Consider the following 62,885-nt stretch of genomic DNA (forward strand, 5'->3'; position numbering starts at 1 on the left):
AAAGAACCCGAAACCAGAAACCTAAACAAGGCAGAAATTCAAACTATGACATCGGAAAGTGATATCATAAGTGCCTCTGGGTGAGTAAAGACGTCAATAAACCAATGAGCAGTCCCAGACTGAACCAGGATAAAAGACACATTAAAGCTTTAATGTTTTCTGGCTGTTGTGTGAAGAGTGATGCCCTAGAGTCCGAACAAGGTAACAATGATTGACTGCTGCAGTAAAAATAGCTGTAAAGGAGGATGTTGTGGCACAAATCATTGTCTGGATCTGTTCTTCCCCACATATTCCTCACTGCTTGATATGTGCAGCCCTGTTAGTTTAGGCTTATTCTCTATGCACAATGTTTTCATTTATTAATTCCTCTGATAACAAAGCAAAAAGCTCAAACCTAAAAAGCTTCAGCCAATGTTAACAGCAGCTGACCAAACCGGTCTGCGTTCTTCAAGTTTAAACAGTGGTGCTGGAGCAGGTGATCCAGAGAGGAAGTTGGGACACCTATTACTTTTTAGTGTTCAGAATCCTCCAACATTACTCTGACCTACAATGTTTTAAAGGCATCTGTAACGGTGTTTCTATCTTTTGGGAAAGTTCCCTTCTCTGCAGACACATGGACTTGATTAATTTCACATAGAAGAGAATTATAGAAACTTGGTCAGCCTAATAAAATCTGTCATAGGCTGTGGTTAGGTGAATGGACCTGTATATTTGGAGTTGCCGGTTGCTTTGTGTTTAATGAAAAACATGTATTTGGAAAACCAATCGGCCTGCTTGACTCCAGCTGATGGTGAACACAACCTGCAGACCTAACCTTCAGCTACTCCTCCTTCTCAGCCAATCAAAGTCAGAGCTGCTCCACTCCGACAGCCAATCAGAGTTTGAGCTGCTCCCAGAGAAGCAGGTATGGGATTAAGCTGGCTCCTACTCACCATTCATACAGGTCTCACTGGCTTTCCACTTTAAAGTTTGCTGTTAGGAGCTTAAAATCCTCAGGAACAGATCATTCCTGGAGAAAAGCAACACAAGGTGTTCCTCAGTCTGAGCCAAGCTGAGATGTTTGAGCTCAATTACGAGGAACAGTAAACGTTTTTGATGTTGTTCACAGCCAATGAACAACATCAAAAGGGATCTGTGCTGTGGAAAGCTTTGGGAACATGTTTTTTTATTCCCCGTTCCTCTGCAAAAACACAGTTTCTGATTGCAGTTCTGCAGAATGTTAATTTTATGGGAGTTTAGTGTTTTTCTTTTGCCACTGAAATCTGCTCTGTTGTTTTCATTTGCATCACGTTGGACTGACATGACAACACTTTGTTTGACAGTAATATCCTCTGGGTCCAGCAGTGAGACTAGACTGATCTCTGATATTAGTTGGGAGAATATTCCAAACACTTCTTCACAAGAAGCAGGAACCAGACTCACCGTTTGGGTTTAATAAGCAAGAAATTTAATGACAGATTTTACAGATTTGTGCCTTCAAGATTTGCTCTATTCGGGAAACAGGAATCTTTTTCCTCACCCTTCATCCTCTGTCTTTTGTTGCTCATGATCAGGTTTTTTTGCTCAAGAACCTCCATTAGCAAAGAGGATTCAACATGAGGTTGATGGAGAGGAGTGAGGCCAAGCCCAGAAGTCTGAGGAGCAGCAGGAAAACATTGTGGATGAGTGGGAGAGACTAGTGAGGATGAAATGTGAAAAATGTCAGAGATGGAGGAATCTTGGTGTGCTGACTATATGTGGGTAAGTGATAACTGATCTGAAAACGTGGTCTTAAATATGGTCTGGCTGCCGTACATAGAGTGATCCATCTGTTAGTGCAGAGGAGCTTTGGAGCTGAGTGATGCCAAGCTCCCACCACATCTGCTCAGTGGGCCTCAGCTGTCCCACATTATGATGAGATGATTGGATGCTTTATGAAGATCAGTGCGAATATTTCTGATGTCTCTGTGATCTGAGTTAATAAAGACTTCACAGTCTGGAACCCCTCTCTGCCCAATTCCAGCCACCAAACCAGGGGTAGTTGTTTAAAACAGAGTGATCACATCTGGTCTCTGATGGATAAATAGATCTAGAAAGAGCTGAGCTGTTGCTGCTGGAGCTTTTAAGAAATGGAAAACTGGATGAGAAACTGACTCAAGTTAAAAGGTTCCCAGTGGTTAGAAAATATTGACTAATCCATTGTCTTGGATTGTTGAATAATGATGATGTTAAAAATTATAATTCAGAAAACAGAAGCAACAATGATGACTCTTATTTTAAATCATTATAGCCCAGCAGAGGAAGAGAAGGCCAGGAAGAGCTCTGTAGAGAAGAAGAGTTCTTGGACCCAGAGCCAGGAGCAGGATGAAATCTGAATTATCTGCATCTTTTTCAGCTGGACATATGTCCACCCAGAGAAGATGTTGAGGATTATCAGCCTTCTGCCTGAATCTAGGAGAAAAAAGTTTTGTTCTGCAGGTGAATAATTTCCCTGTTGACAGTAGAACAGAAAAAAGAAAGAGTGTGTGTATTTAGTATAATGAAAGTAGTGAATTACAACACAGCAATAGTGAGTTAACCTGTAAGACTGATGTTTACATGTGGCAGCTGCAGCAACTGTAATTATAGATACAATCTCACTATAAATCCATGAAACACAGAAAAATTGAGAACACCAAAATTCTCTCCCTTTTGTCCTGTCATGTCTAAAAAAATCAAACATGAATTTTAAGAAAAGTATTCTATTTGAGGTTACAGCTGTGTGTTCATGTCATAAAGCAGAAAGGCCAGAACTGCTACAGAAGCTGCTGGAGAGCATCAGAAGAGCAATGTTACCATCAAAGTGCTGCTGTAAACCAGCTGAAGAAGTTAATATAAGAACAGATTTATGAAAAAAGTGGAAGACAGAAATAGTCCCTCTACAATTTTTATTAATTTCCTGTTTGGATAAAACTCCAGAAAAGTGGGTGTTTGCTTTTAGATTTCAGATTTTCCTCCATTAACAAAGAACCAGGCAGAAGAGCAGACTTTATAGGCCTCAGTGACTTTATTTAAGCCACGCTAAAACTGGACCAGGTGGGATCACAATGAAATCAACCTTGAGAAATATTTTAATGTCAGAGAGCTGACAGGGCTCTAATAATTAATCATGTAAGGCAGGGATTTATTGAAATGTAATTTAGCCTGGTTGGAATGGTTTCTGACTTGCTGACTACTTGTTGCCGATGAATTTTAAGTCAGTAATTTTCTCCAATGCATACCAACCAGTGAGCCCTTGAAAGACTGATTTATCCGTAATTATTTTCATCTTCAGTGAGAGGCTGGATGTGGGTAATGTGTAACCCACATGCAGGGATTTAATCCCTCAGTAACACATTCATCACTCTGAAACTTCTGCTGTTGATTGTAGCCAAGCTGCTGATGAGACGTTGTCCTTAAAACATTTTAGGAAAACAAATCTGAAGCTGTCCCAACTGGAACTGAACATCAGCCGTCACATGGAGTTCAGTGAAGAGTCCTTCATTAAAGCCGAGGAACGACTGGAACCTTGTTTTAAATCAACACAGTCAGATCAGCGTCTCTTTCATAGACTTGACGATAAAATAATCTTAAGGGGTTAAGATGGAGGATTGGCTCCTATTTTATGGATGAAAGGGGTTCACAGATTCAACTTTAAATCTGACAGTTTAAAATGTATTTAGTGAAACAGAAAAACTAAAACGTGATCTTAGAAAACAGCAAAGTTGTCTCAGATTGGGAAGTTCTCTGACTGCAGCTTGGTGTGATGATAAAGCAGCTTAACTGGTCCTGAGTAAAGTGGCATCTTAACAAACTCACTCACTCCTCTAGACACAATGACCCGTCACACTGTTGCTAGGTAAAATAGTCGCCCTACTGCCTATAATAACTCTAGCAGAAATAATCAGAATGATGCATTGATCAAGCAGCTCAGGTAAAAACAGTAAAAACTTTGGTTACCTGCCCTCATACTAAATTAAACTCATCACTGAAGTTTAGTGCAATGTATTACAAACCTTCAGCTTTGCAGCGCTCTCATCTTGTAGATTTTTACTAGCTGTCAGATGTTGCTGTGTGGGTTGTTTGCTCACAGTGAGGAATGATTTTAGGCTGCTGTAAGGAGGCTGGAGGCTGTGTGGGTTTTCCTGTCTTTAATTTAGTTAAACTCATTTTTCTGCCAGCATCATGGTCTGGACAGTACGGAGGTTTGGTGGATTTAAACAAGTAGCAGCAACTGTTAACATTTCCTGATTAATGATGCATCCAAATGAGAAATGATTGATGTCCTGAAATATAAACAGTCATCACATAAACGTGTTAAAAGCACATTGTCATTTTAAAGGGCTCCAACTGCACCAAGGGCAAGGTTCTGAATAAAATCTGAGGACTGAGAAACAGTGAAACTTTCTTTATTTAGTGCAGATTTATAGTTGTGTCCAGATGTAGCCACTGGTGTCTGTGGACAGAGGCGTTATAGACACACAGAGATGCTGTAAAAGGCCTTAACAAAAGGCTGAGGCAATAACTTTGCAATGGAAAGTGGAGACTGCCAAGTCTTGGAGTGTGTTTGCCAGACCAGTAACGTTTGGGTCCAGATGTTTAGGTTTGCTTCCAGATCCTTACTACCCTTCCATCCTACCTCTGCTACATGTCGACCACGACCGGAATGTAATCTACCTTTAAATGAGATTCCTCCTTCCCTCTCTGCAGATTAGTGCTCAGGCATGTTGGTCAATGCTCTGATATTCTGCTGTCAGGTATAATAGATCGATCTGTTCTGATCCACATTGAATTAACCACTGCAGGTTTCTGTGATCATTGCTGGAGAGCTCAGAGTCCCTGAAATGTCTTAAAATCACTTGGACCTGCTCTAAAAACCAGTCAGCACAGTAAAACAGCATTTATTAATGCTTTATAACTGGTTGAATTAGTGATAAATTGGTGAAGACTGAAGATGACAAATGCTGCTCAAAAAGAAGCTCCAGTGTGGTTCCTGTCTTGTATAAGGTGCTTTATAAGCCTTCAGTTGTGTAGAGGCCTGTATTTTTACTTGGAGCTGCTCCAGCCAGCTTTGTGTAATGTTACTCTACCATAACACAATCACCTCAGCAGGACTTGACTTAACAGAAATAGACATGACACTGTTCATTTATCCTTCTACAGTAGTGAGCTGCAGATGATACCTCAGAGATGGTGGAGGAAAATCATTGGCAAATCCACTGTTCATTAGCAGTGTTTTCCCTGTGAAGAACAGGATGTGGTTCAGTCAACCCTGACCAGAACCAGATGACCTTAGCGATCTACAATAGCTTGCAGAACATGCCAGCAACCGTAACTGGGAATAAAAACAGCTGGAGAACTTAACTGTACATCAGAGGGATGCTGAGGTTTCTGTCTGACCACAGTGTATCCCTTCTGAATGTTGACTATAGTTTACTGCTCTATAGCAAAGACAAACAAGGCAAAAACACACAGTTAAAGAGGGAGGAAGCGTTTCTAAGGTCTGGTTCTGCAAAGTGAAGATGAGGGACAACTGTGAGGAGAAGTGTTTTTACTGCTGTGGTACAGCAAGATGCCGATGTTGCTAAAAAACAAAATAACTCTGTTAGTGCTGTTGCCTTGCAGCAAGAAGGTTCTGGGTTCAAATCCAACCCTGGGTCTTTCTGCATGGAGTTTGCATGTTCTCCCTGTGCCTGCGTGGGTTCTCTGCAGGTTCTCCGGCTTCCTCCCACAGTCCAAATAGGTTAGGTTAATTGCAGTGTGCGATTTGCAAAAAAAACAGAGGGGGGGATCATTTCCTCGATTAATCACATAATGTCAACAGGTAACTTGAGATGATTTGCAAATTAATTGTATGTTTTATCCTTTTATTTCTGAAAGTGTACTAGTCTGTTTGGGCATTTTAATATGTAATTTTGCAATAAATGACACTAATAAAATACATGCTTGTACAAAAAATATTTTAATTTTGTTATTTTTCAAGCAATTTTGAGAATTGGAATGAAAACATCCTAGTGCCAAATGTTAAACTCTGGACTATGATGGCTAAATGACTAATCATGCTACCCTGATGTTTACACAATGTGTAAAAAAAAATTGTAAATAAATACCATGCCGATATATTTTTTTGCCTCTTAAACAAAGATAGACGTGGTATTAGGCATTAATAAAAATTGTACATTTCAATAAAGTCATATTGTTCGTTTTTACTCTCTCTGAGCTCTCACACCAAAAACAATCATTTTGCTTGCTGTTTATATCCATATTCATACAGTTTAAGCCTGGAAAAAGGTTTTAAATCTCCAGGTCATTCCAGTCTTACACTTTGCTTGCAACTGGCCAGGAGCTTAATACCCTTGAAAAAGACTGTTTAGCAACTGTTTAGTTACTCCAGGTCTTTCGTTTGGCAACGTAATTCAGCCTTAGTTTGTCAAATACAGAGATAACAAATGAATAAGTTTTAAAGTGCGGTTTATGGGTTGGGTTTCTGCAATGTTCTCAGCGTGTTAAAAGCTCATCTTCAGAACCAATGTCTGCTCAAAATGGTAATCTGCACCAAGTAATCTACTTTCAGCAGTTATCACCGGTTATTGCACCGTAAACTACAGAAAATATGTGCAGAGTTGCTCTGTCTGCCTTTACTACCGTCGGCTCCTATGGCGGAGGGATATTTCAGCAGGATACACTCAGTGTCCAGTGAAGGCAGGTCTCTTAATAACCGCTGTTTTTAGAGCCCAAATAAGCGATTTAACTTTCAGAAACGTGCCCCAAAAAAAAAAACGCAACCCGTGACTTATGAAATTTACAAGCGCCTTTAGAATAAAAGAAGCCCAAAGTCGCATGAAATGAACAGTCTGTGCAACAGTGAGCGCCGGTCTGTTTTGCTACAGTCTCTAGCTCTTGAAACTAAGGAAAGCGCCGAGGGTAAAAGAAACACAGTCCGGAGAGCACGGCGGGGAAAAACATTAGGGAACGGTGTGTTTGTTTGGACGCACGATTAACGGCGACAAAAAAAATGTCGGCGTTGTGGTCTTACGCGTTAAAACTGACAGCCCTAATTTATATACATTTTTAAATTCAGACCAGAGGGGGGAGGAATGTATCCCCCCCAGGAATAAAACATGAATGACCAGAGGGGGGACGTCACAAGCAGAGGGGGGGTAAATCCCCCCCATCCCCCCCGGCAAATCGCACCCAGGTTAATTGGCTTCTCTAAATTGTCCTTACGTGTAAGTGTGTGCGTGAATGGTTGTTTGTCCTGTTTGTCTCTGTGTTGCCCTGTCCAGGGTGTACCCCGCCTCTTGCCCAGTACACACTGGATATAGGCACCAGCACCCCTCGCGACCCCTTGAGGGATTAAGCGGGTCAGAAAATGGATGGATGGATGGAACTCTGTTAGCATGCTTAGCTCTTTAGCTAAATTTAAGCTGCTTCCATTCTGAGCTGCTAGCTTCACTGTACTGTTCACTGTGTCCTGACCTGATGTCAGGACACAGAAACAGCTGTTGCAGTAGAGTGAATCCCATTGTTTCAGATATGCTGGTTCTGTCCGTGCTTTCATGAGAGCAAAGCTCTGCAGACTCTGATTGGTCTGCTGACTGATCAGCCTGAAGACGTCTTGGTCAATGTAGTGGGAGCTCTGGGACAGTTTGCCCAGAAACCAGCTAACAAGACCGCCATCTGCAACGGTGGGGGCATCAAAGCTCTCATTAATCTGCTCAATGGAACAAACCAGGTATATTACATTGGTTCTCACTGCAGTTCTTGTTAAAACTCCCTCCTGTATTGATCCATGCATGTGCTCTGTGCCATTTAACCAGGCTCTGCTTGTAAATGTAACAAAGGCTGTGGGAGCTTGTGCCACAGAGAAGGACAACGTGGCACAAGTTTGTCTTATAGGGGCGACAGTGATGCAGGAGTTAGGAAGTTTGTTCTGCAATTGTTGGGTTGCCGGTTTGATCCCCTGCTGCAACCGTCTAAGTTGTTGTGTCCTTGGGCAAGACATTTCACCCGAAATGCCTGCTGGCCGTGGTCCGAGGTTACCGGTGGCGCCAATGTATAGCAGCCTTGCTTCTGTCAGTCTGCCCTAGGGCAGCTGTGGCTACTAACATAGTGTGTGTGAATGGGTGGAAGACTGATTGTAGTTTAAAAGCATTGGGATTGTTGGACTAGTTAAAGTGCTGTACTAATACAAGCCATTTACCATTTTTCCATTTATGTTTGTCTCTTCCTTCTCAATGTTAGATGCTCTGTTTATATTTACAGGAGGTCCATATGAGGCATTTTTAACATGTGATTAGTGGCCTATTTATCATCATCAGTGTTAGCACAAACTCAGTCTTGGTCGTTTATAGATGTGATGTGTTTTTCCAAGGAAATGACACTAATTGTAGGATCTAAACAGTCTCATGAACCTGTCATGGGCTGGTGGCCAGAAAAATTCCTGTAGTTTTATTTGGAGCTGTGCAGGTAGGCGTCTCTTTCACCCTCAGCCTAATGACAGCTTTTAAAAGCTGTGTTTATTGTAGCTGCTGTGTTAAATGTGGTTGTGGTTTCATTCTCAGTGCTTGACTATAGCCGTGCGGTCAATGAGCTGCTCAGACTAATGTGTCTAAAGCCCTGCCCTGTCCAACACTCCATGGCTGGAAAACCCAGAGAACCAGAGTCAAGAGCAGTGGATATCTCTCTTCATTTAACCTCAGCCTGTTTGGCTACACAACAATATGGAGCTTCCATCTGGTTCTCGTTGCTTTTACAAACTTGTTCCAGACAATAAGAGCTTCTTAATTAGCACTGGGCTGCAATGTAAGAGTTTCTAGTTTCTAGTTAGCTGCTTCTGCTGTGGTATGACTCTGTCACATTTGTGTGGAAGGAAACAAACCCTGGAGCGGCAGAAAAATGAACCATGTTTAAGTAAAGATGGTGACTGCGCTAATCTTCATCCAACCAGAGACGTCTATTGAATCAATTCATCATGTTCTTTATGTTCTCCCAGTCTAAAGTTTTACAGCAGACCTTCCAGTCTTTCGGCCTTCATCTGGAAACATAGTTCTTATTCAAACAGCCTTCCTCTGTATGTTTGGGCCGATGGCTTGTTTCCAGACATGCTGAGTAGTTTGCAGAGCAATCAGCATAACTCACATTAGACTGTTGTTCCAACCCAGCTCTAACTGAACTGTTTGTGAGATTACCAGCGTTAGATTATATATTGCTACTGAACACATATGATGATGATGTAAGTGTGATAAAACACAACCAGCAGCAATACGTTTGTCCCTCCAGGGCATTATTTACCAAAAAGGCTTCTGTTCTCAGGTCACACCTTGAGGTGTTCTCCATAATTATTATTTTCTCTTCATCCTGGATCAGGCCATCTAGAACCTCTGAGGGTCCAATGTTCACCTCCCAGTGTACCATCAGATCCTCACATGTTTGTTTTCCTTCTCCAGCAGGAGGCTGTGTGCTGTTAATGACATCACACTTTCTCTATTGAACCCTGTGGAGGTACAAGAGTGAACACGGGTTTTTAATGTCTCCAAGGTTTGTGGTCTCTCCTCTAATCCATCACTGTTAGCTGCAGCTTCACTGCTGATGTGTTTCATAGCTGCATCCTGGGAGGATGGAGCTGTCCTGGAGGATGATGAGAAGCTTCACTTTTGTTTGTTCCTGGATTGAAGAGGCCCTGCAGACTGGAATCTGATGTTATGATCCCTCAAGACTGATTTATGTGCAGAGGTCACTGATGTACTGTGATTAGGGAGTGTTTAGGTCATTATGACAGCATTCAGTGTGGGCCTTGTTGGTGGAAGCACACATGGGGAACACGTTATGTGTTTTTTATAGCAGACAACAGGAGCACTGTGGTGTGATTCTTTGACTGCTCAGAGGCTGACTTCAGTCTGAAAACAGTCATGTATGACATGAAATAAAGCTGCTGCTTCAGTAAACTTCCTGAAGATAAAGCGACCCATCTGTGTTCGCGGTTGATTTGGGAAGGAGTCGTCTTTCTGGCACAAACATGAAGTCCAAGTTTGTCTCAACATCTATTTATAAATCCATAAATGAAGTCTGTGAGTTGAACCTCTGACCCCAGCTTTGCTGAGTTGTCTGTGGAGAAGGATATGAGTGGGTAGAGAGTGGGTGGGCTTTAGATCCTGCAAAGGACCTGAATGAGAGTGGAGATCTTTTGGTATAAAAAGTGCTGAAATCAGTTGCTGCCTCCATCTTATATAGTTGTAGTTGTTAAATCTGCTGTTGGTGGCCTGATGAAGCCAAATATTACATTCTGATCTAATTCTCAAATCAAGTGATTTTCTGTGTTCCCTTCGGAATCATTGACCAGCTTGATGGAGTCCACCTGGTGTGGTCACTGCTAAAGAACCCCAGCACAGAAGTTTAGTCTGGTGCTGCATTGGCCCTTTGTCCATGCATTGAGAATGCTAAGGTACAGTTAAGTGTAATTTTTCAGTCCCTGGAGTAATAAACAACATCATTCTTCATCACCTATGCAGAGTATTTGCCTCTTAAACACATCTGCTGCTCACGGGTTATCTATAAATCACAAAGTTCTGTTGGGTTTGGGTTGTTTCACAGTAAAGGCTTATCGTGGTCACACGGCGGAAGCCTGCTTGTATCAGCCAGCTTGTCTCCAAAGCTCTGCCTTTAATATGCTGCTGCTGGGAGGTTAGCAGGGCCAGAGCTGTGTCAGTGGAGGCTTGCAGGAGCTGTGGGCTAATATGAAGCAGAGAAGCCTCCTTGGCTCTCTGGGACTGGTGAAGTGAGGAACAGGCTGGGAGAAAGATTTAGTAATATCCTGTGGCATGGCATCTGATTTCCTCACTGAAAACCGCCCTCAACATGCTGAGAGATCCAGAGAAACACAGTCCGTTCTGAGAGCATGGCGGACCATGAAGCTCCTGTGAAGCCATTTCTCTAATGAAAACCCCATGAAACTGGAACCACCACAGGAACATCAATACTGCTTACATCATTCTAGCTGTTGGACACTAAAACAAGAAGGTAGAAGAGAAAAAAAGGAGAAAAGGTGAAATAAAGTGGACAAAAAAGGAGAGAACGGTACAACATCCTCAGTCTGCTTCTTCACCTGCAAAGAGAGATGTAAAAAGAACAACACAACCAGCCGATAAAGTATTACAGATACAATCAACCAAAGGGGACAGAGGACCCAGTATTCAAACCAGACAGCAGGTAAGATTAAGATGTTTATTTTAAGACTGGCAAAAACAGGGACAGGCAGGCTCGTTCATATGACTAAACAGTCCAAGGTCAAAACCACGTAATCAGAAAGGCTAGATTGTCCAAAACAGAATCCGGACTCAGAGTCGGGAAACAGAATAAGGTTGGGTACACTGACAGGATGACAGGCTGGACGAGGACATACAGGCTCAGTGGTCATCTAACAGTCCAAGATCGGTACACAGTAGAGTGGAAAAAACAGGCAGGGATCAGGCAGACTCAGAAATTCAAAAACAGAAACAGGTCAGGCAAAACAGGCAGGCAGTCAGATCAGGCAGGTAAAACAGAATACAGGGAACAGACTGGCTCAGAAAATCCGTGGGCAAAATTGGGTCAGATCAACAGGTCAACAATAAACGGACCGCTGGACTAGACTCACCAAAAGGCAGAGTGCAGGAGACAGAGGCAGGTGTAAGTAGAGGAGTGAGCAGGTGAATAGAGTGAAACTAACTACCAGAATGGGTGGAGCTGATCGGGGGGGGGGTGGCTGGAAGTAAAACCGAAGTTGATTGGATTGAGACTGGCAAAGGGGAGTGACAGAAAGTGGGTGGTGACAAAGGGGTGAAAGAATGTTTGCAGGTGAACTGAATAAAGGCTGGTGACAGAAGTGATCGGAGCAGGCCAGAAGAACTGATAACATAAAACAAAGTACAAAATCAAACCACAACAAAACCCAAATCGTGACAGATACCATCACTGAAGAATATACAGTATTAATCAATACAATATGTATAAAGTGACAGGAGAAGATAATAATATGGGTGTTCTGTATCGAAGTGAGTCTTTAAGTACCTGAATCCAAGCACCTGTAGGTGTGTGTATGAGTGTGCTTGTGTATGAAAGGTTTATCCATGAGAAAAAAGCTCAATAGTGGTTGTAAGGAGCCAAAGACCCGCCCCCCAGAGCACCGAGCCAAATGCTCCAAAGGATCCCCACAGAAAAGGCGCCCAAGAGGTGCCAACCCAGGAAATCTACCTTCCCTAACCAAGGGAAGAGGAGAGAGGGTCCCAAGGAAACCTTCAACAGCCACAGTGTCGAAGCCCCGTGGATTCCACCGGCAGCCAGCTACGGCTGAGCGGATCCAGCCATGGCTCCCAGGGACCAGAGGCCCGGGGGTGCCCTGTCCTCCGGCGGGGGCCCCAACCAAGCCGAGGGGGGTGAGAACTGAGATGTCATGGGAGAGGATGCAGTTCAAACCCAACCTGACAAATAAACACATAGAAAGCTACATACACAGTGACATTCACTCGTTCCTGCTCTAGTGCCCCCATACGCAAACACTCCAAAGAAATAAAATAAAAAAATAGCACGCTTAGACACACTGGCACTTACCACACACACCCTATATTCAAGCTGTTACTGTGTTTATGTCAACATTAACGGCTCCTGTTGGTCTGTTTGAAGGATTTTCTGTCATGAAAACACAAGATCTTACCTGAGTTTTAAGGATCTTTATGTTCATTGAAATCCTTGAAACAGAATTTAATGGGATCTGAGTTTTTACAGTGATGAGAAGAAGCAGCAGCTCGACTCAAAGCATCTCACCTGATCATGATACGAGACTTTGACAACTCTATGGAGGACGTTTATTTGAGCTGCTTTTATCTGATGTCTAAATGGATCCACAATTAGTAATCATCCATACCTCAGTGATCACATCGGTGCATTGAGAGCTTTGTTTCTTGGCTAAGCTCTTTATTCACTATGACATCATGAAGTTAAAGAGGGAAAAGACTGGCAGTAGATCCACCAGGAAGAGCTAAATGACCATGACTTTGTTTGGATGTCAGCAGGCCAGTTCAGAGAGAGTTTCATGAACATGGTTTCTGGGGCATTTTTCTGGGACTGGGCAGAGATGAGCTGAACCAGAGCCATCTGCTAGGGTGCAGGCTTTGTTTAGACAAAAACCCAAATGTTTTAGTTAGCAGATCCATAGTGGATTTATGAAACAGCTGTGGTATAAATGCATCTGCTGGATGCTCCATAGAGTGCTGTTGCTCCTCTGCAGACACAGACCCACAGTTAGGCCCAGAAATATTTGGACAGTGACACAAGTTTTGTTGTTTTAGCTGTTTATTAAAACATATTCAGGATACAATTATATAATCAATATGGGCTTATAATGCAGACTCTTAACTGTAATTTGAGAGTATTCATATCTAAGTTGGAGCAAGGGTTTAGGAATTACAGCTCTTTAAGACGTAGCAGCCTCTCTTTCACGGTACCAAAAGTAATTGGACAATTGTCTCAGAAGACTGCGAAATAAATAACAAGGCTGCATGGGCTCTTCCCTCATTAACCTGTAACCAATTAAGCTGTTTAAAGGTCTGGTGTTGATTCCAGGTGTGGCATTTGCATTTGGAAGCTGTTGCTGTGAACACAACATGCAGTCAAAGGAGCTCTCAGTGGAGGTGAAACAACCATCCCGAGACTGAAAAAAGAAGAAACCCATCTGAGAGATAGCAGAACTGTTAGGGGTGGCCAAATCAACAGCTTGGTACATTCTGAGAAAAAAAGAGTGCACTGGTGAGCTTGGAAATTCACAGAAGATAACATCAGTGGATGATTGCAGAATCCTTTCCATGGTGAAGAAAATCCCCTTCACAACATCCACTCAAAAGAAGAACACTCTCCAGGAAGTAGGTGCATCAGTATCTAAGTCTACCATAAAAAGAAGACTTCATGAGAGTAAATACAAAGGATTCACCACAAGGTGCAAACCGTTAATCAGCCTCAAAAACAGAAAAGCCAGAATAGCCAAAAAACACCTGAAGAAGCCAGCCCAGTTCTGGAACAGCATTCTTTATACAGATGAAACTAACATCAACCTGTACCAGAATGATGGGAAGAAGAAAGTTTGGAGAAGAATTGGAACAGCTCATGATCCACACCACATCTTGTGTAAAACATGGTTCCTTTATATGTGAGCTGTATAAATCCTAGAAGTCTGATTGGTCCAGAGAAGAACTACCGAGTGTGCTGCTGTCATTCTGAGCTGGGCTTTCTCCTCTCAGCTTAATATCCACACAGCAGATCATGTGTTTTCTATTTCATTTTATCCTTAGTAAGAGGAGAGGAGGGAGAGCTTAGCAACAAGGGTCTTTCCATGCGCAGCCTCATAATGCAGCAATCTCAGGAACCGGCTCTGAATATCACAGATTATAACACCTTTATGTGTTCTTCTGTGGCAGCGATGTGGCGAGTTGGGTTTTCAACCAGCAGCCTGATGTATCAAGCTGTGCTGAAGCTAGAGTCTCTGCCAGTTCTGCCTCTGGTTCGGTCCGTTTGGTAGGGAACTCACCACAAGTTGTTCAAAAGCTCTAAAGCCTCTGTTTCAGAACCATCAGGCCAATTTAGGCTGCAGGAAGGAAAGCTCAACAAACAGGTCAAACTGCAGAACCGAATCGGACTGACTACAATTCTTCATTCAGGCTTTTTAAATGCACTATAATTCAGACCAAGGGCTGATGGGGAAACTGCTCAGAGCTGAAACCCAGCTATGGTTCTGTTTATGATTCTTTGTTTTTCCTCACAGCTGGGTTCCATCCAGCAGCTTCTTCATTGAGGCCGTCGTGTCTTCCCAAAAGGAGCTAGTTTGTATTTTCATGTTCATCTCCTTAGACTCTCTGTTTCTGTCTAACAGTAAAACTGATTCAATGTTAAGATGAAGCTGTGACTGAAGTCTGGTTCAGAAGGATCCAATGTTCATGTTTCAGCTTTTTGGGAAAGCTTTGCTGTCTGATCTTTCAATTAAATCATGTTTGACTGAAAAACTTCAGCGCCTTCTGGTACCAACTGGGATATAAACTCTGAGCTGGTTCTGCTGCTGCAGCCAGGTTCATTAAACTGGTGCACTATAGCCAGATCTGCTGATTCATTGTCTGAGCTTCCACTACAGCCATACTGGGTCGGCTGTACTGAACACTGGCTGTTCTGCAACAGTTCGACCCGGTTTACAAAACCCGTCAGGATGAAATCTGTTTGGACTTTGAGCCGTGATAAAAACTCCTTTTTGCTCTTTGTTTCTGAGAGTAACGCTCTCCTCCTTCTGGATCAGTCTGTGTTTGTTCTCATTAATGCTGCAGCTCAGAGTTGCAACACTTTTCCAGGAGGTTATTTTAGACTTTTAAAGAGCTTAATTACCAAAGGTGACGCAACTGCAGCAGCTCTGCAGTTCCTCTGAATCTCAACCATGGAAACAGAACACAGGCTGCCTCATTGGTCAGTCTGGATCCGGTCACAGCCTGTCTGAACAGTAATGCTGGTACCAAGCTTTCTGAGCCCAGAGGAAACCCAGGGAGTGAGACCTTATCAGTCTTCACAGCTTTCTCTGAGCTTCATGATCTAGTGAGACGTGTTCCAGAAACTGTGTTGAAACAACTGAATGAATGGAGGCGATTCTGGAGGCCAGGTAAAGGTTCTGTGTTTAAAGAACTGGAGTCCGTCGTGTCCTACTGCAGCTGTAATTCAAAGAATGGTTCTGAGCAGCTGAGAAGGTCTCAGAACATGATCCCCATGTTGTTCTGTCCAGATTCTAACGCGTGAGGGCCTCCCCAGTCTAGGTACATGTTTGACCCGGTTCCTGAAGACCCACAGGATACATAAAGCATCAAAAAGACTAAATTTAACCCTGAAAACACGTTAGAAACTCACCCTGATGGTTTTATTCTGCTTCAACCAGAACAGAACTTTTATTCTCTCTATTTTCTCTGCAGGAAATATAGAAAATGATTATTTGACATCTTTATAAAGCTTCACTTCCTCCTTTGATCTTCTTCTGTTGGATAAATAATGAAACTAGCAGAAATGATGGAGAGGCTTATCTCAGAGGAAACCTACTCCAGCCAGAACATCTGAGAGATAAATCAGCCTCTGGGTTTGATCTGACCTCCATTCTCAGTACCTCCCAGTTTTATTAGAATGAGGCTTATTTTGGGTCATATATTAACGCAATCCGTCTTCCTCATGAGTTTGCCTCCAAAGCTTTGGGGATTGGTTGCTGATGCCATACATTCATTCATGCAGCTCCAGACAGCTGCTGTTGTTAAAGAGCCTCTTTCAGAAGAAAAAGCTTTGTGAAGGAAATTGATGAAAATCACAAAATGCTAACCATAATTATTGGTAATTTTCAGCTGAACGTGTTCCAAAATAAAGCGTTTGCCAGATCCTGGTGTGTATTTTAGGCTGTTACTAATCTAAATGAGGAAAACGTTTGCTCTTTAGGTGCTCTGAGTTCACCTCTGATCCTGGCACGCTGTGTTTTGATTTGTTTCTTCTCTCACAGGTTTTGTTCTTTAGGAGAGTTGCTGAAAAGAGCCAAAAGTGGAACCAGGAGTAACTGGAGGTTCAGCTTCAAAAGTTTCCTTTGAGTTGGTAGAAAAGCTGAATTCAGCCTGTGGCTGTGCTGAGCAGAAGATACAGGAACTGAAGCTACAGCTCTGTTAGGACTACCAGGATTAAGATCCACAGAGGGAAATGTTTCCGAGTCTGAGTCTAACTGAAGCTTCTTTCCCTTATGTTGTTCAGCCTGAAACGTTGTTCTGAGTCTCTGATTTCCAAGCTCCCACCTTTTCCTCTTTGGAGACCCAGAAAAAGCAGCTCAACAGTTTGTGGCTCGCTGGAGGCTGCAGGGAATGTTGTTTACCTGGACCTCCCCCACTAAGTTCCCCTCGACCCGGCTGAACACGGCCGTCTGTTTGTCCTGTTTGCCTCCACAGCTGAGTGGAGAACATGGGAATGCTGGGATGGGTTGGAGCTGTAATAGCTGTCAGAGCGAGACAGAGGAGATTCAAACTGAGCTCCTGCAGCCAGTTTCAGTCCAGCAGAGCTCACTGAACACTGACACCTCTGTGGGGGTTAGCATGTATATGTGAGCTCAGCCTGCTGCTCCTGTTCCTCAGCTGGGCCGGGGAGCACCTTTCATGGAGGTCAGGACTCCCCGGAAACACCTCACAACTCCTGCTGCAGGTTTCAAACGCTGAGTAAGGATTCCTGTTCCTGCAGTCAGGGAAAGTCTAACAAGTGGTGGATTATATTCCAGAGATCCCAGCTGAGGGGGAAGGATGGAGCTAGAAAAGAGGCAGCAAAGAGAGACGAGCTGATCTTAGCCTAGCTTTGTTCTGCAGGAGACCTTTTTTGGCCTCGTCTGAATAACGAGCCACGAGGCTGGAAATGAACCAACCCTGGCACTTCTCAGGCATCCTGTTATTCACTAAAGAGGCTTGTTTAGAGGGCTGCATGTTTTCTGGAGCTGCTGGATGGAAATTTGCTGATGAAGCCCTGATGAATGAGATTTAAAATCCTGCAAGATGTGTCATAAATCATTTTCATCTGGAGTTTCTAAAGAAGAGCTGACATGTTGGCCTGCTGCACAGCGTGTTCTCCAAACTGATGTGATCAGGAAGAAGGGTGTTAGTTTCTCAGGATAAACTGGACACATGTTGTCCATCTTTCATCTGTTTTCCTATTTGTTACTGTTTCACCGTGTCCCGTCTACGGTGAAGCACCCTCGGTGGACCCAGTTCGTTTTACCCAGTCAGGCGACCCCCACTTACTTATTACCTTGAATGTAGGACGCATAAAACAGACAAGTATGCTTTTAGTTATATTTTATCTACGTAAAGACAGAGAAATAGTTACAGTCACACCAGCGCTGATGGGCCCCTGATCGGCAGGAGGCCCCGAGTGCTCATCACACAAACATTATAAAGGGATCTCGGGACACACCCATACAAGGGCGGTACACATCCAAACTGTGACATCAGCAGGGAAGCTGTGTCACCTCCGGGGTGGTATCTGATAGATATGTGCCGGGATAAACAGCTCGTTCCACTTGACCTTGTTGATATCCTAACAGACCCCCTGATGATGTGTCATTATGGCACATCACCAAAGATGATCAACCAGTGGAACGACAGCTCTCAGTCTGTCTCTCTCCCAGAACAGTCGGTCATTCCGTCCAGTCCAAGCAATCCACGCACGTCAGCTTCCGGCTTCCAGAGTCCATCCATCTGTGATCTCCATGGCAGTCGATAGTGCGGTTCACTAGCTGAGCTAGGCCTGTTTTAGGTTCCTATGCGCACATTATTTTAAGTTTACTTTAGACTATATAAGCTAAAGGTGTACCTTAATCAAGGCCAAATTCGTCTACTCTACCCCCACCCCAAGAAACCTCCTACTCGGTCCTCCACTCTCCATTCCTATGGACAACCATCCATCACTTTCCAACCTCACAAATCCAAGAGTACCAGTAGGGGGCATCAGAGGGCAGGCTGAGCCTCCAGCAGGAAAACCCCATCTCTCTAAGAAATGGTAAAAAACCCGATAGAGCCCAGTCTAGGGGAGTCCCACTCTGGGCCAATCTGAGCGAGAAGACACCCTGTATTGAATCTAAAAATTAGCCTTACCAAGTAATTTATGGATCTGTGATAGCCATCAGATCCTGGTTCTCTATATAACAAAGCAAAAAGATTGCAAGAACTGCAGGTCTTGGTGTGTGTGTCTGTAACAGAGAGTTTTCATTCTTAGTCATAAAGCCATAGTGATCAACATAATGCAACATCACACTATAAACATCATAACACATAAAATCAAACATGGTGATGGAAGTCAGTGGAGAAGAGAAAGGAAAAAATCAGTTTTGTGATATAAAAAGTCTGTACGTCAATAACGCAAGTAAAAAACGTCAGGCCAGTCTGAGCACGTGGCAGACATGAATCTATTCGCGCATAAGTGGTCAGCTCAGTGTTCTCAGGCAACTGCTCCTTCATGGCAAACAGAAAGAAGAAAACATAAAAAAAATCATAGGTCTCTGGCATGTACTCCCAAACTTCTTAAGTCCTCTTCTTATTCCTCAGCATGGACAAAAACGATTTAGTTGGATGGTAATGAGTGTCCTGTCCTTTTTCAGGCAATAAGCATTTTATCCCCAGGAAAATGCTCTGTTGAGATGGTTGGCAGACACCAGGCCTTGTTTACTGTTGGATAACAGAAACAAGGTGTAATTAGTGTTCTTATCAAGACTCCCAATCCTTCTTTCATTTACCTTCTTCAAACACTTTCACATCCAGATATTTCCGTTCACAATTATTGTGCTCTTAGCTTAACCTCCTTTACTGTAATCATTAGATCTTGCATTACCCTTATATAAAAGAGAAATCTGAAAGTTCAACGTTATCTGCAGCAGCATTTCTCTATAATTCTTTCCCATGTGTGTCTCACCTTACAATTGTCCAACAGTTGAAAAGATCTCTGCAATAGAAATTTATCATCATATGTTTCATGGCTACTGTGACACGGTTCATCTCAATTTATCTAGCACACAAGGAATTGTATTAAAACCTTTCAGAAACTTCTTACTGAACCAGCTCCAAAATACTTCACATTTTTCTAAAAAGTCCAACAGAAAAACCCTTAAGTTTGTAAAAGAAAGCTCCACTATATATATTTGCAGAATAATGTTGTGATATTAATAAGAAGCAGCCCTATGTACTTCTTATCTTATTTTGAAAAACTCAGCTAAGAGAAAGGATGTGTGTGCATGCCCCTCGCCCACACGGAGTTGTGATTGGTTGCTATTCAGGAAGTGGGTGTAGCCCAGGGCGGAGACAGGAAGTAGTTCTGTGAATCACTTTCAGCTTGACGTGCATCAACCCAAAAGACTTGTAGTTGAATGCGCCCTCCACCTAAAGCGAAGAGCAATTCTAACCCCATTAATTCTTGATTTTTTAATCACTTCTGCTTGTTTTAACACACAGCTTTTGTAAGCGACCCTGGTTTTATCTCATGTCCCCCTGTTTGAATCTTGTTTGAAACAAACCTTTAAACTGTAGTATGCTGTGAGCAGTAAGTCACTGTTGCTTATTAAACACATCGCCCCCTGATCATGTAAGAAGCTCCATACTGCTCTAGGTCTTTAAACCTTTTTCAGTCTTTCAACATTAGTTAAATTGATAATACATCCAAGCACAATTATATCCCCAAGTAATTCAACCCTTTAACAAGTATCTAGTTCTTGTTCTCATGTGTTTAGTTTATCCTTGAAAAACTTTAAGCAGACATTACTCCGAGTGATTTTTTTTACATTATTATTCATTTATTATTATTACCTTTGTGATCTTATATCACCCAGTGATCTATAAATCCTTATTTTATGTTTGCACCGTCTTGTCCCAGCAGATTAAAAATTCCCATTTTAGAATTTGCTTTTTTGTTTCATCAATCACAGTCTGTTGTGATTATTGAAGAAATTGTGCAGTTCCTTTAAACCCTCTTAAATATTGACCACCCATTGGTAAATGATCAGCTTTAAGTTTTGCCCCTCTTTTAATTCTTTGTTTAGCCTTAGTATCTGCACCTTAAATTGACGAATAGTGGAATTCTTTGTATAAACACTTCTCTGTGTCCGTATTTGTTTTGGCCTCTATAATTTTGTTCTTTGCATTTTAAGTGTGAACCTGGTCAGGATAGAGAAAATCATCTCCGATGCTCCTTTTGGCAACCCCAGCAAACCCAAAAACAAAAATGTTCACTGTCAGTGTTAGGTTATAGGTAATCCCTGTGGGAACACGACGTCATCTCCTTTGTTCAACCTGGTTCCAAGCGCCTGGGACATCGAAACACTCCACCACCTGCGACAAATCTCTGACATTTTCAAACCACAGCAGCAATTCCTGGGTGTCCACACCCCCTGTCTGAAATGTCTCTCGTCGTAAGCCCAGGCTTTCAGTTTATCTCCTGTTAAGTGTCCCCCTTTAGAGCCCATTTACCCCAAAGAGTCCAAGAGTGTGTTCTAGGTACATTTCCTGAACGCCAACCTCTCCATGTCATGTTCGTGAAACCTCGTAGTTGAATTCCATCACCTGTGAAGCAAAGCAGTCATGCATAGTTCTTTTCAAGATGCTCTCTAGCACAGCAGGAGTGTCACTGTCTGATGCCATTGCAGCTCTGATGTTCCTCAGAGCCAACCTTCATGCATTGATATCATGTTGAAGCTGTTATCCTTCCTCATCATCTTGTGTCCAGGAGTCGCTTCTGCTGTCCTGACCAGATACCAAATGTCCAACTAATCTAATTGACCTCATTACTTTTCTGCATGTACAAGAGGACGATCATTAGATTATCCTGGTCTAAAAGACCACTAGGTTAATAGATGGCTAAACTATTTTTATGTGTTTTTTCTTCTGGATGTTTTAACATTTAGTTAAAGAACAACTATCGTGCTATTTTGTGTTCAAACAGATAGTTGTTAAGTCTCCTCACACCTTTTAGGTAACTGCGTACAATTCCAAACTATCCACACTGGTGTTTCAATCCCTAATTTACCCAAGTTATTTAGTAGAATAAGGCATTATTCTAAACTTGCAGTTTTATCCATTTAAGTCCTTAACCTTTGCGGTGCTTTACATCCTAATAATTAATTTCTTAGTTGCGCCTCTGCTTACTTTAAGATACCCAGTAATTGTTGTGCTCACAATTTCTCCTTCGCTTGAACAAGGTTAAAAGGTTTAGAGTTTATTCTGCTTATATTGAAATATTAGCTTGCTCACTCGTTCGTTCATTCGTTTATGCTATTAACTGTTGCTGTAATGCCTACTTTAACTTTTTCGCCCACTAGTTTTTTCATGATCATAATTATCGCCCATTGATGTAATAGCATACATTGTTCTTATCCACTTTCCTTTTACGTTTAAACGGCCCCTCTATGTAATCCCCTTACTGTAATCCCCAATATAAGTTGTCAAACCTTTTAGGTTTAGCATAATTACTTAAGCTGCTCTATGCTCTCATCCCATAACTTAATATTTTGGTGCAAAATGGATGTCTTTTAGCGGTTCCCCCCTATTTCCTCTCATGCATGATTTATTTTATGAAGCTTATTGTATCTTAAAGGTGCCTCTTTGAATCTTATTCAAAACCCCTTGTGGGGCTAATAATATTCCAAAACATATCTATATGTATTCTAAATGATTTAAATAAAAATTCTGTTAGAAAAGTAAAAGAAAATCCTTCTTATCGGCGGCCCAAAATCTCTACCATCTTTGTTTCCAGACCAGTACCACTTGTCCGAATGCGTTTGACCCTCTTATCGCTCGCCAATAACAGCTCTGACTTAAAACAATTAACATCCTAGGGGTTTAATAGTAATCTTGATTGCTTTTAATCTGAAAGTTTTCTTCTAAGCGCATCCGCCAATATGTATGTTTCTAATGTGTGTTTTGTGTTTTAATTATGTGCAGGAAAATCTGATGTGAAATGCAGAAGGGGTGTCTGCCAACTCATCTTTGTTTCGTGTTGCGGTCCATTGAAGGTTATCCGATGCCTCTGTCTTTGCCCCCGCAATTAGTTGTCCATTTTCAGTCCTCATGTCTCAGTTCAGTACCACAACATCGTTCCAGGACGAGCATTGTCCATGAATCTTCTTTCTCCAACCGTTGTGTCTGAAACCACAAGGAATTCTGCCAGCATTTTGCCAATATGGATTTTGTCCAAAATCAAATTGTCTAATAAAAGAATTGTCTATCTTCATCCGTAGTGTAGTGTAAATAAGTTGAAAAGAAAAAATCAAAACAAAAATTACAAGAAAACTGTCTCAAAACAAAATCAACCACATCGTTCCCTCTAAAACAAAATTATTCTTGAAGTTCTTCACCTTTACCCCAGATCTTGATCCCTTAAAAATTTATCCAAGCAAAATATTTTACAGACAGTTCAACCTCTTTGTATAAGTTCATTGATAAAAACATTTCTCTTAACTTTGTAGCATCACATTCTCCATTAAACCTCTATGCAGCTTCTGCAAACATTACTGATTTTTTTTTTTTTTTTTTTTTTTTTTTTCAAAATTTTATTAAAAACTGGATTAGGCAGGAGTCAAGTACATCACCTTTTTTCTCCGTCCCCTGGACCACTGTGGCACCGCTTGGTACTAACTTGTCTCTGAGAATGCCTAAAAAGAGACTAAAATCTCTCCGTTAGCACATTCCAATTATATATGACCAGGTTTCCTTGCAAGAAAAAAAAGCAGAAAACAGGATAGAAATGTTAATGTGAGTCAGTAGAGAGGGCAGCAGGGGTACATGAACAATTTCCAAAGCCACCTTCTTACCTCTAGAAGGATACTGAATACTGAATTGTACTTTATAAATAAATTTGCCTTGCCTTGCCTAGAAGGTCTCGATATTACTTGTCATAAGTTTGTTAAACTTAGCATAATTTAGTCACTTTTGTCAATCCCTGCATGTCCATTTTAGATCATGACTTCTTACCATACGGCCTGAAAGAGCTCACTTTCCAGAGTCTTCTGTTGGAACAAAAGTGGCTTTATAGTTTCATCTCACATCATCTGAAAGAAGTAACTCAGAGAAAAACAATTCTGTTAGTGTATTAGGTGACAAAAGAAAACCTGGTCTTTTTTAGTGTCTTGGTTCTTAACGTGATGTGTCTAAGTTCTTGGTTGGTCCAGGGGAGGTGTTCCAATATCTTATAGCATTCTTTTGATTTCTTTGTAGCCCTTTTGATCATGCAAACTTAGTTATTAATGCTTTCCAATCTTAAATTGTCAAGGGTGAAACTTTAAAGCAACCATTTTCTCTTTCAGGCTTTTGAGCTTCTAGTGTTTTTCTATACATGATAAGAGTTTTCCCCATAATTCAGCACATTCAGAAGGCTACCCAAAAACAAAGAGATTAGAAGTAGAATCTAACTCTTCACAAGCTGGCTTTATTTTATTTTTTCCCTCTGACATAGTTTTCGTGCCCCCAGGCTAGAACACACAGACCCAGCCTTGCCATAACATTCAGATGTTTACATCATGGTCAGATTTGTTTATCATATCTTTTGTCCTGTTTCAGGTTAAACTGACCCACTGAGGCTTGCCTCAGCTCAGCATAACTAATAACATCAGATGCTTTTGTAACCGATGACATGCTTAATGTGTCCTTGTGATATCTTGACACTTCACTAAATTTCTCATTAGCTGCATTCAAATCCCCAGTAAAAAGAAATAAAATAAATTAATACAGAACCCTTAGAAAAGCAACCATATTTAGTCCCATACAGTTTGTTTAAAGCACAGTTTGTCTCATCTATTTAAATCAAAAATCATGTATATCTTAATGCTCTTAAATTCTTCTTTTTAGGCAGCTGTAAAATCCTTAGTTAAAAATCTCCCCTTAAACATATCCCATCCGGTTCCATTTCTCCCAAACATTCTCCCATATGCTGTTTGCCATTTTATCAATGTTCTAAAATTACAATATAAAAAGACCCTACTCTATTATTTTTTACAGCTGTCATGAATCCATTGATATCCATGCTGCACAATTCTATTTATTTTCACTAATATCCTGATCAAATGCACCGTAATTCTCTTACGCTTCAGTTGCTATTCTCAGCTCTGTCATACGCACAAATCTACACACACAGACTTATACACAAAAACCCATTTGCGCACAGACATCAATCTCCGCGGATCCAAGCAGTCTCTCCCCCACTCACTCAAACAAAATGATCTCATTTCCACAGACACAATATGTTGTACAAGACAGACAGACAGCTTGCGCGTAGTGTTCTGCAAGACGTCTCTCTCTTTCTTTTTTTTTTTTTTTCGAAACCTCCTTGTTCTAAAAAAAACTCCCAGAGTGTTGCTCTGTATTTCCCCTTTAAATTTCCCGATTTATTAATGATAGCCTTCTGGAATTTTAGCTATTTTCTGTTTGTTAAGTCACCTCTTAAACCTGATCTGTATTATTTTACCCATGTAGCTAAATGTTAAATTTGATCAGAGTGGGTCCTGCTGTTTTTATCCAGACTTGGGTCTGGGCAAGACCTTCTTTTGCCATTTGCTTCTCCTTGTTTTTGCATTTTAATTTAATTTTTTCCTGTAGTTCGTTTATGCCAGAAGTGGATAGTTTGCCATTGAAGCTGTACTTTTTATCCAATAACATAAGGGCACAGTTGCTGCTTTATCTTATTTCTCAACAACTTTCCAATCTTTACATGTAAGTTCTTCAAGCAGCTCGCGTTTTTGTTTACATTGTCCCTTTCCCATTTTGGTGAATGTTTGGACCCAGTGGGTTGCAACACCTGCTGTGTTCTAACACTGGGTTTATTTAGACAAGATGACGATCAATAACTGTTTGTGGTAAAACTCACTTCAACCTTCAAGGTGGAGTTTTCTTGCCTACATGCATCCACAAAAGCTCGTCATATTTGTTCTTGCCTGTTTTGGTATGAAATAAAATACCTAGTGGTATTTGTATTTCCTCACACACACACAGTCACACTTTTGAGCTCTTACTTTTAATCTAACACAGAGGACGCCGCCGTCCTTCACAGAATTTAACTAGTTAGTTTAAACTAGAGGAGTCTGTCCTCCTGCGGACTTTAACTGTTTAGATTTCCTTTTTTTTTTTTTAAAACAGAGGACGCCGCCGTCCTTCACAGAATTTAACTAGTTAGTTTAAACTAGAGGAGTCTGTCCTCCTGCGGACTTTAACTGTTTTTTATCTGCTACCTGATAGTGCCTAGGATTGTCAGGGTTTTATCTTGTTTCTCAGAAATGTTCACTCTTTCCTCTTTAACGAAATTCTACTCACAATTCTCTGTGTCCCTGGAATTCTTCAACCTTCGGATCCCAGCCCGTAAAGGAGGGACCAGTCCCGGAAAGGGTCTTAGTGCTGTGGCCACAGACTTGCTGGAACCTCACTTTACCTGCTGGGATCGTTAGGTATGTTGAAATCCGGCTCGAAGGACCATTTAATGTTAGGTTTAAACACCAAACATCTTATTCAGCAACCTGCACAAAGAAGACACAGAGAATCAGTTAAATTTGTCTTTGCCATTATGCTCCCTTTTCCTGCCTCCAGCAGTGTTCCTAAAGAACACCCCTGGAGCTCATTTTCTACCTGATTCTCAGCCATTCCAGCACTCACACGTCTTGGCCAACCTGCTGGGACAGCGTCCTGACCCCGGTCCAATGAGAGCTTATTTTTTATCTCTCAGACACCAAAACTTATTATGTTCCTATGTGCCTTATTATTGTGTTTTTACACGGCAGTTTCAATGAGCCAGTGTACTCAGGATGAGCAGGTCATATGTCACCTGAACAGGTGCACCCATACCCTTCACTTCCACGGCTCAATGATAGTAACGTGTCTCACACACACACACACACACACACACACACACACACACACACACACTCTCTGGCCAATCTTTAGTTAACTCAGTACGTACCTCCGGTCCTGCTGGTTGTGTGTGCGTCCACTGGCTTTTTTTTTTCTCTTTCTATATTCGTCTGTAATCGGGGTTTTAACAAAACGTCAAACCACCGCATTCATACTATTGTGTATTAGCCAGGTCGTACGCGCTCGTTTTTTCGAAAAAGGCTGCTTTTATATTACCGCAAAAACGACTTTTATGTTCGTCCTCGCGGAAAATAAGGGAGCTCTAAACCCACATTTTCTAGGCTACACGATGTTTTAGAAGCCACGCGTACAGGCGTGTCTGTCAGAATGGCCGCTTTTATGCTACACACAGAGGAACACGTATTTTCCTCTGTGCCTAACAAGGGGACCTTTTAAACCCTAAATTCTCAAGGTGCACAGTATTTTCGGAAGCCTGGCCAAGACTTCCCGGACTTTCACCTCTGTGACCGCACGCAAATCCCAAGTTCTTATCGACACGTTTGCAAACAATTATCCTCAAACCTTTCTCTGCCTTTAGGAATACAAAAAGTCGGCCCTCCAGGAAGAAAAAGACACTAGGAGATGAATGAAATCTCCTTACCTTTTGTGCGGCCACGGGCTGTGTGTTTTTCTTCCGGAATGACGTCCTGGCCGGAAAAACGGAAGGTGGTACGCCGCCTTTTGGGTCCGGGCAGGAAACACCAATTTGTTACTGTTTCACCGTGTCCCGTCTACGGTGAAGCACCCTCGGTGGACCCAGTTCGTTTTACCCAGTCAGGCGACCCCCACTTACTTATTACCTTGAATGTAGGACGCATAAAACAGACAAGTATGCTTTTAGTTATATTTTATCTACGTAAAGACAGAGAAATAGTTACAGTCACACCAGCGCTGATGGGCCCCTGATCGGCAGGAGGCCCCGAGTGCTCATCACACAAACATTATAAAGGGATCTCGGGACACACCCATACAAGGGCGGTACACATCCAAACTGTGACATCAGCAGGGAAGCTGTGTCACCTCCGGGGTGGTATCTGATAGATATGTGCCGGGATAAACAGCTCGTTCCACTTGACCTTGTTGATATCCTGTTTATCTTTGTGCTGAAATTCCTGTGAATGTCTTCTCTCAGCCCCTTAGGCTGATTGTTATCCTCATTAATGTGGAGAGTTCATGTAACATGGAGAGAAACTGATCAGCTGGATTATTGATCCAGTCTGTCAGAGATCAGCAAGTAGAACCAAATCTACAAAATCCTTCCAACTTTTTTCTGAGGAACCTGGTTTATCTGCAGTTTGAGAAAATATTTCTCACACATTTGTTATCAAACAGGAGATCCTTGCTCCTTTAGGACTTTACTTTCCATTGATGCTGTTGTTGCTGTGGTTACAGCCTGCTGTTAATCATCTCATTAATACATTGAACCTACATGTTAGGACTGTGCTGAAGGCTTGAAAGGCAGCAATGGTTCTAAATGAACAAATAGTATTATGTTGATAAGGCAGAACATGAAAGTAGAGTTTTTCTGTCCTCCATGTTTGACTTTGAGGTGTGGGTATTTTCTGGTGTTGCTCATGATCAGTAGGGAAGTGGCGGTGTTTGACTGAAACCAGAATTCTCCACACAGACGGCTGTAGCACAATGTTTTCTAGAAGTGTTTTCCAGAAGCCTGTTTCCTTCCCTGAAGAACAATTCCTCTATAGATGGAGCCTAAAGGAGCTTCAGACGTCTCAGTTGGGATTTTATCAATGCTTTGTTGTGTTTAGGAGGAGGGAGGCCTTCAGGTTGAGCTGAGGGATGGGATGCTGCAATTCATTCCTTATGGACTGAAATAAGACTATCCAGAATAATTAGACATGCAGTTTGAGGAATCTTAGTTGAACATCATATATTGATTAGACCACACAACACTCACTGAACAGATTTAGAACCATCTGTTGCACCAGAGTATTTATGCACACATTTCCTTTTATTTTGGTTCCGTCCACTGCTGCCCACACACATAATGCTGTGATTTTAGAGCAGATAAAACAGGAAGAGAAGCTGAGGCTGCTCAATGGTATATCATTTAGTCTGGGTCTTTCTGTTTCATTCATAGCTCTCTGAACCAATGAAAAGCTTTTCAATGTTCAGTTTTATTTGATCAGAAAATAAACTTCCAAACCTAGAGATTTCTGCAAAGCCCAAAGCTCCTGTTCTGCAATAAAGTCTGACCAGATCCATTACAGAAGTCACAAACAGTCGGGGACAAAATGATCAGTTGTAATATTTAAGTAAGTAAACTTTATTTATATAACACCTGTCACAGATAAAAATCACAAAGTGCTTTACAGAATGTAGTAAATATCAAATGGAAATATCACAAGAACAGCTTAAAAGGATAACATCAAACTGTACGTACATTTGTTTTATGAAAAAGTAAGGTATCGAGAGAGATCGACGACACACAAATAAGGAGTCAAATACGGTTTCTGCTAGAATAATTATGCCCTTTATTATTCCCCACAGAATACAGCAAACAAACAGCAAGCACTTCACACACACAAAGTAGCAAGCATTGAAGCCGACAAGCTTTCAAACAGGCGTGATGTTCAACAGATTCTCGGAATCAGCTCTTACCATGGCACAGGACTGGGAAGCCGGGTCAGTCCGGAATAGAGCAACATCAACGCGGCCGGGCGTCCATACGCGACCCACGGCAGACTTCATCGACTGAGGGTGATACCCGCCTTTAAATACCCTTAAACAAAGTATCAGATGGGAGCGAGAGTAGCCAGTTCTCTCTCCCAGCTGATCTGTTTGTCCCGTTTCCAAAACATGTTTACAAAAAAAAAAAATGCTTTCACCAAAAATTTCACAAAAAAAAATCGGAATTGAACATCAAGGCCTGCAGTGTAAACGAAGCCTTAGGGACCTTTAGTAGGTTTTGGCCCGAGGACTCGAGTGTGCGTCCAGAAGATTAAGGGATTATAAAGTCTATGATGTATTGGAGGGCCTGTCCATTAAAAGCCAAAAACGGACATTTTAAAAATCAATCCTAAATTTGACAGGTAGCCAATGTAAAGAGGATAAAAACAGAGTGATGCAGCATTCTGGAACAGCTGGAGACTAGTGACTGCTGATTTGCTAAAACAAATAATAAGAGAGTTACAATAATCGGAACAAGAGGAAATAAAAGCATGAATAACCATCTCCAGGTCCGATTTGGAAATTATTGCCCAGAATTTATAGATATTTCAAAAGTACTAAAAGCAATTTTTAACTAAATGTTTTGAATGGGAATCCAGGAAGATCGACTGGTCTAAAAGAACACCAAAGTTCCTTAGACTGGGCTGGGATGAGGAGTCCAGGGAACTGAGGTGTTGTTTGATCCCAGAAATCTGTTCTAGTCTTACTAGAGTTCAACTGAAGAGAGTTATTGGTAAGCCAGTCCTTAATACTGTAATGAATCACGGCAGCGGACCCAGAATTCAGCCAGACCAGCAGAGGTTCTTAAAAAAGGGATTTATTTAACAAAAAGCAGAGCAATGCAAAAAGGACTGAATAATCAAAAAGACTAATAAAAAACATCCAGAACTTCATAGGAACAGAAACTGACTGGTAACATGACAAAATAACTCAGGTTCTCTGGAAGGGAAAAACTTGGTCAAAATTCCAAAAACAAACATCAGATCAGGATTGACTCACCCAAAAACATGACAAGACCAACAAGACGACCTGGCACTGATGTCTGGTCTCAACAGTATATATGGAGGTGGAGGCAGGTGAAACTGGTGAGGTGATTGCAGCAGGGGTGGAGTTAGGCAGGTGTGCAGAGTAAGTAATTAGACCAGACATCAGTGCTGAGGCTCAAAACAAGAACAGATCAGAAACCAAACCTAAAAAGCTGAGAGGACAAGTGGACAGAAACAAACTGCACCAGACCTTATAAGAAACAACCCCGAAGTATAAAACTAAAACAGAAGATAAAGCCAAGACTAACACAGATGACCAAAACAGGATAAACTAACTGTAAACAAGCAAAACAGGAACCTAGACAAGACAAAACTCAAAGCGGCCAGAGAACTTAAGGCAGGAGAGTGAACAAACCAAAACAGAACCTAGAATATTACAAATACAAGCAATACAATTTAATAGGCCATCTAACTTGTTTAACTCTGAGTCATTAAAGGACTCAGCTGAATATCATCAGCATATAAATGGCAAGACACATTTTCAAAGCTGCTAATAATCTTACCAAGGAGGCTGAGGGTCTAGGGTCGAGCCCTGATGAACACCATGCAACAGAGGTGTGACTTCAGACATAATATTATTCACAAACATGGAAAACATTCTGTTGTTCAGATATGAAGAAAACCACTTAAAACATAAGCTCCAAAAAGAAAAGATCCCATCATTGCCTTCCTCTAATATGTCTACTAGAGTCTACCTAGACCTATTAGAGAGCTCAAGTCCAATCATACACAAAAATGTACCTTGTCTTGTTAATGGCATATTCTTAAAAGTGACCCCACAATTTCAGTACAAACAATATTATTTTCTGGTCTGAAACTAATGAAAAACTCAGAACTCAAATAAAACTAGAACTGCAAGCAGTTATTAACGGGTTCCAAGCCCACCCACGCCCTGCCCCTTTGAGCATGGTCCTGGAGTTCAGTTCAGCGTTCAACACCCTCATCCCACAGCATGTGGTAGGAAAACTGGAACATCTGGGATTCAGCTAACCCCTTCGCAACTGGTTGCTATACTTCCTCACCAACAGAACTCAGTCAATCCGGGTCAGACAGAACACCTCTGATGTCATCACCCTCAGCAGGGGCTCCCCTCTGGGCTGTGTCCTGAGCCCCCTGCTGTTAACTTTGATGACACACAACTGCGTCCCCAGGTTCACCACTAATCACATCATGAAGTTTGCAGACGACACGACGTTGGTGAGCCTGATCAGAGACGACAACGACCGGGACTACAGAGAGGAGGTGGAGCAGCTGGTGGGCCGGTGCAGAGACAACAGCCTGATCCTGAACGTGGACAAGACGAAGAAGATCATCGTTGACTTCAGGAAGAACCGGGCTCGCACCGTGTGGATGGAATTCTAAGCAAAGATAACTGAGTTTCCATCATTACGAAATGAAAAGACGGTGGTGATGAAGTTCCAGCACTTTTATTGAGAAACAGAGCAGAGATCACATAGATGGAAAGTAATTGCACCCCATGGTCCCGCTGCTGTCTGCGTCTGCCCTGTCTCTTTCCATCTCGCTTTTCGGCTCCCCCTAATACTGCACAGTGGCCTTGGCCTGAGACATAACAAAGACAGCCTATGGTAGACAATCAGTATCCCCCAACAGCCGCAGCATTTGGCCTTGCAATCAGTAAACAGTGGATCTTACACACAGCCATCATGTCTGCAGGCCTCCTATGTCCGAGTGGCGTGACGCCATAGTGACTTCAGAATAATATTTCTTATAACACACGCTCCACTGCTGATCAACAGCTCAGCTGTGGAGGTGGTCAGCAGCACTAAATTCCTTAGGGTGCACATCACAGACAACCTCACCTGGTCTGTGAACACCACGTCACTGGTGAAGAGGGAACAGAAGCGCTTGTACTTCCTGCGGAGGATGAGGAGAGCCCACCCGCCCCCGCCCATCCTCACGACCTTCTACAGAAGCACCATAGAGAGCATTGTGACCAGCTGTCTCTCTGTGTGGTGTGGAGGCTACAGCGCCTCTGACTGGAGAAACGTGATGAGAGTGGTGAGGACAGCAGAAAAGATCATTGGGGCTCCTTTCCCTCCATTAAGGACATTTCCATAACCTGACCATTGAACCATGTCTGTAAACCATTGCACCTGTTTGTGGCTGTTGTCTGCTGATTTCGCTATTCCTATGGATGGTTATGAATTTAGAATCCTGTGTGTTAAAACACAGATATTCTGCGGTTTCACTGACAAGAAGTACTTAACAGGAAGTAGTTTACAGGAAGTGGAAGAAAGGGGTGGTCACCTAAAGCTTGGGGCTCACTGATTGGCTAGTTCTTCAGAGAGGAGCATGGGGAATGTAATTCAGCAGTTCTTTAGAGGGGAAATCATTCTTTTCATCATTGTAGATTGTCCTTTTTTTACAACCTTTCTAACTAAACATGTTTATTAATTGTTGCTTTTTTTAAACTGTTTTTAATTCAATAAAATTTGTAATACAATGAACTTACATAAATATTTATCTGACCTCCAGTTTGTTTTAAGAAAAAGATTACTTCAAACTTAAATTTTAAGGTCTGGTTACACATCACTATCTTGCATTACCAACGCTGCCAAACTTTTATCATCCTTTTAAAAAATACACAACTCAACGTTAATAAATATATATATATATATATATATATATATATATATATATATATATATATATATATATATATACATGTGTGTGGTGTGTGTGTGTGTGTGTGTTCTTACACACCTATACAACAGTGGACCTTGGCGTGGTTACACAGTCACAAAGAGGGGACTACAAAGCAAACAGGGGACATTTTTCAGGTTCCCTGTTTGACATGCTTTAAATCAGGTCCAAATCATCTCTAAATCCCTTTCGGACATTTTTTTTATTTTTGCAAAGAGTGGACCTGAAAGTGTGTGAGTGTTAATGACTATACTCAGCAGTGCCTCTGCTGGATAAGGCATAGTTTAACAACTTATTCACACATGTCGTTTACACACACACACCATTATAATATGAATGGGTTGTGGCCCAAAGGAGTCTTGTAGACTGTAGAGGGTCAATTATGCAAATTACTTAAGAAGGAAGTTTCTTGAAACATAGTTTGATCTTTTTTTTTTTTCTTTTCTTGTGTTTTAGCTAAACTTTGTATTAAAATAAAGCATTCAAAATCAGAAAAGTAAAATTGATTTTGATTCTAAAAATGTCAACAACAAGAAATAGAAACACGACGAGGATAGAATCAGAGATAAAATATTCAGTGAATACCTTTTGTATTAAATAATTATTCAAGAATAATGGCACATCTGACTTTGGCCACAGCTTTAAACCTGCATTTAGAAATGCACATTTTAGATATTGATTCCAATTCCAAAAACAGAGATCACCTTGTCCTGTGTGGAATAATAGAAGTCCACTGTTTGCTGGTACACAATGACACAAGTTCCCTTTTAGATAGCATGGGGTGATACTGACTCTACCAATTGTGTGAAAATAAAAAGAAGCTAACCTACCCCTATAAAACACTATACTTTATTTGCGAAAAGGCATTTTTTACACAATATAAAGGCTGAGTTTTAGTAAATGAGAATTAAGTAAGATACTTTGTTACTTTTTATTATTACAAGTATTTGGCATCTGTCTTTACAGCTTTAAACATGTTTAGTCCTACAGTACTAAAATGACAAGTTTTCACAAGGACTTGATGTCAATATTTTTTTTTAATTGTATTTGTGTACTTTGGTATACATGTAGGTTTTTTGGGTTCCTAGCATTGATGCTCAAAATGTCCAGTATAATTCTCAGTACTTTTGGAGCCTGTTTCTCTTTGCTGTTATCTTGTTGTACATACAGTATTTTACAGCTTTCCAGTCTCTGTCATTATCCCTTAGAATCTGATTTTCATCTATGCATCTCTGACAGTGCACTTTTCCAGGCATCTTCATTTCTTTCAGGAAGTCTTTGAAATGGCTTTCAACAATGTCTCCCTCAGTCTTTGACCAGGGCCTTCTGGATTTTCCTGTAAACAAATCATTAAAGTTACTAAAGGTATGGATAAATGAAAGTGACATATTATGTCAACAAATGTAAAGAGATTACATATGTACATTTTTCTTTAGTCAATGATTTAACATACCTTTTTTAATTGATTGCAATGAGGATTTATTAATGCCACCCATTTTGTTTTTAGAAATGGCTGCCCCTTCTTCAGGAGGTTCTTCCTCTGAGTGTACTGGAATAACAAATATGGCAATATTTATAATTGACTAAAGTGGTTTGATTTTTATTTAACCAGGATATGGTTCCATTGAGACAACATTTTTCCAATAGTCCTGGCCAAGAGGCATCAATAATTATATACAGAAAAAGTTATATTGTTGAAAGAAAACAACAAACTATAAAAACAGGTACATTTTATTTAAATTAGCCTCAAAACCTTGTTGCTTTGAACTAAGAAAGGTTCAGTTAATTTTAATGAAGGAAGTTCTATTAGGAGTGTGCTGAATGACCAAGAGTCTTCTTGCCCAACTCAGTCTGGGCAAGGGACAGAAAAAAGCAGCAAACTGTGAATGAAAATTATACTAGTCGGAATTTCTCAGTGCAATTGGAGTACAGATATAGGATGGCAGAAGTACAAGAAATGCTTTGTAAATGAATGTTATCCAGTGGGAATTACTACCACCAGACAAATCAGGCCATCTTCACGCTGAATATAAATCACAAAGGGGTATTGTCATTTTTCAGTTTGTGTTGAACCTTAGAGAAGAGAGATAAAGGGACTCTAGCATCCTAAGACATTGAGATCTACAAAAGATCTCCATAGTCCAACACAGACATACAAATTACAGTAAAAACTTCCTGTTTATCCACACTAAAAATTATTTCTAGGGGCTCGGCTACCAAGTCAGCTGACATTAAATACAAAGACTCTATTAAATGACATCCCTTAGATTTTCTATTTTCCAAAAATTTGAGTGCTTCAAGTACATCAACAGCAGGGAAAGGTGCCACATTTGAATCCTCACCAAACAAAACTGGATAGGTTTTCTTTTGTTATGATGCAGCAGAAACAGTCCATTTGGAATAAAATAAAAATCCAAATTGTATAAAATGCCTGTGAAAGAAGCAGAAGGGGTCCTATATCACCCAACAGTTAAGATAAGATAAGATAAGCTTTATTGATCTCACAATGGAGAATTATTTTTGTCACTAAAGGAGCTGCTCAGCTCCTCTACAGTCTGGTGCAGGGGGTGGAAGGTGTTGTCCATGATGGATGTGAGGTTGGACAACACCCTCCTCTCAGCCACTTCCTCCACAGAGTCCAGAGCGCAGCCCAGGACAGAAGTGGCCTTCCTCACCAGCTTATTCAGCCTCATTCTGTCCCGCTCTGTGCTGCCAGGAACCCAGCAGACGACAGTGTAGAGAAGAGCTGAGGCCACCACAGAGTCATAGAAAGTTTTTAGCAGGGGCCTGCTCACACCTAAGGACCTCAGCCTCCTCAGGAGGTAGAGGCGGCTCTGGCCCTTCTTGTATAGAGCGTCGTTGTTATGAGTCCAGCCCAGTTTATTGTTGACGTGAACACCCAGGTATTTGAAACTCTCCACAGTTTCTATGTCCTGCCCCTGAATGTTCACAGGTGAGTGAGGTGGGGGTCTTCTCCTGAAGTTGATTACCATCTCCTTGGTTTTGCTGGTGTTTAGACACAGATGGTTCTTCTCCCACCAGTCCACAAAGTCCCTGATTACCGACTGGTCTTCAGCAGCCTGGGGGGTGGGATGCCGTCCGGTCCAGAGGCTTTCCTCTGTTTCAGCCTCGTCAGCTGACCTCTCACCTGCATTGGCGCGATTGTGAGGGGGGAGGCAGGCAGGGCCGAAGGTGTGGATGGGTCGGTCGTTGATAAGAATGGCGGTGGGGGGGTGGTAGATCTCTGGAGGGCTGGTGGTTGGAGACGTGTGGGGAGTTGATGGCAGGAAGGGGGCCAGTGTGGGGGGAGTCAAACCGGGTGAAGAATGTGTTCAACTCATCAGGTAGACGAGGTTGTGATCTGAGCGTCCCAGTGGGGAGAGGGGGGCGGAGGTGTAGGTGTTTTTAACATTGGTATAAAAAAGGTCCAGGGTTTTATTGTCCCTTGTTGTACACGTCACATACTGGGTGAGCGTGCAGAGGGTGGAACGGAGGGAGGCATGGTTGAGGGAGTTATGCAACATTAATGTAAAAAAGTTTGGAAATTTCTACATAATAAGATTATTGATAAAGGATCATGAAAGTATCAACTCTTGACAATTTTTTTGAATATATTATTACATGCAGTGGAAAATATTAGACATATAACATACCGTTTTGAACTGATGGCAATGAGGGTTTCTTTGTGCCACAAATTTTCTTTGTTAAAGTAGATGCGTTTTCTTCAGAATGTGCTTCCTCCAAGTGTCCTTAAAAAACAGAGGGGAAAAATATTGTGGTTGAAAGTGATTTATTTTCTAACATTCCTCACTACATGCAATGAAATTTTTAGAGTGATATCATTCATACTCATGTCAACTGATGGCAGTGATGATTTCTAGCCAACAATTTTTTTGTTGAATTGGATGCATTTTCTTCAGAATTTGGTCGCGCTGAAATAACACAGACAGCAATTTTTATAGTTGAATAAAGTAATTTACATTGTTAGTGTTATACACTGCATGCAACCTAAGATCTTGCCTTCTTGACATGTGGTAGTACTCTGCACAGACTGGACATCTGCATCTGAGTCGCAATACTCCTCTTGAGCTGCAACATGTTTATAAATACTCATCCCTCAGGTTAGTGCCAGTCATTTCTTGGTGAATACTGAGTATACTCTCTAAGTTATCCATCTCATCTGTTGTTTGTGTACTGGTATGTGATGAACAGAGTATGTCCTGTGAAAACATTGGAAGAATTCATAAATATTAGGGAGGCTGGTATTTAACAGGTTCTTGCAATATCTCTCACATTTCTCTCCATGTATCACTGACTGACTGTTAAATAAGTGTTATTAATAGGTGGCAAATAGGTCCTAATAATATATATATATATATATATATATATATATATATATATATATATATATATATATATATATATATACTGTATGCATTTAAATCAGAATGTGTAGTTATAAATATATTTTTCCACATGCTAATCCAAAGTATCTGATAATTTTATTTTTATGCATCCATAAAGATTTGTATTTAAAAAGTAATTTGACAAGCTACAAACAATTTGATAAGTTCCAATTTTTTTCACACAATTTACAATTTTTGTGTTCTCTAATTACAGATATGAGTTAAAATTCTGCTGTGTGTCTATCCAAATGGCCTTATTGAGTAGGTACACTTTAGCCAAAACAGAAGTGCATCAGTGGTTACCATGATACGTTCTGCTCAAATAGTGCAGTCAGTAAGGAAGAAGATAGGAAAAGGAGCCTGAATACTTTGTGGCTAGTCTAGCCTAGGAACCTAGGTTCCTAGGCTTGACTAGTCTGCCAGTCTGTCGCAGGGCAACACAGAGACAAACAGGACCAACCATTCTCGCACACACTCACACCTAAGGAGAATTTAGAGGAGCCATTTAACCTAACTGTCATGTTTTTGGACTGTGGGAGGAAGCCAGAGTACCCGGAAAGAACCCACACATGCACAGGGAGAACATGCAAACTCCATGCAGAAAGACCCAGGGTTGGATTTGAACCCAGAACCTTCTTGCTGCAAGGCAACAGTGCTAATCTCAGCACCACTGTGCAGCCCAGATTTTATACAAGATTATACAAAAATCCTTTATACAGACACAAATTCCTATCTATAAACACATAAAGATAAAATTCTCACATAGTTTGGTTCACAATGTGGAAAAACTGCAACTACATATTTAAATTTAGAAAGCACAAAATATGAGTGAACTTTGGTCCCTAAGAGTCATATTCAATAAACATGAGCAATTTATACATTACAGTCAAATCTCTGCCAATGATAAGTATTGTCATACAGTAAATAGACGTAATTGTACACACCACTACTTGGGACTTGAAAAAACTTACTGTATTTGTATCTTGTCCTTGGTTTTTTACTTCATGGTGTTGTTCTGTTTGTTCTCCTGGAACATTTTTCTGCTCTGACTGGATCTGGAATGAAAAACACACATTATCCATAGTATTGCAGCAAACAAGAAAAGCACAGCAAAACATTTTATATAAAACCATGCATGAATGCATCCTTACCATTTCACCAATGCATAATTCCTCTGGAATGTGACTCAGGTGAGTGTCAGTCATTTCTGGGAAAACACAGATAACACTCTGTGAGATGTCTGTGAGATCTTTTCTGGTAGTTGTGGACTGCTATGCGATGAATGGATTTGGTCCTGTAAAAACATTGGTAGAAATTAAAGTACATACTATTTACCAAATATCATTTAGGCCCCTGACTGCTTTGTGTAATTATCAGTTGTATTTTCTGTGAAAAAATACCCTGTAAATATCAAGTCTGCTATATATTATGTAATGTTACTTTAAAATGTGTTTATTTTTTATTTACAGTAATTTCACCATGGTAACACATTGTGACAACAAAGTTTTCTTGATTCAGGATTCCTGACATGCTGTGTTAAAAGACATTTTTAAAATCTAGCATTTTAAATATTTTTTTTAGTTCATTACAGGTTTCTACTTAGAACATTGATACCACATCTCTGTGTTGAAGGGGGTGGTCACAGTTCTGTAGCAGCACAGCCATTAATCACATTTGCATCAGAACAACAGGCCTGCAAACATGTTTGCACCTCACCCCTCCCCCTTCCCATTCCAGCATGCTTTCAGCTCGAAACAGAAAATAAGTATTGGCACAATGGAAGTATACCATTGTAAGTTTCTGTAAAACAAAAATTTACAAACTAGAGATAAAAACCCCTGGATGGAAAAAAACTTTTATGGTCTAATGTATATAATTAACAAATTGCAAAATTATGTTTCCTGACACTCCTAAAAAATTCAGGTGAAAACTAATATTAAATAGGTCCTCTGGATGCATTTGTCTTTATTGAAATGTTTTATCTCTTTTCCAAGACACTTCTTACGTCTGTGGGGTTATTGATAAACCCAGCCTTGAAAGCAGTGGCTTTGATTTCAACAAAGTTTCAACAAAGAAGAACCCATCCAGAGGACCTAATCCTTGTAATTTTACTCACAAATGAAGGTACACAAATACTGGAAATCTTATAAAGCATTAACTTACATTTTTCCACAGTGTTATCCAAAATGTCAGAGGATTTTATCTTTCTACATATATACAGACCTGTACTACCATGACAAACTATGTCTTTAGAACATTTTGGGCAAAACCTTACATGGCAATATATCACATACTGTAATACTAAGCTGGTGTACAAGGGCTGAATTGAAATGTTATACCTGTATAACACAGAAAACTCCAGAGAGTCTGATATACTAATTTAACAAACATACCTTTCTCCTTGTTGATGAATCTTTTGTAAAATGTGTCTTTATCCCTCCCAGAAGAAGTGAAATGCAAAGCTTCTGTTTCTGGACAAACCCTTTTATGTCTCATTTTTCTCTGAAATATTTAGGAACAATCACATGGCAAGTGGTTAACTAGGGAGAGTTTGTAAAAGATAACAAAGCGATGTATATATGATAAAAACATTCATTAGAAGTTAGTTAAAATGTGAACCTTACCTTGTTGTGGTTTGACAGATGTAGATAAAAAGTTTCAAAAGTAACCTAGGTAAATTTGCCTACCTATTGGAAGGCAAGATGTATACATAATAAGATTAAAATGGCTGCAAAAGGAGAAAAAACTCTCAATTGTGACTTTTGTCGCAACTGTTTCACAAGCCTCAAAAGAAGAAATTCGTCTTCTGCCCTGAATATATACTCACAATCCTGACAACTTGCCTGGACAAGGATTGGTTTTTAGAAATGTGATGTGGATGACCATGACTGGGAACCTGAAACAGAGGGCTCCAATTATGAGGAGTTATAAGTTAATATCTAATATATTTGTAGTACATAACATTTCAATTTTTTAATCGAATATCTCTAAAATTTCAAATCCTAAAAAAAACCTAGAAAAACAGAAATTCCAAACCCATTATTACCAACTGTTAGTGAATCTGCTTGTCTGGATTGGTTTCTAAAAGCTTTAGTTTTGTAAATGTTTCTTCTTTGGGATGGATGTATGGATTGGAATGAAAACACCAGCACATTTCCCCTGTGTTTGGACGTAAAGAGTTGTCTTTTAATTCAGGAATGGTCCTTCGGCACATCAACATTAACATGCCGATTAAAGTACCCTACCTAAAGGTTGCTATTGTTCAGCTGGAGTACTGTGACGGAGGTTGTGGTCACCTGTACCAGAGTGTGAATTGCTTAGAAACTGACTTGATTTTAGACTCTATGCATTGAAAGCTCAAGTCTTAAGCCTCTTCCAAACCTTTTGTTTGGAGTTTTAAACAGTTTGGTCTATATCGCAGTACTGACAAGCAAATCTAAACTTATATTCTTATTTTGTAGTGACCTTGAAAATGTGGCAAATCTTTGCTCATTAGCTCAACAGAAGTTTATCATTTCTGAAAGTTGCTTGAGAACCCTGTTTGCAATTTGTGTTGTGTTTAGGAGCCAGCATAGTGACAATGAAGCAGGTTAGGGGTACTGTTGGCTGTTAAAAGTGTCTGTAAGAACACAGAGGCAACTTGATGGTCGCGGCTGCCACCATGCTCAGTGGGTGTTACCCAAAAACTGCCATGAACCTTTTCTGGCATATAAATATCTCCATTTATAAGATGAAGACATATTTTATTCTGTAGCACAGCTATTTGATAACTGCCATCCAAAAACTTTGGAGCACCAAGCAACAGGCCTTGATAAAGGCATAAATCAAAGTATGGCAGCTACTCCTTAAAGGATATTAGGATAGGATAATATAATAATATGGTCATGACTTCAACAACACATCTAGCACACTTTGAGCATTGCCTGCCATGAAAAACAAGTTTAATTAAAATTGCCTATTTTCTAGACATCTACAAGAAGCTTGCTGTGGTGGCTAGGAAGCCAAAGAGTACTTTTATGATGCTGTGGGCTTGCTCTATTTTGGACCACCTGAAGAGTCCCCGCTTCATTCTGGAGATCAAGCTGTAGATTCAGGTTCAAACTGGTAAGGTTAAACACCCATTCCTCCCACATAATCTTTTAGCATTTCTTTGTAATAGGGCGTGGGCGTCATGACGTAATGGCGTACCGTGCACGTGACCTCACCATCTCAAGAGCAACGCCCCTTGCCGCTTTGGTAGGACAAACAGGTAGAGAGCGCCCGTAGCCACCAGCCATTACACGCGCAACAGAAACAGCGATATGACCGACTTTGCAGCCGTTAAACTTTCGTAAGACGATGTCCCAGGCGCACGGTTTACTGGTCGAACTGTCGAAGAACACACCAACCTTCAGCTCAAACTTTTGCTTGAGTGTCGAGGGCTTAAAAAGACTGGAAAACGGGCCGAGTTGATCGAACGGTAAGTCGTTGTTGTTTTTTTTCTGCTCTGCGTTCATGGTGGCGTCTGCCGTTTTTTTTCTGTTTGTAATCACCGTCCAGGAATTGGTATATGTTGCCAATAGGTAGCTACAAAACAACTGTTTACATCTCAGAATCTTTCCCTTAAGAAATTCCAGCTGTACCTCTCCAGCTGAAATGATGACAAAACAAACAATCATGGTCAATTTAGGGACCTAAACCAATATCGCGAGGCAGGATAGACACGCAGACATGACAAAAGTGTAACAAAGGATGGCTCATTTCGTCGTGAGCTGTTCGACGTATGATAAGATTTAAGCTTCAATAAAACACCAAAAAACTCTTACCTGTTCACTACTTGATGTTGCTGGAATTGAGTCAGGATGTTCTTCGGTTGGGCCCTTTCCTCCAACAAAATGCTTGCTACATATGTACGTCAATTTGGTAACTTTTTCCGGGTTGAACTGTTGTGTAGGCCGACCGCACCGGTGTACCCAGCGCACACATTTCTCCTTGGCAGTCTTGAATTTCGGGAAATTAATGGAGAAAACATCCTTCATATGCGGCCGATCAGCGTACCTCGAGTCGCTGTTGCACGTTCCATAGCAACAATGTTTAAAAACCATGGTCTTAGACTTGGAAAAAGCAGTCGTTTTACCGAGTAAAACCAAGGGTAACGCACAGCTCTTTTACAGCGAAACAGCAGAGAACACATCAAGCTTGCCCTACCGCTTACCACGTGATATGACGTCTCGTGATGTCACGTTCTAAAAATAGCATTACTTTGCGTGGCCGCCATGTAGATTGCCTCCTTTACCGCTACTCAGACTGCTGGCTATGACTACCGCGTACTGTACTCCCTTTGCTGTATTGTGGGCTGTAACAGCGCAACACATGATCGCCATGGGAAAAACATAGAAAATGGGTTAACTTTTCACTGCTTTCCTGCCTGGAGGCGCAACCACGGAGTCGTCAGCTCGCTTGGATCGTGGCTTTAAGACGACCGAACATAACTTTCCACACTATCCCAATGTCAATGAGAGTGTGTTCCCTGCATTTTCATTCTGGTAAGTTAAAGATGCACGGTTTTATTTTATAGCCTACATTGTTTCTTTCCTTCAACCGCGACACCACATACATGCACATAAATACTAGAACGGCAGCGGGAAAAGGCTCAAATATATGAGAAACCCGGAGGGTTTAGGGAGGGTTGGCAGTTAACGTTACTAACTACACCTTTGAAACACATAGCAGCCAGTTAAAAGTACATTACATGCGTGAGTGGTTGTTAGCACTAACGGTTAGCAGTTACTAAACTAGCAGGTGCCAGAGCCTGTCAGAGCACAGCTTACCTTTGTACGAGTTACTGTGTTCCCACTGTTTGTTGGCTTTATGATCTGCAGCTCCTGAACCCATCCATTCGTGAACTGCACATGAGACTCCAAGGACTTGTAGCTACGGAACTGTTCTGAAGTATAGGCGCTCACACCACAAACAAGGTCAAAATTCCAGTCCCTGGCTTCTCTATTTAATGTGTCCCAGTAAATTCCAGATCCTTTTCAGGATTTAAACATCTTTTTTTTATCTATTCTTTCTCAACTCTACTTCTACGTCTCTTCGTTCAACGTTGTCAGAGTTATGTTAACGTTCGCGTAGCCATCAACATGGCCGCCACGTGCCACAATGCAATGCGGAACCCAAGCCCTATAGATATGAGAAGTGCTGTCATTCACTGCTTGACTGCTACTCTTGCTAGGGGTGGAGCAGCTGATATAATTATCTCCACCCACAGAAAGATGCACTATTGAACTTTTTGACAAAAATTTAAAAAAGAGGCAATCTTGTTTCAGGCTTTGGAAATCAATCCCAATAATGTTCATTTTATGCTCTTCCTGGTAGCTCAATATTTTCAAATTTGATTTAAATTCTTCCTTAAGAGAAAACATGTTTCATTATGTACCGGTGAACAATATTTCTGTACTGCAGATTGATGAAAAAATACATTGTAAAACTGATTTTTTTATATTAATAAAATACTATACAATGAATCGTGTGGCTGACCATTTTATTCAAAATATTTATTTAGTACAAAATACTTTTGGCTCGGGGTTATGTTTTTCACTGTAAAAATAACAGGTCTTTTAGAATAGTTATATGAATTTAGGATTTTGGCTGGATTGTGGCATGTGACTATCGCTGTAGACCATTTAAATGGGGACTTATATCATTATGTGCCAGCCAACAGTGGACTCCTGTCATTTAATGCCATACAAGAGGAGACTGTCTATTCTGTAGGCCTAAAGGAAATTTTAATGACAGCTTGACAGTACAGTAATGCCTCATATATTTATTTGGGTAGCACTTTATTTGAACCTTAATACTAGTAATAGAATATACTACAGCTGTGTGTGAAGAGAGTGCTTTATTGAATGAAATTTCTTATGTTATTGTCTTCACTTTTTTCATTCATGCTATAGTTTGAATGGCAAATAAACTTCTTACTGAAAGGATACCTACTTAACTATTTCCTGAAATTACTATATAAATAAATCACTTTAAAATCCGTACCTTAAACATGCCCAAATACCCTCAAGAAAGTGTTATGGCAATGTGGTTAAAAATAGTAAAGAGGATCTATTCAAAATGTTTACATCACCATTCCACACATACAAATGGCAAATGAAAGCTGGGACTTATAATTATTATGCAAACCCGTTTTTTTGGCAGTAAAATATAAAGTATTATTGGCTGGATTTTGGCATGTGACTGTCGCTGTAGACCATTTAAAAGGGGACTTATATCATTATGTGCCAACCAACAGTGGACTCGTGTCATTTAATGCCATACAAGAGGAGACTGTCTAAACTCTAGGCCTAAAGGAAATTTTAATGACAGCTTGACAGCACATTAATGCCTCATATATTTATTTGGGTAGCACTTTATTTGAACCTTAATACTAGTAACAGAATATACTATACTTGAGCCTATACATTATTATAGACATATATTATCAAGTTGTGTGTGAAGAGAGTGCTTTATTGAATGAAATTTCTTATGTTATTGTCTTCACTTTTTTCATTCATGCTATAGTTTGAATGGCAAATAAACTTCTTACTGAAAGGATACCTACTTAACTATTTCCTGAAATTACTATATAAATAAATCACTTTAAAATCAGTACCTTAAACATGCCCAAATACCCTCAAGAAAGTGTTATGGCAATGTGGTTAAAAATAGTAAAGAGGATCTATTCAAAATGTTTACATCAGCATTCCACACATACAAATGGCAAATGAAAGCTGGGACTTTATATTTTACTGCAAAAAAAAACGGGTTTGTGTAATAATTATAAGTATTATTGGCTGGATTTTGACATGCGACTGTCGCTGTAGACCATTTAAAAGGGGACTTATATCATTATGTGCCAACCAACAGTGGACTCCTGTCATTTAAAGCCATACAAGAGGAGACTGTCTAAACTCTAGGCCTAAAGGAAATTTTAATGACAGCTTGACAGCACATTAATGCCTCATATATTTATTTGGGTAGCACTTTATTTGAACCTTAATACTAGTAACATAATATACTACACCTGAGCCTATAAATGTATTATAGACATATATTATGAAGTTGTGTGTGAAGAGAGTGCTTTATTGAATGAAATTTCTTATGTTATTGTCTTCACTTTTTTCATTCATGCTATAGTTTGAATGGCAAATAAACTTCTTACTGAAAGGATACCTACTTAACTATTTCCTGAAATTACTATATCAATAAATTACTTTAAAATCAGTACCTTAAACGTGTCCAAATACCCTCAAGAAAGTATTATGGCTATGTGGTTAAAAATAGTAAAGAGGATCTATTCAAAATGTTTACATCACCATTCCACACATACAAATGGCAAATGAAAGCTGGGACTTTATATTTTACTGCAAAAAAACGGGTTTGTGTAATAATTATAAAGTATTATTGGCTGGATTTTGACATGCGACTGTCGCTGTAGACCATTTAAAAGGGGACTTATATAATTATGTGCCAGCCAACAGTGGACTCCTGTCATTTAATACCATACAAGATGAGACTGTCTATTCTGTAGGCCTAAAGGAAATTTTAATGACAGCTTGACAGTACATTAATGCCTCATATATTTATTTGGGTAGCACTTTATTTGAACCTTAATACTAGTAACAGAATATACTACACTTGAGCCTATACATTTATTATAGACATATATTATCAAGTTGTGTGTGAAGAGTGTGCTTTATTGAATGACATTTCTTATGTTATTGTTTTCACTTTTTTCATTCATGCTATAGTTTGAATGACAAACTTCTTACTGAAAGGATAACTACTTAACTATTTTCTGAAATTACTATATCAATAAATCACTTTAAAATCAGTACCTTAAACATGTCCAAATACCCTCAAGAAAGTGTTATGGCAATGTGGTTAAAAATAGTAAAGAGGATCTATTCAAAATGTTTACATCATCATTCCACACATACAAATGGCAAATGAAAGCTGGGACTTTATATTTTACTGCCAAAAAACGGGTTTGCGTAATAATTATAAATATTATTGGCTGGATTTTTGCATGTGAATGTCGCTGTAGACCATTTAAAAGGGGACTTATATCATTATGTGCCAGCCAACAGTGGACTCCTGTCATTTACTGCCATACAAGAGGAGACTGTCTAAACTCTAGGCCTAAAGGACATTTTAAAGACAGCTTGACAGTACATTAATGCCTCATATCTTTATTTGGGTGGCACTTTATTTGAACCTTAATACTAGTAACAGAATATACTACACTTGAGCCTATACATTATTATAGACATATATTATCAAGTTGTGTGTGAAGAGAGTGCTTTATTGAATGACATTTCTTATGTTATTGTTTTCACTTTTTTCATTCATGCTATAGTTTGAATGACAAATAAACTTCTTACTGAAAGGATAACTACTTAACTATTTTCTGAAATTACTATATCAATAAATCACTTTAAAATCAGTAACTTAAACATGTCCAAATACCCTCAAGAGAGTGTTAAGGCAATGTGGTTAAAAATAGTAAAGAGGATCTATTCAAAATGTTTACATCAGCATTCCACACATACAAATGGCAAATGAAAGCTGGGACTTTATATTTTACTGCAAAAAAACGGGTTTGTGTAATAATTATAAGTATTATTGGCTGGATTTTGACATGCGACTGTCGCTGTAGACCATTTAAAAGGGGACTTATATCATTATGTGCCAACCAACAGTGGACTCCTGTCATTTAATGCCATACAAGAGGAGACTGTCTAAACTCTAGGCCTAAAGGAAATTTTAAAGACAGCTTGACAGTACATTAATGCCTCATATATTTATTTGGGTGGCACTTTATTTGAACCTTAATACTAGTAACAGAATATACTACACTTGAGCCTATACATTATTATAGACATATATTATGAAGTTGTGTGTGAAGAGAGTGCTTTATTGAATGAAATTTCTTATGTTATTGTCTTCACTTTTTTCATTCATGCTATAGTTTGAATGGCAAATAAACTTCTTACTGAAAGGATACCTACTTAACTATTTCCTGAAATTACTATATAAATAAATCACTTTAAAATCCGTACCTTAAACATGCCCAAATACCCTCAAGAAAGTGTTATGGCAATGTGGTTAAAAATAGTAAAGAGGATCTATTCAAAATGTTTACATCAGCATTCCACACATACAAATGGCAAATGAAAGCTGGGACTTTATATTTTACTGCAAAAAAACGGGTTTGTGTAATAATTATAAGTATTATTGGCTGGATTTTGACATGCGACTGTCGCTGTAGACCATTTAAAAGGGGACTTATATAATTATGTGCCAACCAACAGTGGACTCCTGTCATTTAAAGCCATACAAGAGGAGACTGTCTAAACTCTAGGCCTAAAGGAAATTTTAAAGACAGCTTGATAGTATAATAATGCATCATATATTTATTTGGGTAGCACTTTATTTGAACCTTAATACTAGTAACAGAATATACTACAGCTGAGCCTTTGAAGTTATTACAGACATATATTGACAACTTGTGTTATAACAGAGTGCTTTATTGAGATATTTTAAAACAATAAGTTATTGTTTTCACCTTTTTCCTCCATGCTATAGTTTGAATGATACATTATATTTATTAGACAAAAAGATAACTATTTTCTGACTTGACTACATCCATGAATTACTTTAAAATTAGTACCCTAAATATGTCCAAATAGCCTTAAGAAAGTATTATAGTCCTTGCTTAAAATTAAAATAAGCACACTGGTTTTATAAAATGTTATATATTTGAAAGACATTATTTTGTTGGTAATACTGCAGCCCTTGATATCAATGCCAAATTACTTCTGAATTACAGTTTAAGCTTTATTTATTTGAAGTGATAGTGGTTTTTTATAAAATGCTTGGATCACAGAGAAAGGTAATCATTCAATAGAAGAAACTGGTGCACAGACAGATCCACTGCATTACAACAGAGGCCCCCTCTTGGATAAGTAGATGTCGTTTAAGAATCTAAGTCCCCTCTTTGCAATTTCTCTAAAAAGTAAAAAAAATAAATTTGAAGGTAATATAGTGTGAAAAGATCTTACAAGAAAATTTTGTATGATATTTATTTTACAATTAAATAACTAGAAACACATGTCCCCACTTGACAGTTTACACTGACAGTGCACTGTTTGCTAGATAGACGTGTATGTGTGTGTGTGTGTGTGTGTGTGTGTGCGCAGCCCCTGTTTATGACAGTATCATGTAAATCTTGTGCCTAAATAAAGTGTTAACTAAACAAAAGTAATTTTCTCAGATATGTATAATTTTTGTAAAAGGAATCAGTTCTCACAGAAGCAGTCAAATGTATTTGCATTTGTATTGTTTATTTAAATAAATCTGATCTTTAAGAAATGTTTCCCAAGTGAAACTTTTGAATGTTTACTAAGTGAAACTTTAAAGACCAGCTTCTACAGACATACAAATACTAAATGATTCATAATCAACATTAAAACGATGTGGAACTGGTCTTGTTTTAATGTTATGATTAAAAATGGGAAGGGGCTGTAAACACAATCCCATAGCATACAATTAATTGCCACCAAAAATACAATAAACAAATAAATGTATATATCTCTTTTAATTAGCTTCTTCATTTATTTGCCTTTGTAATAGTTACCTTATTTATTTATTGTCCGATATAATCTTCATCTTTATTTGTTAATTACTTATTTTTTAAAGTATTTATTTATGTGCAAGTTATATTATTTTTCGCTGTTTTATTCTTCCTTTGTATTTTTTTTACCCTATATATTTCTGTGATGCTATTTATTTCTGCCTGTCCTTTTTACATTTCTGCCTGTCCTTTTTACATTTCTGTATGCATTTCTGCCTCATTATGCAAATGAGGAGGGGCTGTGTCTTAAAGGCTCAACTTCTGCCCATTGGTTGGTTAGCATTTTACTGCTTCGGTCGAGTCTACATGGCTTTTCCCCGCACTAAAGCATTGTTTAGTAATGTCAAACTCAGCAGGCGGACGTTCAGTGTCCGACCTCTTAAGGGAAGCTGCTAATAGACTGGAAGACTTAGAACGCTGTACATTTGGGATCTGAAATGTTTTTCTGTGGTTTCAGATTTGGCTTTTCCAGATCAATAACTCATCGACGGATGATTTATTCTACAAAACAGACACCTCTCCGCAACCACAGCAAGGCAGAGAGTAAGCTACAACCATAGTTTCCTCAAAACGAGTCTCCCATTGCGCTGGGTGAATTACGTTGGACCCTATGCAGAGCTCGCTTGATAAGAAAATATTGTAGTTGATTATAAAAGGCGCAATATGAATTATCAGATTCACATCCAGGCAATAATAAACACTACAGATTATCATTATTTTATCCATGTTGGTCTAATTTGTGAATGAGGCGGAGTTTCGTCAGGCCGGTCCAATATTTTCCCCTCAGCTGCAACACTTGGGGTTCACGCTGCGTCATTACGCATGATCCAGTACCGCAGTGAAGTTGGTTTGAAGTTGGATATTGGACATCCAAGCTCCGCCGAGTCAGCGGGATCTAGCTCACGGTTGAGCCGATTGAGGGACTCCGATTTCGGCCAGCGTCTCTCAGCTGCTCCCTCCTCCCACACGCGGTGGTGCAGTTAGGGACCGTCAAAAAACTTTTGAACCCAGCACTCTTGAGAAACAAAAATCAATAAATTCCGTATATTGTGACCACCTATGACAAAATTAATATAAAATCATGCCACTAAATAACATCTGTAAGGCATTCCATTTTAAGATATTTTCAATTTTTAAGAATTTTTCAAATACAAAAGTTGGCTGAAGTAGTAGAACAATTTCACAAAGAATTTGAGTGTGTGGGTCACATGACCTGGAAGCTATTGAAGAAAAATTTAAAATAGTTTAAAATTGAATAAAAACAAGTTAGTTCAAAAGTTTTTAGACGGTCCCTAACTGCACCAATGCGTGTGGAAGGAAGGAGCAGCTGAGAGACACTGGCAATATGAAAATATATTGTGTATATTTTTCTATTATTTTATTATTCTATTATTAGGTAGAGAGATACAGGTCTACACGTCCAATCTTTGTGACTTAGTCTCTCCAAAATTGTATCAGCTTTGTTAGACAGTAGTGAATAAACAGCCTAGTGGTTAGAGCAGCGTGCTTGCACTCAGAGAAGGATGCAAGTACCCGGTTTGATCCCCAGCGCCTGCACTCCGGGTCCCTGAGCAAGACCCTTAACCCCCGATTGCTCCCAGGGCACCGCACATGGCAGCCCACTGCTCCCCAAGGGTGATGGGTTAAAAGCAGAGAACAAATTTCGTTGTAATGTATGTTTCAATGTATGTTTCAATGAAAATAAAGATGATATTACTATTATTACTATTATATATTTGGTGGCATTAAATGATTTCCAAGAGCATTATAAGATGTTAAATGGTATTAAATTAGAGTTATTCATTACTGTATTATATTTGTTTATTCAGCAGGTGTCAGCCAAAATAATTTTCAGAAAGATATTTTTTGATATGTTGGTACTTAATACGAAATAAATTCATTAAAAATCAACGGTTTGCTCTAAAATTCAGAAAATATTCACAGATCTCTAAGAGTGCCTTCTCTAAGCACTAGATTATTTTCTTAGTCATTGATAAAATGGTTTTAGAGAAAAAAATATTGAACTTTACATGTACTTGTACATGTTAATTTCAATGTCTTGTAAATAGGTCAAAATCCAATGGATTTTTACCAAACTGAAATCCTTGTTTACACTCCATATGATCAACAAATGTCCACATTTTCATTGGCCTAGAGCAGGGTTGTCCAGCTCCAGTCCTCGAGAGCCAGTGTCCTGAAACTTTTAGAGGTTTCCCTGGCCCCACACACCTGAATCAAATAGCACAATTAGCTCCTCAGTATGCAGTCAGGTTCTTGCATCCTGACTGCATCCTGAAAACCTGAGCTCATTATATCAAAACATTGATTTCAAGGTTTTTTTTCACACTTTTGGAAATAGGACATGTTAAAATATGGTTTTAGAATAATCAGCAATTACTTTTAGAGCTAGCTAGCTGACAATCACTTATTTTAGCATTAGTTTTTGAAAAAGTCAAAATTAAAAAATCTGCCGTGATTACTTTTTTTTTCATTACACGGTTATATATGGAGTTTTGTGCAGATTGCACAAAAAATGTAGGAGGAGTTTTAAATTGGTCAAAATTTTCCATAAGGATGATACACCACCACAGTCGCAAAAGTGGCATATCCATCTGACAAATGAACACAAAAAAGTCAGTCATGTATGGTTGTCGTGGAAAACCCTAGATTTTTTTTTCCCGAGATCGCGCTGCGCACGCAGCAGCATGTTACCTCGGCTCTGTCTTCTATTTTCCTACTTTCTCTTCTTTATAGTGTTTTTTGGAGTGTTTTTTATATTAGTAAATGCCATATCTGGTATGCTGAACTTATGTGCACAGAGGAAGCCAACTTTTGGGACTTTAGTGCTGAGATTTCTGCTGCTTTTGGCACTTTTTGATGATGCAAGGGGAGACCCCTTTGTCCGCGACTCCGGACGTCCCATTTTTTACATGCGGAACCGGCTCCTTGGATTACGGGACTCTATGCGGTGAGGCCCGGCTACCCACCCCGCTGAGAAATCAGACATCCCTGCAGACGTACGGAGGAAACGGAAAGGTTGCGGGGGATCTCTCCGCAACAAGACCGAGGGTCTCGCAGCACTAACCCGTTTCCAGAGGAGGTAGAGGGAAGCTAGTATCATGTGCTTTATGGAGACGTGTTGTGCAATTATACACTGTTTAAAGTTATTTAATTTTTATTAAATAACCCCCTGTCTGTTAAGTATTGTCTGGTGATGATCAGCTCTTAAGCTGATATCAAGACAATGGTTGAAAGGGGTGGATTTGAGCATTAGCGATCTTTTAACAGCAAACCCTGCACACACATAGAATAATGGAGTGACAACTTCTTTTCATGTTCAAGAACTTAATAACAGAAATAAAATGAACATCCAGAGAACTGTTTATCTGAACACAATATTTCGATTAACAAATCCTCTCTACTAGGCTAGTGAAACTTAACTAAACCACTAAGCAAAATGAAGATAAAAAGAAGCTAAACTAAGGAACTATTTACATGTAAAAACAAACAAAAGACAAAACAAAAGTGGTTGGTCATAATCAGAATAATTCAGTGAATCCTTGTTCACTGCAGATCTGATTACAAAAAGCATGGAATGGAGTAAAAAACACCTTGTGCAAACGGTTTCCCAAATTAACCATTTAAACTTTCCCTTTTGGGTCTCTCTGGCAAACTTGTCTTTTGCCTCGTGTGACTTTTGTCCACTTTGGCCATTCCAGGAAGGAGCACTGAGAAGCAGGGCGAATCGTTGGTCTGTTGTTGGCGGGCTAGCGCTTAACTCTGCAGCAGCATGTGGTCGGGATCGGAGGCCTGGTCTCTGCCACGTTCTCTGACCTGGATGCAGTCCGATTTAAGCAGATTCTCCTCACATTCGAAAGTGGGCCCTTTGTCTGCTTTTCAGCTCCATCTGGGGTTTGCATCCCTGTAAAGGCTGACAAGAATAAACAAAGCAGTTTTGGCAATCTGTACTTTGCGGCTGGTTTGCGCAGCAGTCAGAGTGCAAACTTAGCTCCGGTCAGTGTGTTGTTTATCCCGATTCAGTCAGGTCCTCCACTCCCTCTTGGTCATTCCATTGAAGCAGCAGATGAGTCCACGGAACGGTTGGTCTGTGTGCTTTCGGCCGTGAGTCACATGGCTGCTGAGGAAGTGGACTGGGTGGCTGGCTAGCCCCCCCTCTTCCCTCGGGAGCTCCAGGAGAAAGTGGTCTGAGTGATGTCAGGAGTGTGAGAGCGTCTGGTCAGAAGAGAGGGATTTCTAAGGTGCTCTGACCTTTATCTGTGGGGAGTGGTCCACAGCTGTCATCCTGCTGAGAGAGAGGCCGTCCTTTATATCTGTGAGGGTCCCATGTTTGAAGCAGGGGTGGAATTCCTTTGTCACCTCTTCCATATTACTGTTCAGAATTCAATCTGACATCACTATTCATCATGGCCTTATTAAAGCACAACCGACGTGGTTAGATGGATTTGTCCCGGACTCAGTGATTTCCCTGGACGGCTTTAAACTCATCCACGCGGACAGGACTTTAGCTGAGAGCAGAAAAAAGAGAGAAGGGGGGCTGGCGGTGTTTGTGAGTGAGAGATGGTGCAGCGCGGCTCACGTTCCCGTGAAGAAGCAGATATGCTGCTCGGACGTGGAGTTACTCATGGTGAGCATGAGACTATATTATCTTCCACGAGAGTTTAGTCACGTGATTGTGCTCTTTGTTTACATCCCTCCCTCCGCGGACGCTGCTGCTGCGTGCGAGCAGGTCCACGGCGCGGTGACCAGGCTGCAGACACAGCACCCCCGCGCTCTCCTGCTTATCACCGGAGATTTCAATCGAGCCCCCCTTCGTTCCACCCTCCCCATGCTCACCCAGTACGTCACGTGTACAAGAAGGGACAATAAAACGCTCTACCATTTTTATGCAGATGTTAAGGACGCCTACACCCCGCCCCCCATCCCCCCACTTGGACGCTCGGATCACAACCTTGTCTACCTGCTTCCCCATTACATACCAGTGGTGAGAAGGACAACAGCGCAGAAGATGCCAGTGAAAGTTTGGTCAGGTGAGGCCAGTGTGAAACTGAGGGATTGTTTCAGAACCACAGACTGGAGCATGTTCCAAAGCTCTCATGGTGATGACATCAACAGCCTGACTGAATGTATCACTGACTACATGAACTTCTGTGGAGAGCATTGTGCCTACACAATGGCTACGGTGCTTTCCAAACAACAAACCCTGGGTGGCCCCTGATCCTGGTGTCCAACTGCAGCGCGGCTCATGTTCACGTGACGGGGCAGATATGCTGCTCGGACGTGGAGTTGCTAGTGGTGAGCATGAGACCGTATTATCTTCCGTGAGAGTTTGGACACATGATCGTGCCATCTAGCTGCCTGGACCATCAACTAACTTACTGACCGCCCGCAGCACGTGCGGCTGCACGGCTGTCAGTCAAAGGTGGCAGTCTGCAGCACAGGGGCTCCCCAGGGCACTGTTCTGTCTCCATTTCTTTTCACTCTCTACACCTCGCACTTCACCTACAACATGGACAGCTGCCATCTTCAGAAGTTCTCCGATGACTCAGCCATTGTGGACTGTGAGGGGAACGAGCTGGAGTACTGGTCGGTCATCATGAACTTTGCGGACTGGTGTGAGAAGAACCACCTGTGTCTAAACACCAGTAAGACCAAGGAGATGGTGATCTACTTCAGGAGAAGACCCCCACCTCACTCTCCCGTGAACATCCAGGGGCAGGACATAGAAACTGTGGAGAGTTTCAAATACCTGGGTGTTCACCTCAATAATAAACTGGACTGGACTCAAAACACAGACTCCCTGTACAAGAAGGGCCAGAGCCGCCTCCACCTTCTGAGGAGGCTGAGGTCCTTTGGAGTGAGCCGACCCCCACTTAAAACTTTTTATGACTCTTGTGGCCTCAGCCTTCCTCTAAGCTGTCGTCTGCTGCGCCCCTGGCAGCACAGAGCAGGACAGAAAGAGACTGAATAAGCTGGTGAGAAGGTCCAATTATGTCCACTTCTGTCCTGGGCTGCACTTTGGACTCCGTGGAGGAAGTGGCCGAGAGCAGGGTGCCGTCCAAGCTTACATCCATCATGGACAACACCTTCCACCCCCTGCACCAGACTGTAGTGGAAGTGAGCAGCTCCTTTTGTGACAGACTTAGACACCCTGCTTGTAAAGAGGAGCGCTAACGCAGGTCATTCATCCCTGCTGTTATCAGACTTTACAACGCTGCACTATACCTGTAATAACTTGTGCAATAACTTATGTGCAATTACTATTTAATACCTTGTGCAATAACATGTGCAATAATCATGTTAGATAAGTAACTTCAGCTGTTATAGTTATCTCACTACTTCACTGTTGTTCCTTACCTGGTACCACTTTAATGTACGACGTCAAATCCATATGTATATAAGTCACTTTGAATGGACATAAGTCATCTTAAATCTGTGCTTTATTTCTTTTTTTAATTTAAATTTTATTCGATCCACTGTATATATGTGGACACACTGTATACACATCACCTTTTCCTCCTTTAGGCACCTACTTTTGATTATTGAGCCGATGTGACAAGTGAATTTCTCCACTGTGAGATCAATAAAGTGTATCTTATCTTGTCTCATCTTATCTTAAATAGGTCAGTTATGTAATTATTTAAAAGTATTAAAGTATTCGACTATTAATACATATACACTATATTGCCAAAGTTATTCACTCACACAGCCAAATTATTGGAATTAGGTGTTCCAATCACATGGTCACAGGTGTATAAAATCAAGCACCTAGACATGCAGACTGATTTTCCAAACATTTGTGAAAGAATAGTTTGCTCTCAGGAGTAAACTATTGAATTCCACTGTGGAACTGTGATAGGATGCCACCTGTGCAACAAATTTCGTGAATTTCCTCGCTCCTAAATATTCCACAGTAAACTGTCAGCTATATCATAAGAAACTGAAAGTGTTTGGAAACAACAGCAACAAGCATCGGATGCAGTGGTGTAAAGCACGCCCCCACTGGACTCAAGACCAGTGGAGACGCATTCTCTGGAGTGACGAATTGCGCTTCTCCATCTGGAAATTTGATGGATGAGTCTGGGTTTGGCGGTTGGCAGCAGAATGGTACATGTCTGACTGTGTTGTGCCAAGTGTGAAGTTTGGTGGAGGGGGGATTGTGGCGTGGGGCTATTTTTCAGGAGCTGGGCCTGGCCCATTAGCTCCAGTGAAAGAAACTGAATGCTTCAGCATACCAAGACATTTTGGACAATCCCATGCTCCCAACTTTGTGGGAACAGTTTGGAGCTGGTTCGCTTCCTCTTCCAACATGACTGTGCACCAGTGCACAAAGCAAGGTCCATAAAGACATGGATGGCAGAGTCTGGTGCATAGAGTCCTGACCTCAACCCGAAAGAACATCTTTGGGATGAATTAGAGCAGAGATTGAGAACCAAGCCTTCTCGTCCTACATTAGTATGTGACCTCACAAATGCACTTCTGGAAGAATGGTCAAAAGTTCTCATAAACACAGTCCTAAACATTGTTGACAGCCTTCCCAGAAGAGTTGAAGCTGTTCTAGCTGCAAAGGGTGGACCGACATCATATTTAACCCCTATGGATCAGGAACGGGATGTCACTTAAGCTCATTTGTAAATCAAGGTAGGTGAGCAAATACTTTTGGCAAAATAGTGTACATGCTTTACAAATACTTTATACTCTTATCTGAATTTGTAATCCAGTTTCTCTGTCCAATTGCCAGGATTTGGTGACTGAGAAAGAATTCTAAAAGACATTAAGATAATGGTCATTAAAATTATTAATATGGGCTCTTTTCCTGGACATCCGTCACTGGTTCCGATTTGGGACAGATCATCTACGCATCCCTTTCCATGCAGTCACACTCCACACATAACTTCAACAGGCTTTTTATGGTGGCAGTTTCTTTACTCAGTTTTATAAAATATTAATAGCTCACCATGCTAAATATGTATTACTAATAAAATGTATAACCATGACTTGATACATGCCCTAGGATAGACTGGCAACCTGTCCAGGGTGTACCCCGCCTCTCGCCCATTGACAGCTGGAGATAGGCACCAGCACCCCTCGCGACCCCAACAGGGATAAGCATGTTAGAAAATGGATGGATGGATGGACTTGATACATAAAACTACAATTCAATTCAATTCAATTCAATTTTATTTATATAGCGCCAATTCATGAAACATGTCATCTCAAGGCACTTTACAAAGTTAAGTTCAATCATATTATACAGATTGGGTCAGATTATACAGATTGGTCAAAAATGTTCCTATATAAGAAAACCAGTTGATTACATCAAAGTCCCGACAAGCAGCATTCACTCCTGGAGAAGCGTAGAGCCACAGGGAGAGTCGTCTGCATTGTACATGGCTTTGCTGCAATCCCTCATACTGAGCAAGCATGAAGCGACAGTGGAAAGAAAAAAACACCCGTTAGCGGGAAGGAAAAACCTCTAGCAGAACCGGGCTCAGTATGAACGGTCATCTGCCTCGACCGACTGGGGGTTACAGAAGACAGAGCAGAGACACAACAAGACAGACAAAAAACACAGAAGCACACATTGATCTAGTAATCTGTTCTACATTAGATGGTAATAGTCGGTGATCTGTCCTCCCTGGATGATTTCACAGTCAACAGAACGTCAGACCAGGTGTACCTACTATGAAGAAAAAAGAGAGAGAACAAAAAGTTAAAAGCTGAAATGACAACAGTCATTTCAATGTAATGCAATGCAAAACTGGAGAACAGTAGACTGGAGAACAGTAAAAATCAGTAGAGTGAGAAAAATAGGCCCTGATGTCCTCCAGTAGCCTAAGCCTATAGCAGCAAAACTATAAAGGTAGCTCAGAGTAACATGAGCCACTCTAGTTATAAGCTTTGTCAAAAAGGAAGGTTTTAAGATTAGTCTTAAAAGTAGACAGGGTGTCTGCTTCATGGACCAAAACTGGAAGTTGGTTCCACAGGAGAGGAGCCTGATAGCTAAAGGATCTGCCTCCCATTCTACTTTTAGAGACTCTAGGAACCACCAGCAGACCTGCAGTCTGAGAGCGAAGTGCTCTGTTAGGAACATACGGGGTAATCAGAGCTCTGATATATGATGGAGCTTGATTATTAAGGGCTTTATACATTAGAAGAAGAATTTTAAATTCTATTCTTGATTTAACAGGAAGCCAATGAAGGGAAGCTAAAATTGGAGAAATATGATCCCGCTTGTTGATTTTCATCAGAACTCTTGCTGCAGCATTTTGGATCAGCTGAAGGCTTTGAACTGCATTTTGTGGACTTCCTGATAGTAAAGAATTACAATAGTCCAGCCTTGAAGTAACAAATGCATGGACTAGTTTTTCAGCATCACTCCTGGACAGAATGTTTCTAATTTTGGCAATATTCCAGAGGTGAAAAAAGGAAACTCTGGAAACCTGTTTAATATGGGATTTAAATGACATGTCTTGGTCAAAAATAACACCAAGGTTTTTTACTTTATTACCAGAGGCCAAGATAATGCCATCCAGATTAAGTGATTGGTTAAGAAGTTTATTTTTTGAGGACACTGGCCCAAAGATTACAACTTCGGTCTTGTCAGAATTTTGATGCAGGAAATTTAAAGTCATCCAGCTTTTGATGTCATCAAGACATGACTGCAGTCGAAGTAATTGATTGGATTCATCAGGATTTATGGATAAATATAGCTGAGTATCATCAGCATAACAGTGGAAATTAATCCCATGCTGTCTGATAATTTTTCCGATCGGAAGCATATATATATAGTAAAGAGAATTGGTCCAAGGACTGAACCCTGTGGTACTCCACAGGTGACCCTAGAGTTTGAGGAAGATTTATTATTAACATGAGCAAACTGGAATCTGTCCGACAGATAAGATTTAAACCAGCCTAATGCTTTCACCTTAATCCCTACAGTATGTTCAAGTCTTTGTAGGAGAATATTGTGATCAACTGTATCAAATGCAGTACTAAGATCTAACAGGACAAGTACAGACACAAGTCCATTATCTGAGGCCATGAGAATATCATTGGTGACCTTCACCAGAGCTGTTTCAGTGCTATGATGAGCTCTGAAGCCTGACTGAAACTCCTCAAGTAGGTCATTACTTTGTAAATGTTCACATAGTTGATTAGCAACTACTTTCTCAAGAATTTTAGATAAGAAAAGAAGATTAGATATAGGTCTGTAATTTATTAACTCATCTTGATCAAGAGATGGTTTCTTAAGTAAAGGTTTAATAACAGCTACTTTAAAAGCCTGTGGTACATATCCATTTACCAAGGATAGATTAATCATGTCTAAAATAGGACCACTGATCAGAGGGAATACCTCCTTAAACAACTTGGTTGGGATTGGGTCTAACATACAGGTAGAAGGTTTAGATGAAGCTAAGATTTTAGATAGCTCAGAAAGCTCTACTGCTTCTAAACAGTTCAGACACAGCGCAGGTTCTAAAGATTCCTCCAATGCTGCCTTACTTACTGGGGATGAGGTAATCATGTTTGGGAGGATGCCAATTATTTTATTTTTAATGGCATCAATTTTATTTATGAAGAATCCCATAAAATCATTACTACTAAGAGCTAAGGGAATGGATGGATCCACAGAGCTGCAGCTCTGAGTAAGTTTGGCAATTGTACTAAAGAGAAATCTTTAGTACAATTTACACTTATGTTGCACCATAAAATAGCATTAATGGTAAACACAGTCCTTATTTGAAAATAAGTAAATCTGACAGTTTTTACTGCTTGGTAACACAAAAATCTATTTTTATTTGAATTTCCATAACATACATTAGATAAAAAAGCTTTATAAGGAAGAGTCTGTGGCATTCAAAGTGCTTGTGGTGGTGTCTCCCTGGGTTCTTATGGGTTAAAAAATTTATATGTTATGTTATGATGAAGAAAATACATAGTGACATATAGAATAAGTCCACTCGCCTTCTTCTTTTCGTACATATGCTCTCTCGCTGGTCTCTCTCTCAAAATGCCTCACAAACTTCCCAACCCCCAAAAATGTCCTCACTTCCAGGCCTGACAGTGGAGGGACCTGATAGTGGAGGTCTCCAGCCAGGTCCACTTGGATTTTCTGAGGGGTGGAAAGATCAGAATCGGAATTGGGCTGTTCACACCTTGCCATGAAAAAGGTGAATATGGGTCACATATGGGCAAAAAGATTGGGTTGCATTTCCCTGCAGTGTGAACGTAGCTTAATACGGGCTGTTTGAAATGTTTCTTTTATTAAAGAGAAAAATGTTCCAATAGGCATCACAAGCATTTCAGATATTTTCCATAAAATAATCTGAGAATAGATTCAGATGAAAAGTCTGATCTGGACTAAGGAGAGTCTATTTGTCTTCTTGCTTCTGTTTTGCAGGAAACTTTTCATCCTGAGCTCCTCGTTTCCATCAGTGACATCATCACAAGTTCATCCGAAACACTTTGGAGCCGTCTCTGTATTTGTTAAGTGGTCCAAAGGAGACCACGATATCTACGATAGTCTGCTCCCATAGTTTCTATCCATCTGTACTTATATGAACAGATACAAAGCTGCAACAAAGCATTTAGATTAACACTTCGGTTCTGTTGAATACACTAAGTCTGAATAAACACTGTATAATTAGCATTCAATAATAATAAGCCTTTGATGTAACTCTATTGGCATTAGCAGAGAAGAAATATTCGGAAAACAATGGTGTGTAGTGGTTCTGCAGCAAAATGAATCCTGATTTTCCACAGCTTCCTCGCATCGAGTCCACTTTTAGTTGGGATGTTTATTTGAAATGGGCAAATACATTTTAGAAAGCATCTCATTATTTCTGTCTATAAAACCTCAAATCCTGTTGTAGATTGGCCTGCAGGGATTATCTGTTGCCCAACACACTTTCATGGCCTTCAGTCAGCAGCAGCTACAAAACATCTCCAACATGAGTTGGAGAAAAACAGAAAAGCTGCTCTGCTATTTCCCTAAACTGGTTTCTTCTTGTTTCTGTAGCAGATTCCGTTCACTAATCCTGTCTCTTCTTGTTCGTTCAGCACGCAGACTTTCTTCTTATTGGGATGTGTGAGTGATTATCATTGCTGCTGATCTGGGCTCATCTTCCCTTTTTATTAGAAACAGTCTGTGTTTGGCTCAACAAGCCTTCCGAAGCAAACTGCTGGGTTCAATCATCGAGCCATTCTCACATGTTCCTCCTCCTCTGATTCAGCTGTCCTGGTCCCACTAGGCTCTGAGATGCTCAGCTCTCCACCAGAGGTGCTGTCACAAAGTCTTTGGGGATTTTCATCAGTAATATCTGCTGCATGAAGGAACAGAAAATTAGTAAAACAGAAAATATGTAGCTGAAAAACTCTTCATCTCTCTTTGAAGTCTAAGTACCAGCAGCTGCTTGCTGGGGTCACTGGAAGAGCACTATGAAGAAAGAGTGGCTGAACTCGCTGGTTTAATGTGGAGATGTAACTCCCTCCACAAAACAACACAAACTGTTGAAGACAGAAACTCAGGGAATAATCCCAGAGATCAGTAGAACAGCAAACCAATCGGTCAGTGTAGCATAAAGTGATCTTTGGAAAAGATCCTAAAAATATTTAAACTGAACACAATGACTCCACCGTGTGGAGCTCAAATGTGGAGTTTACCTGGGAACAAAGCAAAGTTAGCTTGACTTTCAGTGTTCGTCACAACCCAATTCAGGGTTCTGGTACGTGTTCTTAAATGTTCTGTCCCATCAGGTTGTCCCATGACTGCTGTATACCCTGTGGTACCAACAGTACCAGCTCAGCTGCTTTTTGCCGTCAGGCAGTGAGGATGAATTATGGAATAAACATCAGCCAGTCAGATGAAATGCAGCTGCAAGAAATGATGGAAACACTCAGTGATGAAGAAAGACCGATGTACCCAACAAGAGATCTGTCAGCTCAAACAGTGTAAAGGCTTTTAAATCAGTTAAATGATGTTGGTTTTTTCCAGTCAGCTGGGTCTAGAGTTTGGAGGAAGTATCAGCAAAACGGGATAGTTGTAAAACTGAAAACACAAATGGAGTGTTGTGCAATCATACCCTGTTTAAAGTTATTTAATGTTTAATAAATAAGTCTCTGTCTGTTAGGTATTGTCCGGGCAATATCAGCCCGAAAGCTGATATCAGGACAATAGTTGTAAGGGATGATTCAAGCACTGGCGATCTTTTAACAGCAAACTCTGCACACATATAGAATAAGGAGTGACAATTTCTCAGTTCAAGGACTTATTAACAGAAATAAAATGAACATCCAGAGAACATCACTATAAAATGCTGTTTATCTGAATTAACACTATATTTCAATCAACAAATCTTCTCTACTAGGCTAGTGGAACTTAACTAAAACTACTAAGCAAAATTAAAATAAAAAGGAAGCTAAGCTAAGGAACTATGTACATGCTAAAAGACACAAAAGATAAAACAAAGTGGTTGATCATCATCAGAATAATTCAGTGAATCCTTGTTCACTGCAGATCTGAGTTAAAGAACCAGAGTTGAACTTAAAGAACATGCAATGGAGTTAAATTAGCTTAACTAATTAAGAACATTTGGTATGTGTTTCAACTAATTCACAATGCAAATCCTGAGTTAAACAAAACGTTAATTGATAAAATAACATTTTAAACAATGATTTTCTCAGTAAAAATCGGTACATTTTAGAACGCTCAATTTTATTAATGCAATTATACCTCCAGGAAGCTAGGGGTCACTGTAGTGATCGGTCGCTAAGAATTGGTTAATCCTAAAGTTATACAAAATCACCATTAAATCAACATTAATACTCCATATTAATGCGGTAATAATATTCATAGCACTAATGAACAATGGTGGAATGAAGCGAAACAAACATTATGTTTCAAACGAACCATAGTTATGCTCATAGCTCTCAACTCTCACGCATTGACCGTGTGACA

General features: G+C 40.3%; 2 long non-coding RNA genes across 2 annotated transcripts; both read right to left on the reverse strand.

The window, feature by feature from the left end:
• Positions 1–33,899: 33,899 nt before the first annotated feature.
• LOC118558884 lies at positions 33,900–36,582 on the reverse strand. Its single transcript, XR_004928545.1, has 3 exons — positions 36,493–36,582; positions 34,293–34,388; positions 33,900–34,175 (listed from the first exon to the last, which is right to left on the reverse strand). It is a non-coding gene; the product is annotated as an uncharacterized LOC118558884 (long non-coding RNA).
• A 1,640-nt stretch (positions 36,583–38,222) lies between these two features.
• LOC118558885 lies at positions 38,223–39,822 on the reverse strand. The gene is made up of 3 exons (XR_004928546.1): positions 39,639–39,822; positions 38,397–38,452; positions 38,223–38,300 (listed from the first exon to the last, which is right to left on the reverse strand). It is a non-coding gene; the product is annotated as an uncharacterized LOC118558885 (long non-coding RNA).
• Between the last annotated feature and the right edge of the window lie 23,063 nt (positions 39,823–62,885).

The sequence above is a fragment of the Fundulus heteroclitus genome, unplaced genomic scaffold (assembly GCF_011125445.2).
Source record: "Fundulus heteroclitus isolate FHET01 unplaced genomic scaffold, MU-UCD_Fhet_4.1 scaffold_174, whole genome shotgun sequence".
Classification (NCBI taxonomy): domain Eukaryota; kingdom Metazoa; phylum Chordata; class Actinopteri; order Cyprinodontiformes; family Fundulidae; genus Fundulus; species Fundulus heteroclitus.